The sequence below is a fragment of the Coffea arabica genome, chromosome 2c, assembly GCF_036785885.1.
Source record: "Coffea arabica cultivar ET-39 chromosome 2c, Coffea Arabica ET-39 HiFi, whole genome shotgun sequence".
Classification (NCBI taxonomy): domain Eukaryota; kingdom Viridiplantae; phylum Streptophyta; class Magnoliopsida; order Gentianales; family Rubiaceae; genus Coffea; species Coffea arabica.
In genome coordinates this window covers 12,726,036-12,798,124 of record NC_092312.1, presented here as the reverse complement: position 1 = coordinate 12,798,124, position 72,089 = coordinate 12,726,036, and the positions used below count along the sequence as shown (strand labels likewise).

At 35.4% G+C, this 72,089-nt stretch overlaps 3 protein-coding genes across 4 annotated transcripts; 2 read left to right on the top strand and 1 right to left on the bottom strand.

The window, feature by feature from the left end:
- Positions 1 to 28,794: 28,794 nt before the first annotated feature.
- LOC140035502 (polyphenol oxidase, chloroplastic-like) lies at positions 28,795 to 30,396 on the bottom strand. The gene has a single exon (XM_072076758.1). The coding sequence runs from the start codon at positions 30,394 to 30,396 to the stop codon at positions 28,795 to 28,797; it is 1,602 nt and encodes a 533-aa protein (XP_071932859.1).
- A 3,488-nt stretch (positions 30,397 to 33,884) lies between these two features.
- LOC140035501 (cysteine proteinase inhibitor 5-like) lies at positions 33,885 to 34,289 on the top strand. The gene has a single exon (XM_072076757.1). It carries the CDS (start codon positions 33,885 to 33,887, stop codon positions 34,287 to 34,289), a length of 405 nt encoding a protein of 134 aa, XP_071932858.1.
- A 2,994-nt stretch (positions 34,290 to 37,283) lies between these two features.
- Positions 37,284 to 61,977, top strand: LOC140004529 (protein MOR1-like). Of its 2 annotated transcripts, none has more exons than XM_072074443.1 (54): positions 37,284 to 37,784; positions 37,957 to 38,062; positions 38,162 to 38,285; positions 42,139 to 42,218; positions 42,319 to 42,496; positions 42,588 to 42,652; positions 43,467 to 43,549; positions 43,740 to 43,825; positions 43,973 to 44,086; positions 46,143 to 46,262; positions 47,051 to 47,153; positions 47,789 to 47,925; positions 48,443 to 48,508; positions 48,623 to 48,740; positions 48,849 to 48,889; positions 49,681 to 49,752; positions 49,869 to 49,973; positions 50,076 to 50,181; positions 50,995 to 51,107; positions 51,213 to 51,300; positions 51,397 to 51,497; positions 51,857 to 51,964; positions 52,089 to 52,194; positions 52,268 to 52,347; positions 52,479 to 52,625; positions 52,710 to 52,785; positions 52,877 to 53,001; positions 53,082 to 53,192; positions 53,268 to 53,417; positions 53,527 to 53,601; positions 53,686 to 53,767; positions 54,130 to 54,242; positions 54,320 to 54,421; positions 54,492 to 54,566; positions 54,671 to 54,766; positions 54,841 to 54,942; positions 55,049 to 55,150; positions 55,518 to 55,700; positions 55,783 to 55,894; positions 56,108 to 56,184; positions 56,276 to 56,355; positions 57,713 to 57,775; positions 57,941 to 58,067; positions 58,667 to 58,789; positions 58,879 to 58,956; positions 59,130 to 59,288; positions 59,405 to 59,563; positions 59,920 to 60,017; positions 60,164 to 60,320; positions 60,408 to 60,524; positions 60,616 to 60,711; positions 60,813 to 60,884; positions 60,979 to 61,279; positions 61,368 to 61,977. In XM_072074443.1, the coding sequence occupies exons 1-54, from the start codon at positions 37,625 to 37,627 to the stop codon at positions 61,637 to 61,639; spliced, it is 6,090 nt and encodes a 2,029-aa protein (XP_071930544.1). In that variant the 5' UTR covers positions 37,284 to 37,624; the 3' UTR covers positions 61,640 to 61,977. The 2 variants fall into 2 exon arrangements, with proteins under 2 accessions (XP_071930544.1, XP_071930545.1); XM_072074444.1 differs by having other exon boundaries at positions 37,483 to 37,784; positions 57,947 to 58,067.
- The last annotated feature ends 10,112 nt before the right edge of the window (positions 61,978 to 72,089 follow it).

Genomic DNA, 72,089 nt, shown 5'->3' with positions numbered 1-72,089 from the left:
CTAGACAATATAAAAAGTTATTCAAAACAAGTTTTTAGTTGCAACCTATGCTTTCACCACGAGATGGGTTAGATCTCTTATCTTGACTATTGAACTAGTAAGAATATTGTGTTGGTACGGATATTATGCACATTTTATCATATTTCAAACTATTATAATTTTTAATGCACATTCTATCATATTTCAAATAATTGTTGGACAGATATTATATTTTAATCGTGTTGGTACAATTTTTTAACCTTTTTTAATTCACCCTTTTATTTTTATTTTTTTCAATAATGTCAGTATCGTGCGTAGCACGGGTATTCACACTAGTTCTTAGCGTATTTTGGAGTAAAAAACCATAAAACCCTGCATACAAAGTAGTCATAACTTTTCACTGCACAAAACCAAGAAAAATGCAAATGGAAAACTCAAGTATAATGACCTTCCAAGTTCCACCATAAATAGCAAATAATAATAAACCAACAAATAGGAAATGGAATATTTCACTTTTTAAATAGTGCTACAAGACCGTTGAAATTTAGTTGTAATATACCCCAGATGCCTATAAATTTCCACCATAAGAATACCACATCCAAAAAAAAAAAAAAACTTTATGATACGGATACGGGTGTGCAATAAATAACTTCAGCCTTGGGTCAAGGATCCTTTGATCAACATTGGTGGTCCGATGACAAGATCAAGATCCAAGAAGGTGAAGGAAGCTTTACGAGCCTTGATCATTCACCATACAAGCAAGGAGTAAGCTAAGTTTGAATAATTGATGGACCATGAAGTTACCTTGCTCACTTGTACGTTTGAAGTAAAGGAATGATCTCCTACTTGGTAGATTAGTTAGTAGTTGTTTTAAGACTGTCTAGTTTAGTAGTTGTTAGGCGTTGAGTATTTTATTACTTATTGGGCCTTATCGGAAAGCCTTAAAGAGCTGGCTCTTTAAGCTCTTTATGCGGACCGAATTTCTTCCAGGTTTATGTGGGCCGGATTTTACCCTAGTTTTAGCCTATAAAAAGGCACCTCTTGTATCAGATAGGACAGAATATTTTACAACCAGAAATCGTGAGGAATTTTCCTTTGAAACACCCACACCCATAGTTGATCTCGAACCTTTCTCTAGACAAGTCCAAGTGATTCCGGTTGGATATGAGATCCTAAACACAAGCTTTTTCCTTATCTTCCCAATGTCATCCTGCCCCCAGTGGGTGCTCCATAAACTTTTAAATTCAAACATTTCTATTATATCCTATATATGCAAATCTGTTAACAAAATAATGTCATTCTGTCCCCAGCGGTGCCCCATGAATTTTTAAATTCAAACATTTCTATTCCATCCTCTACATGCGAATCTATCAACAAGACTGCATGTGTGCCTCTAGGGCCCTTAACTCTAATCTCTTCCTCTACTGTTGGTCCAGCATAGATTCTATACAAAAGAAAAAAATTAGTTTGATCTTACAAGGTATATGTAAGGCCCAAAAACAACCAATGCAAAGATCATAAACGAAACAATAAGTAAATAAAAAGGAAAGGATTGCAAACCAATTAACTACCCAACTCCTCTTGAGCTTGTAGATTAATTGAAACAAGCTACTTCAAGTTGATGAATTACAATCACTCTTGTGTACAAAGGAAAGTTCACCTCCTCCTTGCCCCAAGCAGCACTCGGTCAAGCCAGGACGTTTTACTATCCCTCAGGACAACCCTCACAGAGCTACACTCATGAAAGATTCACTCACAAATGAAAAGCTTACAATGAACCTCACACCACTAAGACTACAAATATTCTTTTTGGAGTATTTTCTCACTAAAATCTCTCTAGATCTTTTGTATCTTCAGTGTGCCAAAATTGTTTGAAGTATCTGACCAACCACTATTTATATAGGACCAAGAAAGAGCCTCATTAAAGCTTCCAACGGATAGAAAGTAGCTGAACAGTCAACTAGCCGTTGGTAGTGTCGGACGTCCGATAGCACTGTTTTATGCGTCCGACAGCAGTCAGTGAGTTTGAGAAATTTTCTTCAATTCTTTCGGACGTCCGATAGGCTGGTTTTCTGCGTCCGAAGGTATGATGTAAAACTGAGAATTTTTCTTCAATTCCTTAGGACGTCCGATAGGCTGGTTTTCTGCGTCCGAAGGTATGATGTAAAACTGAGAATTTTTCTTCAATTCCTTAGGACGTCCGATAGGCTGGTTTTCTGCGTCCGAAGATACTCAATGGTTGTCGGACGTCCGATGCAGTCTTTTTGAGCGTCCGACAGCTTCAGCATACTTTGTCTTCTTCCAATTGCACTTGTTCATGGAATCAAATAATTTCATAACTGAAAATATATCTTGAAGAAATATTAGTATCATCAATTTGTTTTGTAAACATCAAAAGATAGGGATCAAACTCAACAATCTCCCCCTTTTTGATGATGACAAAACAATGGATGGAAAGAAACAAAAATAAGTATAAGCTCCCCCTCAATCATTGCAATCAAAACTTTTAAGAGCCAAACTCATAATCTCATAATAACTCCCCCTTACACATTGCATCCATCTCTCCCCCTTTTTGTCATCATAAGATGAGAGTAATAACCAGCAACCATAATCCAACAACAATAACAGAAAATCCAATATTTCAAACAAAAACAGAGAAATGATAGCAGAATTCAGCAATACCAACATACCAACTTATTACTGAGAAATTAGCAAATCATCGTTAGATCAGAATAGTTCTTTTCTCTCCCTTTTTGACATCATATAGATTCAGTAGTATTCAAAAATATCAGCGAAAACTCAAATCAAAATATCAGAAATATCAAAAGAAGAATATTGTGAACAAGAATCACTGCAATGATTAACAAAATCTCCTACTTGTTAAAGTTAGCATCATGCCTAACTATCCACATGTATTTCATGCCTTTTTTTATATTCTTTCTCACATAGCAATCACTTTTCATATGACCTTTTTGACAACAGAAATTACACATAATCAGGGAATTATTTATATGAACAAGTTTAATAAATCTTACTTGTCTTCTCCTATGGATAGCAAACTCATTTGCAGCAGAATTTATCTTAAAATGAGTTTTTGATTTATTACTTTGAAAACAGTCCTGTTTTTTATGTTGAAGCAACTCATTTAAATCATCCATTCTTCTTTTCAAATCATCTTGTTCCCTTTTGAACATTTCACAAAAACCTGTTTTTCTATCAAGATCCAAGTGTAAAGCAGTCTCACTTTTTTTGAAGTAATCATTTTCAGCTTTCAACTTTTTATTTTGTTGAAAAAGATTTGCATTATCTCGAAGCAAAAAACTAATTTTCTGTTTTAACTCCTTGTTTCTAACATAAGATTCTTTCAAACTATCATGCAATTTTATAATGAAATATTCAAGATCATCATCATCTTCATCATCACTTTCAAATTGAGAGTTAGAAGATGTTACCTCATCATCTCCAATGGCCATGAAAGCCAATTGAGCAGATTGATCTTCCTCTTCAATTTCACCATCGGAATTGCATTCATTCCATGTGAATTGAAATTTGTTTATTCTTGGTTTTCTTCCTTCTTTTTTCTTCATCATTGGACAGTCACTTGCATAGTGTCCAGGTTGGCCGCATTCAACGCACTGATCAGTTTGCTTTTTGTTGAACTCTAGCTTCCCTTTGTTTCTCGAGTTGTTGAACTGATTTGGGAATGAATTGCTAGATCCACCATTTCTGAATCTACTCTTGTTGAGTATTCGTTTGAAACTTTTTGTGATGAGAGCGATATCATTGTCATCACCTTCCACATCTTCTTCATCTAGGGAGGCAGAATCATCTTCATCTTATGAGGCTTTTAGAGCAATATTCTTTCGCACTTTTGCATCCTCTTCCTCTTGCACCTTAGTCTTAAGTTTCAGCTCATAAGAGGTAAGAGAGTTAATAAGAGATTCAATAGGCATAGTATTCAAATCTCTAACCTCCTCAATAGCAGTCACTTTATTTTCCCAATCATTGGACAAGGCATTCAGGATTTTTCTATTTTTCTCACCAAGAGAATATTCTTTTTCCAGCACCTCTAAATCTTTAATGAGATCATTGAATCTACAATACATTTGATCAACATTTTCATGAGGTTCCATCTTGAAAGATTCATACTTTGTAACTAGAATGGACTTCTTTTGTTCTCTAACATTCTCACTACCTTCATGAATTTCTTTCAGTTTGTCCCAAATTTCTTTAGCTGACTTGCAACCCTTGACTCTAATAGATTCATTTGAGTCTAATGCACAATATAACACATTCATGGCTTTTGCATTTAAGGTGAGATGAGCTCTATCCACAGCAGTCAGTTCACTTCTTGTTTTCGGTCTAGATGCATGAGTATTTTCATCTATAAGAGAGGCATCATATGGACCTTCACTAATAATAAACCACAATTCGATATCAATAGATTGCAAAAAGATAATCATTCTTTCTTTCCAACTCATATAATTTGACCCATTAAACGCAGGTGGTCTAATAACAGAATGTCCTTCAAAAAACATAGCATTATTGGTTGTCATCTTTACTCCAAAGCCGATTGAGCTTAATCTCAAGGAGACCAAGCTCTGATACCAATTGTAAGGCCCAAAAACAACCAATGCAAAGATCATAAACGAAACAATAAGTAAATAAAAAGGAAAGGATTGCAAACCAATTAACTACCCAACTCCTCTTGAGCTTGTAGATTAATTGAAACAAGCTACTTCAAGTTGATGAATTACAATCACTCTTGTGTACAAAGGAAGGTTCACCTCCTCCTTGCCCCAAGCAGCACTCGGTCAAGCCAGGACGTTTTACTATCCCTCAGGACAACCCTCACAGAGCTACACTCATGAAAGATTCACTCACAAATGAAAAGCTTACAATGAACCTCACACCACTAAGACTACAAATATTCTTTTTGGAGTATTTTCTCACTAAAATCTCTCTAGATCTTTTGTATCTTCAGTGTGCCAAAGTTGTTTGAAGTATCTGACCAACCACTATTTATATAGGACCAAGAAAGAGCCTCATTAAAGCTTCCAACGGATAGAAAGTAGCTGAACAGTCAACTAGCCGTTGGTAGTGTCGGACGTCCGATAGCACTGTTTTATGCGTCCGACAGCAGTCAGTGAGTTTGAGAAATTTTCTTCAATTCTTTCGGACGTCCGATAGGCTGGTTTTCTGCGTCCGAAGGTATGATGTAAAACTGAGAATTTTTCTTCAATTCCTTAGGACGTCCGATAGGCTGGTTTTCTGCGTCCGAAGATACTCAATGGTTGTCGGACGTCCGATGCAGTCTTTTTGAGCGTCCGACAGCTTCAGCATACTTTGTCTTCTTCCAATTGCACTTGTTCATGGAATCAAATAATTTCATAACTGAAAATATATCTTGAAGAAATATTAGTATCATCAATTTGTTTTGTAAACATCAAAAGATAGGGATCAAACTCAACAATCTCCCCCTTTTTGATGATGACAAAACAATGGATGGAAAGAAACAAAAATAAGTATAAGCTCCCCCTCAATCATTGCAATCAAAACTTTTAAGAGCCAAACTCATAATCTCATAATAACTCCCCCTTACACATTGCATCCATCTCTCCCCCTTTTTGTCATCATAAGATGAGAGTAATAACCAGCAACCATAATCCAACAACAATAACAGAAAATCCAATATTTCAAACAAAAACAGAGAAATGATAGCAGAATTCAGCAATACCAACATACCAACTTATTACTGAGAAATTAGCAAATCATCGTTAGATCAGAATAGTTCTTTTCTCTCCCTTTTTGACATCATATAGATTCAGTAGTATTCAAAAATATCAGCGAAAACTCAAATCAAAATATCAGAAATATCAAAAGAAGAATATTGTGAACAAGAATCACTGCAATGATTAACAAAATCTCCTACTTGTTAAAGTTAGCATCATGCCTAACTATCCACATGTATTTCATGCCTTTTTTTATATTCTTTCTCACATAGCAATCACTTTTCATATGACCTTTTTGACAACAGAAATTACACATAATCAGGGAATTATTTATATGAACAAGTTTAATAAATCTTACTTGTCTTCTCCTATGGATAGCAAACTCATTTGCAGCAGAATTTATCTTAAAATGAGTTTTTGATTTATTACTTTGAAAACAGTCCTGTTTTTTATGTTGAAGCAACTCATTTAAATCATCCATTCTTCTTTTCAAATCATCTTGTTCCCTTTTGAACATTTCACAAAAACCTGTTTTTCTATCAAGATCCAAGTGTAAAGCAGTCTCACTTTTTTTGAAGTAATCATTTTCAGCTTTCAACTTTTTATTTTGTTGAAAAAGATTTGCATTATCTCGAAGCAAAAAACTAATTTTCTGTTTTAACTCCTTGTTTCTAACATAAGATTCTTTCAAACTATCATGCAATTTTATAATGAAATATTCAAGATCATCATCATCTTCATCATCACTTTCAAATTGAGAGTTAGAAGATGTTACCTCATCATCTCCAATGGCCATGAAAGCCAATTGAGCAGATTGATCTTCCTCTTCAATTTCACCATCGGAATTGCATTCATTCCATGTGAATTGAAATTTGTTTATTCTTGGTTTTCTTCCTTCTTTTTTCTTCATCATTGGACAGTCACTTGCATAGTGTCCAGGTTGGCCGCATTCAACGCACTGATCAGTTTGCTTTTTGTTGAACTCTAGCTTCCCTTTGTTTCTCGAGTTGTTGAACTGATTTGGGAATGAATTGCTAGATCCACCATTTCTGAATCTACTCTTGTTGAGTATTCGTTTGAAACTTTTTGTGATGAGAGCGATATCATTGTCATCACCTTCCACATCTTCTTCATCTAGGGAGGCAGAATCATCTTCATCTTATGAGGCTTTTAGAGCAATATTCTTTCGCACTTTTGCATCCTCTTCCTCTTGCACCTTAGTCTTAAGTTTCAGCTCATAAGAGGTAAGAGAGTTAATAAGAGATTCAATAGGCATAGTATTCAAATCTCTAGCCTCCTCAATAGCAGTCACTTTATTTTCCCAATCATTGGACAAGGCATTCAGGATTTTTCTATTTTTCTCACCAAGAGAATATTCTTTTTCCAGCACCTCTAAATCTTTAATGAGATCATTGAATCTACAATACATTTGATCAACATTTTCATGAGGTTCCATCTTGAAAGATTCATACTTTGTAACTAGAATGGACTTCTTTTGTTCTCTAACATTCTCACTACCTTCATGAATTTCTTTCAGTTTGTCCCAAATTTCTTTAGCTGACTTGCAACCCTTGACTCTAATAGATTCATTTGAGTCTAATGCACAATATAACACATTCATGGCTTTTGCATTTAAGGTGAGATGAGCTCTATCCACAGCAGTCAGTTCATTTCTTGTTTTCGGTCTAGATGCATGAGTATTTTCATCTATAAGAGAGGCATCATATGGACCTTCACTAATAATAAACCACAATTCGATATCAATAGATTGCAAAAAGATAATCATTCTTTCTTTCCAACTCATATAATTTGACCCATTAAACGCAGGTGGTCTAATAACAGAATGTCCTTCAAAAAACATAGCATTATTGGTTGTCATCTTTACTCCAAAGCCGATTGAGCTTAATCTCAAGGAGACCAAGCTCTGATACCAATTGTAAGGCCCAAAAACAACAAATGCAAAGATCATAAACGAAACAATAAGTAAATAAAAAGGAAAGGATTGCAAACCAATTAACTACCCAACTCCTCTTGAGCTTGTAGATTAATTGAAACAAGCTACTTCAAGTTGATGAATTACAATCACTCTTGTGTACAAAGGAAGGTTCACCTCCTCCTTGCCCCAAGCAGCACTCGGTCAAGCCAGGACGTTTTACTATCCCTCAGGACAACCCTCACAGAGCTACACTCATGAAAGATTCACTCACAAATGAAAAGCTTACAATGAACCTCACACCACTAAGACTACAAATATTCTTTTTGGAGTATTTTCTCACTAAAATCTCTCTAGATCTTTTGTATCTTCAGTGTGCCAAAGTTGTTTGAAGTATCTGACCAACCACTATTTATATAGGACCAAGAAAGAGCCTCATTAAAGCTTCCAACGGATAGAAAGTAGCTGAACAGTCAACTAGCCGTTGGTAGTGTCGGACGTCCGATAGCACTGTTTTATGCGTCCGACAGCAGTCAGTGAGTTTGAGAAATTTTCTTCAATTCTTTCGGACGTCCGATAGGCTGGTTTTCTGCGTCCGAAGGTATGATGTAAAACTGAGAATTTTTCTTCAATTCCTTAGGACGTCCGATAGGCTGGTTTTCTGCGTCCGAAGATACTCAATGGTTGTCGGACGTCCGATGCAGTCTTTTTGAGCGTCCGACAGCTTCAGCATACTTTGTCTTCTTCCAATTGCACTTGTTCATGGAATCAAATAATTTCATAACTGAAAATATATCTTGAAGAAATATTAGTATCATCAATTTGTTTTGTAAACATCAAAAGATAGGGATCAAACTCAACAATCTCCCCCTTTTTGATGATGACAAAACAATGGATGGAAAGAAACAAAAATAAGTATAAGCTCCCCCTCAATCATTGCAATCAAAACTTTTAAGAGCCAAACTCATAATCTCATAATAACTCCCCCTTACACATTGCATCCATCTCTCCCCCTTTTTGTCATCATAAGATGAGAGTAATAACCAGCAACCATAATCCAACAACAATAACAGAAAATCCAATATTTCAAACAAAAACAGAGAAATGATAGCAGAATTCAGCAATACCAACATACCAACTTATTACTGAGAAATTAGCAAATCATCGTTAGATCAGAATAGTTCTTTTCTCTCCCTTTTTGACATCATATAGATTCAGTAGTATTCAAAAATATCAGCGAAAACTCAAATCAAAATATCAGAAATATCAAAAGAAGAATATTGTGAACAAGAATCACTGCAATGATTAACAAAATCTCCTACTTGTTAAAGTTAGCATCATGCCTAACTATCCACATGTATTTCATGCCTTTTTTTATATTCTTTCTCACATAGCAATCACTTTTCATATGACCTTTTTGACAACAGAAATTACACATAATCAGGGAATTATTTATATGAACAAGTTTAATAAATCTTACTTGTCTTCTCCTATGGATAGCAAACTCATTTGCAGCAGAATTTATCTTAAAATGAGTTTTTGATTTATTACTTTGAAAACAGTCCTGTTTTTTATGTTGAAGCAACTCATTTAAATCATCCATTCTTCTTTTCAAATCATCTTGTTCCCTTTTGAACATTTCACAAAAACCTGTTTTTCTATCAAGATCCAAGTGTAAAGCAGTCTCACTTTTTTTGAAGTAATCATTTTCAGCTTTCAACTTTTTATTTTGTTGAAAAAGATTTGCATTATCTCGAAGCAAAAAACTAATTTTCTGTTTTAACTCCTTGTTTCTAACATAAGATTCTTTCAAACTATCATGCAATTTTATAATGAAATATTCAAGATCATCATCATCTTCATCATCACTTTCAAATTGAGAGTTAGAAGATGTTACCTCATCATCTCCAATGGCCATGAAAGCCAATTGAGCAGATTGATCTTCCTCTTCAATTTCACCATCGGAATTGCATTCATTCCATGTGAATTGAAATTTGTTTATTCTTGGTTTTCTTCCTTCTTTTTTCTTCATCATTGGACAGTCACTTGCATAGTGTCCAGGTTGGCCGCATTCAACGCACTGATCAGTTTGCTTTTTGTTGAACTCTAGCTTCCCTTTGTTTCTCGAGTTGTTGAACTGATTTGGGAATGAATTGCTAGATCCACCATTTCTGAATCTACTCTTGTTGAGTATTCGTTTGAAACTTTTTGTGATGAGAGCGATATCATTGTCATCACCTTCCACATCTTCTTCATCTAGGGAGGCAGAATCATCTTCATCTTATGAGGCTTTTAGAGCAATATTCTTTCGCACTTTTGCATCCTCTTCCTCTTGCACCTTAGTCTTAAGTTTCAGCTCATAAGAGGTAAGAGAGTTAATAAGAGATTCAATAGGCATAGTATTCAAATCTCTAGCCTCCTCAATAGCAGTCACTTTATTTTCCCAATCATTGGACAAGGCATTCAGGATTTTTCTATTTTTCTCACCAAGAGAATATTCTTTTTCCAGCACCTCTAAATCTTTAATGAGATCATTGAATCTACAATACATTTGATCAACATTTTCATGAGGTTCCATCTTGAAAGATTCATACTTTGTAACTAGAATGGACTTCTTTTGTTCTCTAACATTCTCACTACCTTCATGAATTTCTTTCAGTTTGTCCCAAATTTCTTTAGCTGACTTGCAACCCTTGACTCTAATAGATTCATTTGAGTCTAATGCACAATATAACACATTCATGGCTTTTGCATTTAAGGTGAGATGAGCTCTATCCACAGCAGTCAGTTCACTTCTTGTTTTCGGTCTAGATGCATGAGTATTTTCATCTATAAGAGAGGCATCATATGGACCTTCACTAATAATAAACCACAATTCGATATCAATAGATTGCAAAAAGATAATCATTCTTTCTTTCCAACTCATATAATTTGACCCATTAAACGCAGGTGGTCTAATAACAGAATGTCCTTCAAAAAACATAGCATTATTGGTTGTCATCTTTACTCCAAAGCCGATTGAGCTTAATCTCAAGGAGACCAAGCTCTGATACCAATTGTAAGGCCCAAAAACAACCAATGCAAAGATCATAAACGAAACAATAAGTAAATAAAAAGGAAAGGATTGCAAACCAATTAACTACCCAACTCCTCTTGAGCTTGTAGATTAATTGAAACAAGCTACTTCAAGTTGATGAATTACAATCACTCTTGTGTACAAAGGAAGGTTCACCTCCTCCTTGCCCCAAGCAGCACTCGGTCAAGCCAGAACGTTTTACTATCCCTCAGGACAACCCTCACAGAGCTACACTCATGAAAGATTCACTCACAAATGAAAAGCTTACAATGAACCTCACACCACTAAGACTACAAATATTCTTTTTGGAGTATTTTCTCACTAAAATCTCTCTAGATCTTTTGTATCTTCAGTGTGCCAAAGTTGTTTGAAGTATCTGACCAACCACTATTTATATAGGACCAAGAAAGAGCCTCATTAAAGCTTCCAACGGATAGAAAGTAGCTGAACAGTCAACTAGCCGTTGGTAGTGTCGGACGTCCGATAGCACTGTTTTATGCGTCCGACAGCAGTCAGTGAGTTTGAGAAATTTTCTTCAATTCTTTCGGACGTCCGATAGGCTGGTTTTCTGCGTCCGAAGGTATGATGTAAAACTGAGAATTTTTCTTCAATTCCTTAGGACGTCCGATAGGCTGGTTTTCTGCGTCCGAAGATACTCAATGGTTGTCGGACGTCCGATGCAGTCTTTTTGAGCGTCCGACAGCTTCAGCATACTTTGTCTTCTTCCAATTGCACTTGTTCATGGAATCAAATAATTTCATAACTGAAAATATATCTTGAAGAAATATTAGTATCATCAATTTGTTTTGTAAACATCAAAAGATAGGGATCAAACTCAACAATCTCCCCCTTTTTGATGATGACAAAACAATGGATGGAAAGAAACAAAAATAAGTATAAGCTCCCCCTCAATCATTGCAATCAAAACTTTTAAGAGCCAAACTCATAATCTCATAATAACTCCCCCTTACACATTGCATCCATCTCTCCCCCTTTTTGTCATCATAAGATGAGAGTAATAACCAGCAACCATAATCCAACAACAATAACAGAAAATCCAATATTTCAAACAAAAACAGAGAAATGATAGCAGAATTCAGCAATACCAACATACCAACTTATTACTGAGAAATTAGCAAATCATCGTTAGATCAGAATAGTTCTTTTCTCTCCCTTTTTGACATCATATAGATTCAGTAGTATTCAAAAATATCAGCGAAAACTCAAATCAAAATATCAGAAATATCAAAAGAAGAATATTGTGAACAAGAATCACTGCAATGATTAACAAAATCTCCTACTTGTTAAAGTTAGCATCATGCCTAACTATCCACATGTATTTCATGCCTTTTTTTATATTCTTTCTCACATAGCAATCACTTTTCATATGACCTTTTTGACAACAGAAATTACACATAATCAGGGAATTATTTATATGAACAAGTTTAATAAATCTTACTTGTCTTCTCCTATGGATAGCAAACTCATTTGCAGCAGAATTTATCTTAAAATGAGTTTTTGATTTATTACTTTGAAAACAGTCCTGTTTTTTATGTTGAAGCAACTCATTTAAATCATCCATTCTTCTTTTCAAATCATCTTGTTCCCTTTTGAACATTTCACAAAAACCTGTTTTTCTATCAAGATCCAAGTGTAAAGCAGTCTCACTTTTTTTGAAGTAATCATTTTCAGCTTTCAACTTTTTATTTTGTTGAAAAAGATTTGCATTATCTCGAAGCAAAAAACTAATTTTCTGTTTTAACTCCTTGTTTCTAACATAAGATTCTTTCAAACTATCATGCAATTTTATAATGAAATATTCAAGATCATCATCATCTTCATCATCACTTTCAAATTGAGAGTTAGAAGATGTTACCTCATCATCTCCAATGGCCATGAAAGCCAATTGAGCAGATTGATCTTCCTCTTCAATTTCACCATCGGAATTGCATTCATTCCATGTGAATTGAAATTTGTTTATTCTTGGTTTTCTTCCTTCTTTTTTCTTCATCATTGGACAGTCACTTGCATAGTGTCCAGGTTGGCCGCATTCAACGCACTGATCAGTTTGCTTTTTGTTGAACTCTAGCTTCCCTTTGTTTCTCGAGTTGTTGAACTGATTTGGGAATGAATTGCTAGATCCACCATTTCTGAATCTACTCTTGTTGAGTATTCGTTTGAAACTTTTTGTGATGAGAGCGATATCATTGTCATCACCTTCCACATCTTCTTCATCTAGGGAGGCAGAATCATCTTCATCTTATGAGGCTTTTAGAGCAATATTCTTTCGCACTTTTGCATCCTCTTCCTCTTGCACCTTAGTCTTAAGTTTCAGCTCATAAGAGGTAAGAGAGTTAATAAGAGATTCAATAGGCATAGTATTCAAATCTCTAGCCTCCTCAATAGCAGTCACTTTATTTTCCCAATCATTGGACAAGGCATTCAGGATTTTTCTATTTTTCTCACCAAGAGAATATTCTTTTTCCAGCACCTCTAAATCTTTAATGAGATCATTGAATCTACAATACATTTGATCAACATTTTCATGAGGTTCCATCTTGAAAGATTCATACTTTGTAACTAGAATGGACTTCTTTTGTTCTCTAACATTCTCACTACCTTCATGAATTTCTTTCAGTTTGTCCCAAATTTCTTTAGCTGACTTGCAACCCTTGACTCTAATAGATTCATTTGAGTCTAATGCACAATATAACACATTCATGGCTTTTGCATTTAAGGTGAGATGAGCTCTATCCACAGCAGTCAGTTCACTTCTTGTTTTCGGTCTAGATGCATGAGTATTTTCATCTATAAGAGAGGCATCATATGGACCTTCACTAATAATAAACCACAATTCGATATCAATAGATTGCAAAAAGATAATCATTCTTTCTTTCCAACTCATATAATTTGACCCATTAAACGCAGGTGGTCTAATAACAGAATGTCCTTCAAAAAACATAGCATTATTGGTTGTCATCTTTACTCCAAAGCCGATTGAGCTTAATCTCAAGGAGACCAAGCTCTGATACCAATTGTAAGGCCCAAAAACAACCAATGCAAAGATCATAAACGAAACAATAAGTAAATAAAAAGGAAAGGATTGCAAACCAATTAACTACCCAACTCCTCTTGAGCTTGTAGATTAATTGAAACAAGCTACTTCAAGTTGATGAATTACAATCACTCTTGTGTACAAAGGAAGGTTCACCTCCTCCTTGCCCCAAGCAGCACTCGGTCAAGCCAGGACGTTTTACTATCCCTCAGGACAACCCTCACAGAGCTACACTCATGAAAGATTCACTCACAAATGAAAAGCTTACAATGAACCTCACACCACTAAGACTACAAATATTCTTTTTGGAGTATTTTCTCACTAAAATCTCTCTAGATCTTTTGTATCTTCAGTGTGCCAAAGTTGTTTGAAGTATCTGACCAACCACTATTTATATAGGACCAAGAAAGAGCCTCATTAAAGCTTCCAACGGATAGAAAGTAGCTGAACAGTCAACTAGCCGTTGGTAGTGTCGGACGTCCGATAGCACTGTTTTATGCGTCCGACAGCAGTCAGTGAGTTTGAGAAATTTTCTTCAATTCTTTCGGACGTCCGATAGGCTGGTTTTCTGCGTCCGAAGGTATGATGTAAAACTGAGAATTTTTCTTCAATTCCTTAGGACGTCCGATAGGCTGGTTTTCTGCGTCCGAAGATACTCAATGGTTGTCGGACGTCCGATGCAGTCTTTTTGAGCGTCCGACAGCTTCAGCATACTTTGTCTTCTTCCAATTGCACTTGTTCATGGAATCAAATAATTTCATAACTGAAAATATATCTTGAAGAAATATTAGTATCATCAATTTGTTTTGTAAACATCAAAAGATAGGGATCAAACTCAACAATCTCCCCCTTTTTGATGATGACAAAACAATGGATGGAAAGAAACAAAAATAAGTATAAGCTCCCCCTCAATCATTGCAATCAAAACTTTTAAGAGCCAAACTCATAATCTCATAATAACTCCCCCTTACACATTGCATCCATCTCTCCCCCTTTTTGTCATCATAAGATGAGAGTAATAACCAGCAACCATAATCCAACAACAATAACAGAAAATCCAATATTTCAAACAAAAACAGAGAAATGATAGCAGAATTCAGCAATACCAACATACCAACTTATTACTGAGAAATTAGCAAATCATCGTTAGATCAGAATAGTTCTTTTCTCTCCCTTTTTGACATCATATAGATTCAGTAGTATTCAAAAATATCAGCGAAAACTCAAATCAAAATATCAGAAATATCAAAAGAAGAATATTGTGAACAAGAATCACTGCAATGATTAACAAAATCTCCTACTTGTTAAAGTTAGCATCATGCCTAACTATCCACATGTATTTCATGCCTTTTTTTATATTCTTTCTCACATAGCAATCACTTTTCATATGACCTTTTTGACAACAGAAATTACACATAATCAGGGAATTATTTATATGAACAAGTTTAATAAATCTTACTTGTCTTCTCCTATGGATAGCAAACTCATTTGCAGCAGAATTTATCTTAAAATGAGTTTTTGATTTATTACTTTGAAAACAGTCCTGTTTTTTATGTTGAAGCAACTCATTTAAATCATCCATTCTTCTTTTCAAATCATCTTGTTCCCTTTTGAACATTTCACAAAAACCTGTTTTTCTATCAAGATCCAAGTGTAAAGCAGTCTCACTTTTTTTGAAGTAATCATTTTCAGCTTTCAACTTTTTATTTTGTTGAAAAAGATTTGCATTATCTCGAAGCAAAAAACTAATTTTCTGTTTTAACTCCTTGTTTCTAACATAAGATTCTTTCAAACTATCATGCAATTTTATAATGAAATATTCAAGATCATCATCATCTTCATCATCACTTTCAAATTGAGAGTTAGAAGATGTTACCTCATCATCTCCAATGGCCATGAAAGCCAATTGAGCAGATTGATCTTCCTCTTCAATTTCACCATCGGAATTGCATTCATTCCATGTGAATTGAAATTTGTTTATTCTTGGTTTTCTTCCTTCTTTTTTCTTCATCATTGGACAGTCACTTGCATAGTGTCCAGGTTGGCCGCATTCAACGCACTGATCAGTTTGCTTTTTGTTGAACTCTAGCTTCCCTTTGTTTCTCGAGTTGTTGAACTGATTTGGGAATGAATTGCTAGATCCACCATTTCTGAATCTACTCTTGTTGAGTATTCGTTTGAAACTTTTTGTGATGAGAGCGATATCATTGTCATCACCTTCCACATCTTCTTCATCTAGGGAGGCAGAATCATCTTCATCTTATGAGGCTTTTAGAGCAATATTCTTTCGCACTTTTGCATCCTCTTCCTCTTGCACCTTAGTCTTAAGTTTCAGCTCATAAGAGGTAAGAGAGTTAATAAGAGATTCAATAGGCATAGTATTCAAATCTCTAGCCTCCTCAATAGCAGTCACTTTATTTTCCCAATCATTGGACAAGGCATTCAGGATTTTTCTATTTTTCTCACCAAGAGAATATTCTTTTTCCAGCACCTCTAAATCTTTAATGAGATCATTGAATCTACAATACATTTGATCAACATTTTCATGAGGTTCCATCTTGAAAGATTCATACTTTGTAACTAGAATGGACTTCTTTTGTTCTCTAACATTCTCACTACCTTCATGAATTTCTTTCAGTTTGTCCCAAATTTCTTTAGCTGACTTGCAACCCTTGACTCTAATAGATTCATTTGAGTCTAATGCACAATATAACACATTCATGGCTTTTGCATTTAAGGTGAGATGAGCTCTATCCACAGCAGTCAGTTCACTTCTTGTTTTCGGTCTAGATGCATGAGTATTTTCATCTATAAGAGAGGCATCATATGGACCTTCACTAATAATAAACCACAATTCGATATCAATAGATTGCAAAAAGATAATCATTCTTTCTTTCCAACTCATATAATTTGACCCATTAAACGCAGGTGGTCTAATAACAGAATGTCCTTCAAAAAACATAGCATTATTGGTTGTCATCTTTACTCCAAAGCCGATTGAGCTTAATCTCAAGGAGACCAAGCTCTGATACCAATTGTAAGGCCCAAAAACAACCAATGCAAAGATCATAAACGAAACAATAAGTAAATAAAAAGGAAAGGATTGCAAACCAATTAACTACCCAACTCCTCTTGAGCTTGTAGATTAATTGAAACAAGCTACTTCAAGTTGATGAATTACAATCACTCTTGTGTACAAAGGAAGGTTCACCTCCTCCTTGCCCCAAGCAGCACTCGGTCAAGCCAGGACGTTTTACTATCCCTCAGGACAACCCTCACAGAGCTACACTCATGAAAGATTCACTCACAAATGAAAAGCTTACAATGAACCTCACACCACTAAGACTACAAATATTCTTTTTGGAGTATTTTCTCACTAAAATCTCTCTAGATCTTTTGTATCTTCAGTGTGCCAAAGTTGTTTGAAGTATCTGACCAACCACTATTTATATAGGACCAAGAAAGAGCCTCATTAAAGCTTCCAACGGATAGAAAGTAGCTGAACAGTCAACTAGCCGTTGGTAGTGTCGGACGTCCGATAGCACTGTTTTATGCGTCCGACAGCAGTCAGTGAGTTTGAGAAATTTTCTTCAATTCTTTCGGACGTCCGATAGGCTGGTTTTCTGCGTCCGAAGGTATGATGTAAAACTGAGAATTTTTCTTCAATTCCTTAGGACGTCCGATAGGCTGGTTTTCTGCGTCCGAAGATACTCAATGGTTGTCGGACGTCCGATGCAGTCTTTTTGAGCGTCCGACAGCTTCAGCATACTTTGTCTTCTTCCAATTGCACTTGTTCATGGAATCAAATAATTTCATAACTGAAAATATATCTTGAAGAAATATTAGTATCATCAATTTGTTTTGTAAACATCAAAAGATAGGGATCAAACTCAACAATCTCCCCCTTTTTGATGATGACAAAACAATGGATGGAAAGAAACAAAAATAAGTATAAGCTCCCCCTCAATCATTGCAATCAAAACTTTTAAGAGCCAAACTCATAATCTCATAATAACTCCCCCTTACACATTGCATCCATCTCTCCCCCTTTTTGTCATCATAAGATGAGAGTAATAACCAGCAACCATAATCCAACAACAATAACAGAAAATCCAATATTTCAAACAAAAACAGAGAAATGATAGCAGAATTCAGCAATACCAACATACCAACTTATTACTGAGAAATTAGCAAATCATCGTTAGATCAGAATAGTTCTTTTCTCTCCCTTTTTGACATCATATAGATTCAGTAGTATTCAAAAATATCAGCGAAAACTCAAATCAAAATATCAGAAATATCAAAAGAAGAATATTGTGAACAAGAATCACTGCAATGATTAACAAAATCTCCTACTTGTTAAAGTTAGCATCATGCCTAACTATCCACATGTATTTCATGCCTTTTTTTATATTCTTTCTCACATAGCAATCACTTTTCATATGACCTTTTTGACAACAGAAATTACACATAATCAGGGAATTATTTATATGAACAAGTTTAATAAATCTTACTTGTCTTCTCCTATGGATAGCAAACTCATTTGCAGCAGAATTTATCTTAAAATGAGTTTTTGATTTATTACTTTGAAAACAGTCCTGTTTTTTATGTTGAAGCAACTCATTTAAATCATCCATTCTTCTTTTCAAATCATCTTGTTCCCTTTTGAACATTTCACAAAAACCTGTTTTTCTATCAAGATCCAAGTGTAAAGCAGTCTCACTTTTTTTGAAGTAATCATTTTCAGCTTTCAACTTTTTATTTTGTTGAAAAAGATTTGCATTATCTCGAAGCAAAAAACTAATTTTCTGTTTTAACTCCTTGTTTCTAACATAAGATTCTTTCAAACTATCATGCAATTTTATAATGAAATATTCAAGATCATCATCATCTTCATCATCACTTTCAAATTGAGAGTTAGAAGATGTTACCTCATCATCTCCAATGGCCATGAAAGCCAATTGAGCAGATTGATCTTCCTCTTCAATTTCACCATCGGAATTGCATTCATTCCATGTGAATTGAAATTTGTTTATTCTTGGTTTTCTTCCTTCTTTTTTCTTCATCATTGGACAGTCACTTGCATAGTGTCCAGGTTGGCCGCATTCAACGCACTGATCAGTTTGCTTTTTGTTGAACTCTAGCTTCCCTTTGTTTCTCGAGTTGTTGAACTGATTTGGGAATGAATTGCTAGATCCACCATTTCTGAATCTACTCTTGTTGAGTATTCGTTTGAAACTTTTTGTGATGAGAGCGATATCATTGTCATCACCTTCCACATCTTCTTCATCTAGGGAGGCAGAATCATCTTCATCTTATGAGGCTTTTAGAGCAATATTCTTTCGCACTTTTGCATCCTCTTCCTCTTGCACCTTAGTCTTAAGTTTCAGCTCATAAGAGGTAAGAGAGTTAATAAGAGATTCAATAGGCATAGTATTCAAATCTCTAGCCTCCTCAATAGCAGTCACTTTATTTTCCCAATCATTGGACAAGGCATTCAGGATTTTTCTATTTTTCTCACCAAGAGAATATTCTTTTTCCAGCACCTCTAAATCTTTAATGAGATCATTGAATCTACAATACATTTGATCAACATTTTCATGAGGTTCCATCTTGAAAGATTCATACTTTGTAACTAGAATGGACTTCTTTTGTTCTCTAACATTCTCACTACCTTCATGAATTTCTTTCAGTTTGTCCCAAATTTCTTTAGCTGACTTGCAACCCTTGACTCTAATAGATTCATTTGAGTCTAATGCACAATATAACACATTCATGGCTTTTGCATTTAAGGTGAGATGAGCTCTATCCACAGCAGTCAGTTCACTTCTTGTTTTCGGTCTAGATGCATGAGTATTTTCATCTATAAGAGAGGCATCATATGGACCTTCACTAATAATAAACCACAATTCGATATCAATAGATTGCAAAAAGATAATCATTCTTTCTTTCCAACTCATATAATTTGACCCATTAAACGCAGGTGGTCTAATAACAGAATGTCCTTCAAAAAACATAGCATTATTGGTTGTCATCTTTACTCCAAAGCCGATTGAGCTTAATCTCAAGGAGACCAAGCTCTGATACCAATTGTAAGGCCCAAAAACAACCAATGCAAAGATCATAAACGAAACAATAAGTAAATAAAAAGGAAAGGATTGCAAACCAATTAACTACCCAACTCCTCTTGAGCTTGTAGATTAATTGAAACAAGCTACTTCAAGTTGATGAATTACAATCACTCTTGTGTACAAAGGAAGGTTCACCTCCTCCTTGCCCCAAGCAGCACTCGGTCAAGCCAGGACGTTTTACTATCCCTCAGGACAACCCTCACAGAGCTACACTCATGAAAGATTCACTCACAAATGAAAAGCTTACAATGAACCTCACACCACTAAGACTACAAATATTCTTTTTGGAGTATTTTCTCACTAAAATCTCTCTAGATCTTTTGTATCTTCAGTGTGCCAAAGTTGTTTGAAGTATCTGACCAACCACTATTTATATAGGACCAAGAAAGAGCCTCATTAAAGCTTCCAACGGATAGAAAGTAGCTGAACAGTCAACTAGCCGTTGGTAGTGTCGGACGTCCGATAGCACTGTTTTATGCGTCCGACAGCAGTCAGTGAGTTTGAGAAATTTTCTTCAATTCTTTCGGACGTCCGATAGGCTGGTTTTCTGCGTCCGAAGGTATGATGTAAAACTGAGAATTTTTCTTCAATTCCTTAGGACGTCCGATAGGCTGGTTTTCTGCGTCCGAAGATACTCAATGGTTGTCGGACGTCCGATGCAGTCTTTTTGAGCGTCCGACAGCTTCAGCATACTTTGTCTTCTTCCAATTGCACTTGTTCATGGAATCAAATAATTTCATAACTGAAAATATATCTTGAAGAAATATTAGTATCATCAATTTGTTTTGTAAACATCAAAAGATAGGGATCAAACTCAACAATCTCCCCCTTTTTGATGATGACAAAACAATGGATGGAAAGAAACAAAAATAAGTATAAGCTCCCCCTCAATCATTGCAATCAAAACTTTTAAGAGCCAAACTCATAATCTCATAATAACTCCCCCTTACACATTGCATCCATCTCTCCCCCTTTTTGTCATCATAAGATGAGAGTAATAACCAGCAACCATAATCCAACAACAATAACAGAAAATCCAATATTTCAAACAAAAACAGAGAAATGATAGCAGAATTCAGCAATACCAACATACCAACTTATTACTGAGAAATTAGCAAATCATCGTTAGATCAGAATAGTTCTTTTCTCTCCCTTTTTGACATCATATAGATTCAGTAGTATTCAAAAATATCAGCGAAAACTCAAATCAAAATATCAGAAATATCAAAAGAAGAATATTGTGAACAAGAATCACTGCAATGATTAACAAAATCTCCTACTTGTTAAAGTTAGCATCATGCCTAACTATCCACATGTATTTCATGCCTTTTTTTATATTCTTTCTCACATAGCAATCACTTTTCATATGACCTTTTTGACAACAGAAATTACACATAATCAGGGAATTATTTATATGAACAAGTTTAATAAATCTTACTTGTCTTCTCCTATGGATAGCAAACTCATTTGCAGCAGAATTTATCTTAAAATGAGTTTTTGATTTATTACTTTGAAAACAGTCCTGTTTTTTATGTTGAAGCAACTCATTTAAATCATCCATTCTTCTTTTCAAATCATCTTGTTCCCTTTTGAACATTTCACAAAAACCTGTTTTTCTATCAAGATCCAAGTGTAAAGCAGTCTCACTTTTTTTGAAGTAATCATTTTCAGCTTTCAACTTTTTATTTTGTTGAAAAAGATTTGCATTATCTCGAAGCAAAAAACTAATTTTCTGTTTTAACTCCTTGTTTCTAACATAAGATTCTTTCAAACTATCATGCAATTTTATAATGAAATATTCAAGATCATCATCATCTTCATCATCACTTTCAAATTGAGAGTTAGAAGATGTTACCTCATCATCTCCAATGGCCATGAAAGCCAATTGAGCAGATTGATCTTCCTCTTCAATTTCACCATCGGAATTGCATTCATTCCATGTGAATTGAAATTTGTTTATTCTTGGTTTTCTTCCTTCTTTTTTCTTCATCATTGGACAGTCACTTGCATAGTGTCCAGGTTGGCCGCATTCAACGCACTGATCAGTTTGCTTTTTGTTGAACTCTAGCTTCCCTTTGTTTCTCGAGTTGTTGAACTGATTTGGGAATGAATTGCTAGATCCACCATTTCTGAATCTACTCTTGTTGAGTATTCGTTTGAAACTTTTTGTGATGAGAGCGATATCATTGTCATCACCTTCCACATCTTCTTCATCTAGGGAGGCAGAATCATCTTCATCTTATGAGGCTTTTAGAGCAATATTCTTTCGCACTTTTGCATCCTCTTCCTCTTGCACCTTAGTCTTAAGTTTCAGCTCATAAGAGGTAAGAGAGTTAATAAGAGATTCAATAGGCATAGTATTCAAATCTCTAGCCTCCTCAATAGCAGTCACTTTATTTTCCCAATCATTGGACAAGGCATTCAGGATTTTTCTATTTTTCTCACCAAGAGAATATTCTTTTTCCAGCACCTCTAAATCTTTAATGAGATCATTGAATCTACAATACATTTGATCAACATTTTCATGAGGTTCCATCTTGAAAGATTCATACTTTGTAACTAGAATGGACTTCTTTTGTTCTCTAACATTCTCACTACCTTCATGAATTTCTTTCAGTTTGTCCCAAATTTCTTTAGCTGACTTGCAACCCTTGACTCTAATAGATTCATTTGAGTCTAATGCACAATATAACACATTCATGGCTTTTGCATTTAAGGTGAGATGAGCTCTATCCACAGCAGTCAGTTCACTTCTTGTTTTCGGTCTAGATGCATGAGTATTTTCATCTATAAGAGAGGCATCATATGGACCTTCACTAATAATAAACCACAATTCGATATCAATAGATTGCAAAAAGATAATCATTCTTTCTTTCCAACTCATATAATTTGACCCATTAAACGCAGGTGGTCTAATAACAGAATGTCCTTCAAAAAACATAGCATTATTGGTTGTCATCTTTACTCCAAAGCCGATTGAGCTTAATCTCAAGGAGACCAAGCTCTGATACCAATTGTAAGGCCCAAAAACAACCAATGCAAAGATCATAAACGAAACAATAAGTAAATAAAAAGGAAAGGATTGCAAACCAATTAACTACCCAACTCCTCTTGAGCTTGTAGATTAATTGAAACAAGCTACTTCAAGTTGATGAATTACAATCACTCTTGTGTACAAAGGAAGGTTCACCTCCTCCTTGCCCCAAGCAGCACTCGGTCAAGCCAGGACGTTTTACTATCCCTCAGGACAACCCTCACAGAGCTACACTCATGAAAGATTCACTCACAAATGAAAAGCTTACAATGAACCTCACACCACTAAGACTACAAATATTCTTTTTGGAGTATTTTCTCACTAAAATCTCTCTAGATCTTTTGTATCTTCAGTGTGCCAAAGTTGTTTGAAGTATCTGACCAACCACTATTTATATAGGACCAAGAAAGAGCCTCATTAAAGCTTCCAACGGATAGAAAGTAGCTGAACAGTCAACTAGCCGTTGGTAGTGTCGGACGTCCGATAGCACTGTTTTATGCGTCCGACAGCAGTCAGTGAGTTTGAGAAATTTTCTTCAATTCTTTCGGACGTCCGATAGGCTGGTTTTCTGCGTCCGAAGGTATGATGTAAAACTGAGAATTTTTCTTCAATTCCTTAGGACGTCCGATAGGCTGGTTTTCTGCGTCCGAAGATACTCAATGGTTGTCGGACGTCCGATGCAGTCTTTTTGAGCGTCCGACAGCTTCAGCATACTTTGTCTTCTTCCAATTGCACTTGTTCATGGAATCAAATAATTTCATAACTGAAAATATATCTTGAAGAAATATTAGTATCATCAATTTGTTTTGTAAACATCAAAAGATAGGGATCAAACTCAACAATCTCCCCCTTTTTGATGATGACAAAACAATGGATGGAAAGAAACAAAAATAAGTATAAGCTCCCCCTCAATCATTGCAATCAAAACTTTTAAGAGCCAAACTCATAATCTCATAATAACTCCCCCTTACACATTGCATCCATCTCTCCCCCTTTTTGTCATCATAAGATGAGAGTAATAACCAGCAACCATAATCCAACAACAATAACAGAAAATCCAATATTTCAAACAAAAACAGAGAAATGATAGCAGAATTCAGCAATACCAACATACCAACTTATTACTGAGAAATTAGCAAATCATCGTTAGATCAGAATAGTTCTTTTCTCTCCCTTTTTGACATCATATAGATTCAGTAGTATTCAAAAATATCAGCGAAAACTCAAATCAAAATATCAGAAATATCAAAAGAAGAATATTGTGAACAAGAATCACTGCAATGATTAACAAAATCTCCTACTTGTTAAAGTTAGCATCATGCCTAACTATCCACATGTATTTCATGCCTTTTTTTATATTCTTTCTCACATAGCAATCACTTTTCATATGACCTTTTTGACAACAGAAATTACACATAATCAGGGAATTATTTATATGAACAAGTTTAATAAATCTTACTTGTCTTCTCCTATGGATAGCAAACTCATTTGCAGCAGAATTTATCTTAAAATGAGTTTTTGATTTATTACTTTGAAAACAGTCCTGTTTTTTATGTTGAAGCAACTCATTTAAATCATCCATTCTTCTTTTCAAATCATCTTGTTCCCTTTTGAACATTTCACAAAAACCTGTTTTTCTATCAAGATCCAAGTGTAAAGCAGTCTCACTTTTTTTGAAGTAATCATTTTCAGCTTTCAACTTTTTATTTTGTTGAAAAAGATTTGCATTATCTCGAAGCAAAAAACTAATTTTCTGTTTTAACTCCTTGTTTCTAACATAAGATTCTTTCAAACTATCATGCAATTTTATAATGAAATATTCAAGATCATCATCATCTTCATCATCACTTTCAAATTGAGAGTTAGAAGATGTTACCTCATCATCTCCAATGGCCATGAAAGCCAATTGAGCAGATTGATCTTCCTCTTCAATTTCACCATCGGAATTGCATTCATTCCATGTGAATTGAAATTTGTTTATTCTTGGTTTTCTTCCTTCTTTTTTCTTCATCATTGGACAGTCACTTGCATAGTGTCCAGGTTGGCCGCATTCAACGCACTGATCAGTTTGCTTTTTGTTGAACTCTAGCTTCCCTTTGTTTCTCGAGTTGTTGAACTGATTTGGGAATGAATTGCTAGATCCACCATTTCTGAATCTACTCTTGTTGAGTATTCGTTTGAAACTTTTTGTGATGAGAGCGATATCATTGTCATCACCTTCCACATCTTCTTCATCTAGGGAGGCAGAATCATCTTCATCTTATGAGGCTTTTAGAGCAATATTCTTTCGCACTTTTGCATCCTCTTCCTCTTGCACCTTAGTCTTAAGTTTCAGCTCATAAGAGGTAAGAGAGTTAATAAGAGATTCAATAGGCATAGTATTCAAATCTCTAGCCTCCTCAATAGCAGTCACTTTATTTTCCCAATCATTGGACAAGGCATTCAGGATTTTTCTATTTTTCTCACCAAGAGAATATTCTTTTTCCAGCACCTCTAAATCTTTAATGAGATCATTGAATCTACAATACATTTGATCAACATTTTCATGAGGTTCCATCTTGAAAGATTCATACTTTGTAACTAGAATGGACTTCTTTTGTTCTCTAACATTCTCACTACCTTCATGAATTTCTTTCAGTTTGTCCCAAATTTCTTTAGCTGACTTGCAACCCTTGACTCTAATAGATTCATTTGAGTCTAATGCACAATATAACACATTCATGGCTTTTGCATTTAAGGTGAGATGAGCTCTATCCACAGCAGTCAGTTCACTTCTTGTTTTCGGTCTAGATGCATGAGTATTTTCATCTATAAGAGAGGCATCATATGGACCTTCACTAATAATAAACCACAATTCGATATCAATAGATTGCAAAAAGATAATCATTCTTTCTTTCCAACTCATATAATTTGACCCATTAAACGCAGGTGGTCTAATAACAGAATGTCCTTCAAAAAACATAGCATTATTGGTTGTCATCTTTACTCCAAAGCCGATTGAGCTTAATCTCAAGGAGACCAAGCTCTGATACCAATTGTAAGGCCCAAAAACAACCAATGCAAAGATCATAAACGAAACAATAAGTAAATAAAAAGGAAAGGATTGCAAACCAATTAACTACCCAACTCCTCTTGAGCTTGTAGATTAATTGAAACAAGCTACTTCAAGTTGATGAATTACAATCACTCTTGTGTACAAAGGAAGGTTCACCTCCTCCTTGCCCCAAGCAGCACTCGGTCAAGCCAGGACGTTTTACTATCCCTCAGGACAACCCTCACAGAGCTACACTCATGAAAGATTCACTCACAAATGAAAAGCTTACAATGAACCTCACACCACTAAGACTACAAATATTCTTTTTGGAGTATTTTCTCACTAAAATCTCTCTAGATCTTTTGTATCTTCAGTGTGCCAAAGTTGTTTGAAGTATCTGACCAACCACTATTTATATAGGACCAAGAAACTGAAACTTTGCTATGTATGCTTCATCAACAAGATGAGCAGCTGGTCTAACGCGTAGAGTATTAGATGGTGCAGGAAGCTTGAAATCCACAATGGTGGTTGCCGGCGGAGGGCAGCAATTGGTTGGTGTAGCGCCGGAGGGCAAGTCGGCTGGGCCGCATGTCGAGACATCAGGGGCTTGTATTGGGGCTGCGAGGGCAAAGGGATCAGCTGCAAGACTAGCTGCACCATATAGCCCACCTAAACCGATGAGTACATTTCTCCTAGATGCATTTCTTTCTCCATTTGTGGCTTGGCAAGAAACCTTGAAATGATGGTTACGCTTTTTGGTCGTGGAAATGTGAAAGGTCTTGGCTAGGAAAGGAGAGTAGTGCAAACTGGAAAGGGTGGTGGCAGAAGTGCAGGCAGTGGAAGTTGAAAGAGATGCCATGGTTCCAACTGAGGTGTAATCTTATGGTCATTCTACCCATATTTATAGCACATTAGTGTAGCAATACTGGTTCGTTCATGCATAGCCTGTAATGGGACTTTTCTCCTCGGGCTGGTTTCCCTAGTTGACAAAGATAAACAAGTAATCTATAAAATCACGTGGGATGAACTAACTTAGCAAAGGAAGTTTCCTAAGCCAATTTTTCCAATTTTCTATGTATCTGGGAAAAGAAGAAAAACAAAAGAAATAAAAGTGAGAAAATCAGGGTACATGTTCACAAAGAAACTTCTGGCTTTAGAATTTAGATCTTACTTTAACTAGTTGTTGACCGACAACGGATTTGGTACAAATCTGATTCATACAAAATGTGAATACTCCATTTTTAATTTTTTTTTTTTTTTTGGATTCCTGTCTAATTTCTTGGAATAGAAGTAGAAAGTGGACACATATAGGCTCTTTTAATTTGACTATTATTGCGTATAAGCATAGTATTTTAATTAGTGATCAAGCAGCCCGGGCTGTTAGTGCTTGCACTTGCAGAGTATGCTGCTATATATGACCATAAAGAAAGAAAAAAATCAACGCACGCAAGAGATATTATAATAACATAACTGTGGTGATTGACGTAAGGACTACCAAAACCTCTAGTTATTTATTTAGTGATATCAAAGCCAAAGGTCCGTTTGGATTGGTCATTTTTTTAAAAAATTTCAAATACAATGTTACAATAATACACAAATAAAAATAACACAAAAAACATTTCATCCATACAATATGTCAAATGTTTCAAAAAATTTTATAGTAAAAATTTTTCATGTACACTGTTACAGTTTAATTTTTCAAAAATACCCCTAAAAACAACTAATCTAAATGGCGGTCTGATAATATCAATTTTAAACAGTTAATGACAAGAAAAATTTTTTTGTCGTCATCCATCTTTCTCTGATGAAGATGTGGTACTAAGTGGAACTATGACAATTAATTGTGTAATGCGTCAGTATCTCATATCTAAGGGCTTTGATTTAATTATGTATTTTTATAAATTTATTCTTGGGATAGAATCGCCTTTGACTGATTATTTTTGGTTTAATAATTAATGCACAAAGGGAAAAACTTCCACAGCCAGCAGTGACCACCTACCCCAGTTTTCTGTCTATTCAGATCTTACAAGTTGTAGTCAATGAGAATTACTATATGTTATATTATCTTTTAATAGATAAATTAAGTAATTTATTGGATGCGCATTGAACTTAGTGACACTACTTGTTTAATTTATAGTATTCTCCAGTCAACATCTGATCTGAATTGCAGTACTAAAACTAATCCTTTGGGTTTTTTTTTCTTTTCTTTTCCACCCTTAATTCAAATGAGTCGGATCAGACTCACCTTCACGACTATCATTGTTATCAATTTATTTTGCATTCGCACGTTAGCTTCCTCCGGCCATTCACAATTTGAATCTCAATACGGTGCCATGCAAGTTTTTTCAATTAGGTGGAGGGCAAATATAAAGATCCTCAAAAACTGAATGTAGTTCTTTTTTCTTGTTTTTTGGGAAGTATTATGACAGCGTAAAAAACAAAAAACTGATGTCAGAATTATTCTTGGCAATATTCGGCTTGTTTATGATTTTTTTTTAAAAAAATTTTTAGAATTGGAGCTTAGTTGTTTGTAGAAAGAGCTGAAAAGAGAATCGCTTTCTCAAAGCAGTAAAATGCTGACAACATTTTCTAATTTCGTGATGTTTAAGTATACTCTTTTCTCAAAATTCATATCCGTCACTTGTTGCTTACGAAAAGGAGAAAAAATGCCCTTTGACTACGTGAAAGTAAAGGCGCAATTTCAACTCCATTAAAGAAAAAATACTCACGGAACGAGGCTGGTCAGAAACGTGTTATTCAATTCAATAGAATCACATAATTCAGACTATTAATAGACATTTCTTCGCAGCTATTAATTATTCAAAGCACAACAATCTTGATACCACCTATTGTCAAAGCATCACAACCGCTACGTGGAATTAAAGTTACCAACACATGATCATCTTCTTCAGCATCCAAATCTTCCAAAATCTCTGTTATGACCAACTTCACTTCAGTCTTGATCTTCTTCCCATGATTATGCCTATGTGGAACGTTCAAAAAGCTCCCGGCAAATTCAGTCTTGTCCGGCCCGCTCTTGGGGGCGTCCTCGTCATTAACAAACACGTCAAACTTGGCAAATACATCCCTCTCCACTTCAATCTTTTCAATAATCAAAACTTCCTCTTTTTCCTCTTTCACCTTCTTTATCCTCTTCGTCTTTGGCCTCTTAACCATAACCTTCACTGCCTTCTCTAGCCTTATTGGGAAGACATCTTTATCCATTTGCGTGTCCGCTGCATTTGCCACCCCAAGCTTCTTTATCTTCCTCGAAACTCTGGTTAGACGAGGGGTGGGAAGAGAATTCAGCCATGGATTATCCACGGCTTGATATGTATAACCAAGCTTGGTGGTGTCCAAACAGTCGCGAACTTTTACGCGGACCATTTCAGCATTTTCATCGTAGAAGAGAAATGATGCATCAAGCCAATCAGGATCTGTGATATCTTGCCGCCTTCCTCCAAGAGTTTTCCATACATTCCATAGCCTATCCAAATTGGAGTGATGAGCATAGAACATGGGGTCTCGAGCAGCCGAATAAAAGTTCCCCATATCCTCCCCATTAGGTTGATTTCTGTCGCCAGTCCATACATGAACTGATCCATGAGGGATGTTCTCAAGCGAACCGGCTCCGGGGTCAGGATCATCACCAGCCCGATAAGGGCTGCCAAAAAAGAGCCTGGCAGTCCTGGAATTCACCATCATTTGTCTGTACATGGTTATCAAGTTTTGAGACACTTGTAATTGATCATCAATAGAAGTGTCAAAGCCATTGTAGTCCAAGTCAATTATTGTTGGTGGCTGATGATTGGTGTCGCGAAGACTATCATAGAGTGGAGAATCAGGGTCAGAATAGAATCCAGGTAATTGCATCCCATCAGAATTGTCCCAGTTCCAAAATGGTATGGCGAAATTTGGATCATTAATGAGGCTTCCCAAGATTTTCTCGAAGAAGTATAAGTAACACCGATGAAATGGGAAGAAGAGCCATGAGTTGTGTACTTGAAGTTCAAGATTTGGAAATCCAACTTGATTATAAGCACCATCACAGTAGGCACAATGTACCTTGGCTTGTTGATTGAAACTTCTTGGATCATCGTCAGGAAGGGCTTTCATCCGTTGTATGGCGTCTGCAAACTTCGCAATGTATTCGCCGTCGACTAGGTGAGCAGCAGGCCTAACACACAGGTTAGTAGATGTTGGAGGAAGCTTGAAATCGACTATGTTTGTGGGGAGTGGAGGGCAACAATTGGTTGGTGTGGCTCCACTGGGCAATTTTGCTGCACCGCATTGTGTAATATCAGGTGCTGATATCGGTGCCGCATAGACAAAAGGTTTAGTAACAAAAGTACAGGCTGCACCATATAGTCCTCCTAAACCAATAAGAACATTTCTACGATCGAACTTCCCAAGGCCATGCATGGCGGGAACATGCACGCTAGTATGCTACGTTGCTGTGACCTTAGTTTACAAGTCATAACCTCCAAAAATCCAGGAAAGTAACTTGATCAGCTTGTTATTGCTTATTCAAAATTCCTTGCTGAGATGTGTAATATGTTGTCACCCATGCTATATCAATACAAAAGAGTAAATTGTCTAGTCAACCCGTATACTTTTGTATATTTTTAGAATTAATTTTCTATACACTGATAGTATATATACTTTAATCATTAGATACATAACACATAATTTAAATTTGAATTTGAAATTCAAGTTTTGTAAATGTGTCATACATCTAACCATAATAGTGTATACACTATTAATATATATAAAATTTACTTATACTTTTAACCCTCACACTATATTATATATCATTTAAGCTCTTAAACAAGCTAATCTTTAAGTTTTTGACTATTTTGTCAATTTTTACTATTTGACCTAATGAAATGCAGGGAAAAAATTGTCCCTTCGCGAAAAACAAACTACGAGAAGAAGATGAGTAAAAGGATTGTCCTACCATATTTCTTGTCATTCTTACTAAATCTTATAAAAGTTAAGGCTAAAGGGTAGGAGAACCCACAAGAAAGAAAAGGAAAAGGAGCCAAAAGCTCACCGTCCCATCAGTTTTTTATGGAGGGACTGTCCTTCCATTCCATTAGCTCAAAAAATAGAAATTGATAGCAAAGCCGAAAGCTTGCACATTAACTTGTCTAAGAGTTTAATCAATACATAGTAGTTTAGTGGTCAAAACTATATAAAAGTAATAGTTTAGGAGTCAGTTGTGCAATTTACTGATTACAATAGGCAAATGTTCTCATATAAAAATATAAAATATAGTAAGTGTGGGTGAACCTTAATTTATCAGAATTCAAGGGTACATATTGAGGAAGGCCTCCCTCCAAAAATTTAGAAACTATGGCATGGTCCAATTCTCAAATGATTTTGAATAACAATCTGGTTTTCTGATTCCAAAATATTGCATTAATTTTTCTGTTCTCAATTGTTTCTCATTTTCAAAAACAAAATCAGAGGCTAAAACTATCCATTTTGCTGCCTAGTTTTCATTTTTCAACATTTCTGCTGGCAGGATGGAGAAAGCGAAGAGGGACAAGAATAGCAATGATGACGACTGTATATTAAGTTTGGAGCTAATATATTTGGTTGTCTAATTCCTAGGCTGAGACTTTGAGAGTACTTGAAAAAATTCCAGATGAAGCTTTCCTTCTTCAGTTTCATGCTTCTCAAATTTCAAGATCTTCATACCACATTCATGCATGGCCAGAGTACAAGGCTTCAATCTGAACGATTACAAGCTAGCCATAACCTCCATAGATCCACCCTACAAGTTGATCAGCTGGTAAAGAAGTACCCAGCTTCCCTGATTCCTTGGCACGTTGTATATTGCGTGCAATATATACCGAACGTACCTTCGGCAGCTTCACAGATCTGCGACATTAACAAGAAGATCCAACAGTTGATTAGTTTTCACTCATGTGTTCTCCCCACTTGTTCCAAAGAGCTAAGTACTTTGAATAAATATTTGATTAATATAGTATCTTGCAGCAAGTCTTGAAATTAAGCCTTCACAGGTGCAGTTTATATGTTGGTTGGCAAGCAGCTTTCAATCAACAAGCTAGAGGGAGAACAAGTTTCTTTAATTCCCATTTTTTATCCTATTTTAGGTGATTTGTATCTTTAATCCCCATTTGATTTTTAATTTATTTAAGATTTTCTTTTAACCGAGTTCTTTTCCTGAGTAATGAGCATGTATTCAAGAACTTACTTGGCCATGCATCTTTTTCATGTGTCTTTTCCACATCCTAAACCACTTGTCCCCTAAACCTTAATTACTGATGATTTTGAATATTCTTGTGGAGCTCAAGTAATTCAGAAATAGAGATAAGCAACTGTAAGTATTCGTGTGTTTGGAATTTGAAAGTAAATTTTAGAAGTTTGATCGAGTCTTAAGCGACTTCGTTGAACAAGAGTATTGAACCTGTCATAGCTATTTGGAAAAAAAAAAAATTTTTTTGTGGATGTAAGTGCAATGAAGTTTGTACAAGTGGAAAAAAGAAAGAAAAAACCTCATTTACATAAATAAAAAAAAACCACCAACTATTTACGCAGCTAAAGCATTGAAATAATAATTCCCATTCCAAAGCTAGGTTGCAACTCTGCTTAGTCACAGAGAGGGCTACAAACGAGCCGAGTCGAGTCGAGTTTTGGTCTTGATTTAATTTCATCGAACTCGAACTCGAGCTCGAACTCGACGAGCTGGCAATTTTTAAACTCGAGCTCGAGTTCAAGCTCGAAAAAAATAAAAATAATTATTTATTTTTAAAAAAATAAATAAAATAATATTTTTTCTTAATAAATAATAAAATATTAAGGATATTTATGTAATTTTACTATTAAAATAAAAATAATAAAAAAATATATATATATTCGAGCTCGCGAGCCGGCTCGAAGTTTTGGCTTGTCACCAATCCTCATAACATTAGTTAAGTAAGACATGAGTAATTGTTCTTTTGGAAACGTAAAATTAAATTAACTTACTGTCTAAATGCAAGAAAGCATAATAAAAGTATGTGTGCTAACCACACATGATACCCATAATGAAATGCTTTAAATTTCATTACTTGGTGAAAGAAAACACAAACAAGAACTTAGAAACAATGGACGAAAGTACTAAATGGACAACTAAGGGAAATAAATGAAAGAAAATGCACAAATAGTCCCCTATATTGCACTTTTTTTTAGTTGCTCACAGATTTTTCATCTATCTTCACCCTCAAAATGTTCAATACACAAGCTAGGCACCGTTGTGATGGTTGCTTCTGGAGTTGATTTCAAACAAGTTTCATTGTCAATGTATTTTAATATAAGTTACTTGAAAACTCACAATGTCCAAACACAGCATAAGTTGTTTGTTCAAATTTAGTTTAGAACCACATTTTTTTTTTTTCTTGCCTGAATTGGTCCCACTCCCATCACAGGCTAGTAAGTTGAGGTCTAATAATGAAAATGTACCTCTTCTTCTCCAACAAAGATATGTATGCATATCATTCAGGACCAAATTGTTTCTCTTCAAATATGCGAGGATCAATTGCATGAAAATTTTGCATGTGAGGTGCTAAAAAATAATGCGAGGACAAATGTGCAAGCATTCCCAACGTAAATTCTATTCATAAGAAATTTATTGTGAGTAACTGAAGAAAAAAACATTTAATAGCTCATTAAACAGCATAACGTATATCCACATCTCATAAAAACCATCCATTAATACTCAATTTTCTCAAGTGCTGTTTAATGTGGATTTTTAACTCAACCCCGTCTAGATACGTTAAATTAAAGGCGTATATTGGCTTACAAGTACCAGATTATAAAGGTCAGCACAAACCTTCATTTGCAGACATCCTATAAAATTGGAACATAATTCTCTTACCACATATCCAGAAAACACACCAAAAATGGCTCTTAATCTTCACCCTCTGCTCCTCACAATCCTAGTGTCACCGGTGGTCTTCCCTTTCTCAGAAGCCTACAGACCAGTCGAAGCAGGCAGGAACCCGATTAATGTAAACGACCCTCATGTAATAGAGATTGCAAAATTTGCAATGAGTTGGCGCAATGCTGTATCCACTACCGGTTTCCAGTTTCTAAAAGTGATCAAAGGAGAGCGACAAGTTGCTCCAAGAGTTACGGGCGTTAACTACAATCTTGTTATCTTGGCGAAGGCAGCAGATGCTCCCCTTTACTGTGAGGTTGCTGTTTTTGACAGAGAATGGGAGAATCTTAGGATACTCACTTCCTTCAGAGAAATCCCTGCTGGTGATGCGTTGGCGCCCGCATTGGCACCCGCGGGAAGTTGGTGAATGGAGAGATATATGATGGGGAGAAAATTACTATACAAGGAATGGAAATGACTTGTACATCAGGATACTTGTATGCATGGTAATTTCTAAGAAAAAAATAAACTTAGATATGGATTTCTCTACATTATAGTAAAGCAGTCTAGCAATGCTTCAATTTTATATTGACCATATTGTTACAATCTTTATAAAAAAAAAAAAAAAAAAAATTTCTTAAGGTGCATTTTGTAAATGGTGGTAAGCAAATTTTCATGACAATCTAGAGAAAACGAGAAACTGCAAACAATTCAAGAAATCGAAGAAATTATCTGCAAAAGTACGTTAATCCGTTTGTTGGGAAAAGAAACCGGTTGGAAAGAAAAAAAAAAGGTTATTTAATTCTGTGAGTAAAGCTTAGGGTTATAAGTTTTTCGACATAAGGTACAAGCTTTATCTGACAAAATGTATGCTCAAATTTTGAGCCCTATAGAGAAATAAGGAAAATTAATGGTGACAAATTCTAAAGTTAAAAGGGAAACTTGTCAAACTGATCAGGCTTTTATTTTTCTAACCTTTTGTTCAACCATCCCAACCCTCTCTGTACCCTTCTTATCTCCGATTGTTAGGCACAATATTCGAATCTTGAGTCTAATAGTGAAGAAATCTCAAATTGAGTAGCTTGATTTATCATGACAATGAAAATGTTACAATTTATTTGTGCATTCTTTTTTGGAAATTATAGCTACGCATAGTTGATTTTGGCCATTGTTATTGTTGGATTTCTATCAATTGTTGTCTTAAAATAAAAAATTTTGAAAACAACTTTTATTCATTAGGGACTATTATGACGCATAGGTTAAATATTAGGGACTGAAATTGTACGTATCTTCCAAATAGAATTACTCCAAAAACTGATTTGGAGAAGGAAAAACAGAAACAAATGCTTTTTCACTTTCTAATATTCTCAATACTTGCTTTAGTTGCCAATTTCTAGATAGATTATGCTTCGCCAGAAGGCTAGATGGGTTTCAAATGATAGAGCAAATCTTTATGAACTCCTATTTAATTGGGTTTCATTGAGCTCTAATAAGAACACCAAAATTTGTTGGCACCGAAACCTTTAGAATTTGACATTTGATTCCCTTGTCTCCATGGATTAAAGGGTATCCGTTCTTTTCTCCTTAGTGATATAAAGTATTATTTGGATAACGTATTGACAATTACCTCTTTTATTTTTTCATGACATAAATTTGAATTTTTTCGTTGCGTCATTGAATAAATTAAATTTGTGTTGCTCTATTGCAATGATTAGGAAAGCTGGTATAATTCTAGAATATACAATATTCTCTGAAAATTGAAATTTTATTTAAGTATAAAAAAGACTTTAAAACTTTCGAAACACAAGACATGTAGTTAATTGTGCTAGTTTTTTTTTTTTTTTTTTTTTGGAAATTATCGAGTAACTTATTGAGATTTGAGAATCTAGTGACTATGGTGAAGAACAAATTTATTCTTTCTTTAAAAGAGAGCTATTAAAACAATGTTGAGCTCGTTAATCTTGAATCTCGTGTTTAGTTTCATCCCCCTATTTCAAATTCTTGACTCCACCACAAACTAGTTATTAGAAGAATAAAGAGATATTGGTATGAAGGTGAGATTGAAGAGGTAGGTCAATTAAAAAACTTAAAATAATTTTTTGCGTTATTATATGTTGCATTCTTCATTATAGATATAACATATAATTTTATTTATGTACAAAATTATTCAGGGCAAGCTTTAATTCAACCGAGGCTAATGAAGTCCGAGGACAGCTTAGAATTTAATCAGTCCTCATTTTTATTTTATGCCCAAATTGTACCCATGCAGTTATATATGAGGTTCGGCCTAATTTTTTCGGCCCATCTGGCCCACTGACCATTCTACTTGTAGAGGACTAAGGAGCGTTCTGTCTCTGGGTTGCCAAATACGCGCGCTGATCCAAAAACTCGTAGTATCCCATCTAATTTGGTATAAAGGTATGGTGTCTTATATGTATTATTTGATTGGATTAAAAGATGATCGTGGATATCTACTTATATGCGAAATTGGTAAGGGTTACAAGATTAAAAACTTGCATCTATTCGCCCCACATATATATACATATATATAATTTTTTTTAAAATTTTTATACATATATTACAAAATTATATTTTTAGTGTTAATTAAGTAATTTTATTGAATAAATTCTGCTACAAATATGAGAAGTTATTGTTTGTTTCTAAAATTCATTTGTAAAAATTATATGATTTTGTATTTTTAAAAAAAGATTTTAATTAAGGTATAAGGTGTGAGTCTAATTGGTCAATTGAGGTATGAGACGGATATCCGATTCGTGTCCACCTTAGTCTCCCAAGGTTGATTTGTAGAGAAGTGTAGGCCCACCAATATTGGACATGTAGCCGTTTTAATCATCCATGACTACAAAGCCTGCCGGCAACGTAACGATTAAGACCTTAATGATAGATTCCCTGCACTCACCCGCATCAGTCTCCCAACTGCTCGCGAATCATAAACCAATCAATGTTCTCTCCCGTGGCAAACCCCCAGCAACTTTCTTCAAATCGAAACATTCCCAAATCGGCCATACAGGTTCCTACGCTGGATTACAGGACACCTGATCGCTACCTACTTAATTAACTACTCTTTTAATTTTGAATTCCAAATTCTTTACAAGTACTCTGTCTTCTCTCCGCTCCCCCTTCTGGACCCCACATTAGTCCCCTCCTTCAAATTGCACCGCTCAACCCCAACAGACTCAAATTAATCTCCCCACGCTTCTCCACCCTTCACAAACCTCCACGCCGCCAAAATCCCAGTACAACAATTCCACTCGTCGAACGCAAGTTGGTGCGTGCAATCACCTGCTTTTATGAGATTGGTATTTGTTCCTCCCAAAGCGTAAAACTCAAAATTAGCCCACTGTCTCTCTGTTCTTTTGAAACGTGAAAGATAAAAGAGAGATCACAGACACTGTGACACACACTCTCTCTCTCACACACACACACACACACACACTCTCAAACCATATTTCTGCCCTCGCCGGCCCTTTCGGCTGAGAAGAAAACAAAGAAAGGAAAAAAGAGACGATAACAAAAAAAAAATTCAAATTTACACCTAAACACGGGAAAAACGACGCCGTCTCCGGCATTTTCGATTCTGTTCTGTTCTTCAGTCGTCGGAAAAAGCTTTATTGGCTGCCCGATACAGGGATAGAGTTGTAGATGTTTTTGTATGTATAGTCCGATACGCTCGTAGGAGAACACAGTGTATGGTGTGTGTTGTTGGTGGTGGAGATAGATAGATAGATACAAATAGGAGCAATGTCGGAGGATGAGAAGTTGTTGAAGGAGGCGAAGAAACTGCCATGGGAAGATAGGTTAATGCATAAGAATTGGAAGGTGAGGAACGATGCTAACATCGACTTGGCTGCCGTCTGCGACTCCATTTCCGATCCTAAGGACCCGCGCCTCCGGGAATTCGGTGAGTTAGGGCTTTCATTTCATTTTCCCAGATCTGATTTGTTGTTGTGCGATCTTAGCTTCGTCCATCCCTGTTTGAATATGTGTAATGTGGGTGATTATTCTTCAGCTGGATCTCACTTTTGCTGAATTGTTGCGAAGTAATTCGATTTTGTGTTTGGGCATTTTTATAGGACCATTTTTTAAAAAGACTCTTGCGGACTCGAATGCGCCGGTACAAGAGAAGGCGTTAGATGCCCTAATTGCCTTCTTAAAAGCTGCTGATGCTGATGCTGCGAGGTAATTTTAATTTTATTTCCCTGAATTTTAGTTCTGGTTGTAACAAGCTTAATTCTGTTATCTTGAATGTTGTGTGTATGCGTATGTATTTTCTGGTAGATATGCAAAAGAAGTATGTGACGTGATAGTGGCAAAATGCATGACGGGAAGGCCAAAGACGGTGGAGAAGTCACAAACGGCATTTATGCTGTGGATGGAGTTGGAAGCTGTTGAGCAATTCTTGGTATTCATTCTGATTTCCTGTTTAATTTATTTTATTAGTGTTTTTATCTTTTACTTTAAATAGTATGTGTTTGAGAATACAACGTGTGATGTTCATTGTGCTTGTGCTTGTGCTGTGCTAAAGTGAACTTACTAGTCATGGAACATTCATCATATCTTAATGCTTGGTTGATCCTTAGCTGGTATATATGCTTCATAGATGTCATTTTAGGGAGTTTCCTGATTCATAATTTGTTTTGATTTCTGTAACGTGGGTTAGAGGCTTGCAGCTGGCAAAAGCTATAATTTTCAACATTGCTGTCTATGTAAATTGTTTTTCACATTATGGGTGTTTTTGATTTAGTTGTAGTGTGTTCGACTATCTTTGACCTGGGAATCAGCACTCAAGTTTTTATATATATGCTCTCCTTTTCCTGAAATCCTTTCTGTCATGCAAATTTTGGACCAACTTATATGAATAAGCATACAAACTGAACCTACTCAGCAGTGTTGATATTTGCAAAAAACTGCAGTAGAACCTTCAAACATGTGCTACAGAGCTGTAATTGTTATATATATTCTACTCAGTGTGAATCACTGAGTAGAATAGCACTGAGTAGAATAGCTGAATTTTAGAGTGGATGAATAGCGTTTTGCCAATTCATCTTCTCTGAATTAGTGATAAAGAAGAATCCCATGCATGACATGCCATGTTGGCATGTTATTTCGTAAAATTATGAGTCCTTCTATATTATAAATGTTAATTCAGGCCGTTATGAGTAGATATTTTGGTGATGCACAGATTGATAATATCTCTGTGGTTTAACAGTAACATGAATAGAGGCAAGGCAGACTTGTGTATGCCAAAGAATTTCCTTGGCTTCTTTGTTTCATTGTGGTCCATATGTTGATCTTCCACTCTTTTGCTGGTTACTGTTATTGATTTTGTATTTTGATATCATAATTATATACTAGGTTCTGTATTGTGAGTATTCAAGTTAAGTAAACGATAGTGCCTTGCATTGTCAAATTCAAGATATGAAGAGCTTACTATTCATAAACTGGAAGTATGGACATTATGTCATGGAATATTTTGGCAAATGAAAGAAAGCAATAACTTAATCCATCGTTGGTCCCTTCACAGAGGGATTCACTTGCATTATTTCCACAATGATCAGCACATTTGTGAATATGAATAAGCTTGTGTTTGTAGCATTACTTTTTGCACTTTCCTTGAAATCTTTTGTCAACTGGAAAAGAAGAAATATTGTATAAGCGTTGTATTGGCCTACTTTGGGTAGATAGAAATGAAATTAAGTTCAGGACTGATTGGAATATGCCCTTGGATTATGGATTTGGTTCTGATGAAGCAACAATTTTTGAATGGATGCGGGACTGACTGAGATTTATCTGGCCTTTGTGAGAGAAGTCAATGGCCCATTGGGCGCACTCACAGTTGCTAGTTGATAGTTACAGTTGTTTTATCTACACTTTTTGCTGGTCAATCAGTTGTTGCAGGCGTGTTTAGTCTGACGTCAAAACTTACATATAGATATTCTCTTTCAGTGAATAGGAATAGTTACATCCAAATGCTTACACCAGATATTCCTCAAATCTGGCTTTCACCACACTCTACTTCAACTACATTGTTGTGGAATTAGAGAAAGAGATGTTCTTGATTTTTGAAGGTATGGCTGGAGCAAAGAGGTTGTACTGATGGGTATGTGCTTGGTGTTGGTAGTAGTGGTTGGGCATCTTAGTCGCTGCTTTGTCGAGAAGCTGAAACATTTGAATGATGAAGTCAAAAGGAGAAAGTTGTTGGAATTTGAGAATGGACATGGTAAGGGTTGGACAGACAAGTTGGAAGCAAGATCTAGAGTGCTAAGGCTAATCGAAGGAGAATGAGAAAACAGTTTTCCTGGTAGATGTATAATGCTCAAAGAGGGAAGTGCTATGACAGAAAACCTGGATGCTATTACAAGGATGAAATATGAAGGGTGAATCTTTGCAATAGTTTGTGCTTTGAACTGCTGGTTTAATTAAGGTTATGCAGAATGCAAATTTTAAATCTTTGGATAAGAAGAGCATTCAGCTATATTGCTATGAAGGAAGAAAGATTCTAGGCAAGGTGGATAGATATTATCTTTCTTTTGGAAAGAGAAGTACATCCATTGTCAATAGCCAGTAGACACTCTGAACTGGGTCAATATACCAATTTAAGACGCAAAGCAGCAAACGAGTTGTTATGTAAGCTGATATAGGACACTATTGCATCTAGTAGAGTAATTAACTTTCCCATAAAGGCATCCTAACTGGTAGGAACTTAATTAAGAGCTGAGAATAAGAGCTGACTCCCTGGAAATGGCTACTAACTAGGTTGAACAATGAAGATATCCCATTTGGATACTTAGGTGGTTGTTGAGTTGTGGGAAACTTTCTAGGTATTTGTGGAGTGTAATGGGCTGTGTGATGGAATTTGACAAGATGTGCTGGATCCTCTACGGTCGAAAGAAGAAGTCTGAAATTGAAGACACTCTGCAGCTGTGATTTTGTATTTTCTGGAGAGAGTAAAAAGAGGACCTTCAACAGAATGGGCAAGGACATCGAAAAGCTAGAAGCTGCTTTCTGGAATATACCATGTCTTTGATAAATCCTAGTTATCTAGTCACACTTCATCAATTGCATGGTCATTGGATGGAACATATTGTTGGTGCTGAAATAGGTTTCAAAGTAACTTTAGCTGCATTCTTTAGGTTTATTGTTTTGTAACTAAAGCTTTACCATCTTGTTAATTCATTAAAAAGTGGTTTCAGGGTACAAATACTGTAAACTTGTGAATTTTGGTGCACGTACAAAGGCGATGCAAGAGTTTGAAACTCAGTAGATAAGTTGAAAAGGCAAAGTGCTTTCTGAAGGGTCTGAAAGAGTAAAACTTAAATGTAACTTTAACACTAATTAACTATTGGAACAAAGTTCGAGAAGGATGGTGAGAGAGTTCGTTTAACCTTGACACAGAAGGCTTATGATGATGTATTGATGGTCCTTTTTTTTGGAATTAAGGGCAGGGAGGGGCCTCAAGATAGAGGTACAAATCGGGGATATGTTCCTGTTTTCTTGCAGTATTTATCACCATCCAAGTGATTGGAGTTGCTCTTTTTTTTTTGGATCTGATGAAGAGCTAAGCCATGAAAGTACTCTGTAGAGATTGAGCCTTGGAAACTTAATTTCTGTGTATTGCAACTAATCCATCTTTTGTTGCTTGAAGAATTGAAATAATTATGGAGGGACTTATGCTGGGAATATGTGAACAGGGATAGCGTATTTCCAGTGGATTGGAAGACATTATTGACACCTCCAAGGAAGCAGATTTATTATAAAAAATAATAATTTTTTTGTAAGGATTAGGAGAAATGGATATATGGATTTGCTGGTCATTTGAGATGTTTAAGAAAATGAATTTGCAGATCTGCTGATAATCATATGGCAAATAGGGTAGTCTGTTCAAGGAGCATTATGGTTGATGGTTGTAATAAAAAACAATTTGAAGGTCAAAGGTACTCAGTGATCTTGTTTTGAGCTTTCTCATTTGGAATAGAATTCAGAAACACTGGTCAGTTCGAGTTTGCTGTTTTGGAAAACTAATCGAGTCTTATGGATCATTTAAGCGATTTGATGGCAGTAATTGGAACATGGCTTTTGTTGGATCTTTCTACATTTTTGTTGTTTTGTTTAGATATCATTTTTCCTGGGTAATAACATGGAGTTCATGTGAGGGAAGTCGCTGGTTTGGATTATGCAAGTGTCCTTTTGAATGTTTTGCACATTAATGAAGTGAATGCATGTATAATGCTTGATGAATATTTTGTCCTTTGTAGGATGCCATGGAGAAAGCAATAAAAAATAAAGTTGCTAAAGCTGTTGTTCCCGCAATAGATGTCATGTTTCAGGCCTTAAGGTACATAAATCATGGTCCTTGAGTTAATTTTGTTTGACTTGACAATAATTTATGTTTTCATGCCATTGAAAGTAATAACGTTTTGCTGAATTATTAATAGTGAATTTGGCTCTAAGATTGTGCCACCAAAGAGAATATTGAAGATGCTTCCTGAACTATTTGATCATCAAGATCAAAACGTACGTGCTTCGTCCAAAGGACTAACATTGGAGCTTTGTCGTTGGATTGGTAAAGATGCCGTTAAATCAATTTTACTTGAGAAGATGCGTGACACAATGGTATGTTATTCTTTAATAGATCTTTTTGTATGTTTTCTATACTGATTTTTAGCTCTTTGTATTTATGGTGTATTTTCTGTAACATTTTAAGAAAAAAGAGTTGGAAGCAGAGCTTGTCAATGTGACAGGGACAGCTAAGCCAACCCGCAAAATAAGGTACTGTTTCTTTTTGAAATCAACCCTCTTTTAACATCATAGAAGTTCATGAAAGTACTTCATTTATAGCCCCAGTGGAGACAAGAAAATGTGTCATATGAATCCTTTTTGTTTTGACTCTTCGTACTGTAGTTACTTTTATAGTCATCTGCATTTTATGTTCACAAAGATTGATTTTTTGATGCAGCCTTGTTAAACTAGCACTAGGCTTTCAGTGTTGACTGTTGACCAGAGTTGTCATACCATTTTTAATACTTGTAGGAAATATTGATTTATACGTTGATATACCTTAAATCTTTATTATTGACTGTAGAGAAGCTCATGTAACCCTTTGATTCTTCTTTGCCATGGTGGATGGGGGCTTCTAAGGTTTTTGTTCCTTTCTGTTGTAGTACATGATTGAAGATAAATGTTATTGGGGCCTATATATGTTTATTGATTTAAGTCTTCAGGCCATGTTAATATTTGCTGACAGATATATGTTTGTGTTTGTTTGTTTCCATGTATGTTGCTTTCTCATGCCATTGTGCTGGGGATAATACATTCTATGGTGGATTTCATCATTTCATGCAAATACCTCCAGCCCCCATCTTTGAAAATAATGAAAAAAGAATAGAACTTTACCAATCCTTAAAAACTTCCCCAGCTTATGTGCATTGTGTGTCAAACCACACGATTTTAGCACATTACTTTTTTGAAGTTTATTTTGCTGTAGTCTGTGAATGAAGGCTGTGCATGCTGATGACTATTCAATTTGCATAGGATGAGTGGTTTTTCCTTTTCTGATGGTAACTTTTTGATTGACATTTGTCAGATCTGAGCAAGACAAGGAGCCAGAACATGAAGCTGCTTCTGAGGCTGTGATTTCTGGGCCATCTGAAGAAGCTGCAGCTGAAGGTATGCGACTAACCCTGCCAAATGGATTCTTCTTCTGTTTTTTGTCACATTAATTATTGGTGCTGAATTTGAAGAAAAGCAATGGCTTGAACTGGCATTAAAATGGTGATTTGTCTTTCAAGGCATGCTCAAATATAGTTATATATCCTTTGACCTCCCTGCCTGGGCCTGACAAATCTTTTCTTGTCAGTTCATCAGGAGATAGATGAGTATGAACTTGTTGATCCTGTTGATATATTGACGCCTCTGGAGAAGTCTGGTTTTTGGGATGGAGTGGTTAGTGCTTCACTCACTCTCTCATATAAACACACAAATCGTTATTACTGTTGTGATTTTTACTTAAGCATCTTTTATCATCTCATTATTGGGCTAATTTATGTAGGATGGAAGGTAACTTTTTGTTTGTCCGTCTTGATATTTCAGAAAGCTGCAAAGTGGTCAGAGCGGAAAGAAGCTGTTGCAGAGTTAACCAAGCTTGCATCTACCAAAAGGATAGCTCCTGGTGATTTCACAGAGATATGCCGGACACTTAAGAAGGTTTGCAAGTCTTCTAATTGGTTTATACACCATTTTGCTGGAGACAAAAAGCTCCAATTCCTCACCTGTCTGCTGTCCTTTTTGAGAGATTTTTCCTGCCTTGTTTTATTTATTCGGTGCCTTTCTGTTTAGTTGTTGAAATCTGGACACCTGAAGTTCTGGTGTTCTCCTAATGAACAATCAGAAGCTTGAATTTGTCTTATCTCGTCATGTTAACTCGTACTTGTGCTGCAACTGCAATGTTTTCATTATATTAGTTATCAGGGTGAATTGCTATAAACAGCTGCCTCTGCCCTTGGTTTGTGTCTAGTTTTTGCTTGGTCCGTTCTGGCTTTGTAATTTTAGCCTGCTATAATCCTTGAAAGAAAGGGTACTAGACTGCTAAAACCTCTAGTTGAAGTTGACTAGGTGGTGTATTAGTTATGCAACCAACGGTCACTTTTTTACCTCCAGTTGTTTGAAATTGGCTGTAGGACTCTTTGGAATTGATTGAAGGGTATGACGCAATTAGAAAGAGGTAGAATTGGTTAGTCCCCCTTGGCCACATCGATATAGCCCTACTTTCCTCTTTTGGTTGTTTAGTCATCTTACCACAAGTTTTAACCTTTTTTCACTTTCCAACTTATAGCGTTATTCAAATTTTTGTTTTACTGTTGGAAAGTTATCAACTTTATACTGATAAGATATTCAAACAGTACTTAATAGGAAAGCGAAGCACACTGGCTGCTCATGTGTGCAAAGCACACTCTAGAGTTATTTTTAAATTTCAATTCACATTGGTCCCACTTGTCTGGTCACAAAGTTTGTATTGTTGTTCTAAGCATCCACATGCACATGTGGTTAAATTTGTTATGATAGAATTGCAAAGTCATCCATTCAACCACTTTCTTTTCTGTGGTTTAGAGGTTGGACTTCCCAAAATGTCGAACATTATGGGGACCTAATGATTACTTTCATGTCAAACATGGTTCAGAAATTTGGGGTGTTCGGTTAGTAATAGGAAGGTGTAGCATTCTGAAAGTGGCTGATTGAGGAAAAGGACTATTGAATGTGGAACACGAGTTAATGTGACTGACAATGGTGAAAAGGTGTTGAGATGTGAGTTATTAGCTGGTTGTCATTCAACATACAGGAATGGAGTAGCTTGTTGATTTGCAATTGTAGATTGCTGTTTTGATTTATCTAGTTACAGTTTATTAACTGACAGGCGAATGACAAAACAAATACCTGTTGTTGTCCATGTAAGTTGTGTAATCATCAAGTTTAGCAATTTTTCATGATTCTTATTGGTTATCTATTTGAAAAATCCATTGCTTTGAAGGTGTTGTATTTTTTGTAGCATTGGCTTTCAAGTTGAGTCGAGAGTTTAGGATATAGCAATCTGGTTAATTTGCTTCAGTTTTAATTTTCTGGTGCACTGTGTTGCCTTATAACTGAGTTTTAGAACCAAAAATGGGCGGATGTTAACGTGCCCTGTGGTTGCGATATGAAGCTGTACATGTATTCTTTGGACTAGACCCTTAAGACTTTACTGGACTTTTTGTAATAAAAACTTGTGCCTGGCTTCTAAACTCAGCCATGTAACCATTAATGCTCTTGCCATGCAGAGGAGGAATGATATTGATTTTCTTTGGCAAATTACATAGGTTACCAGTCTGATAGTTGTTCACTGTGAGATTAAAAATTCATTTTGGTTCCGCATGTGGTGAGAGCATTAAAATTAGACTCATTCTAGCCTCATAAGAGCGAGTTGGTGGCAGGGAGTTAATAATTGTATGGTGGAGCATCCATTATGTTACTTACTGGTTTCTGGTTCTTCAGCTTCCTCTGCCACATATACTTGTCAAAAGAAGAATATAGTTAATTCTTTTCTGTAAATTTGACAATTTATGGGTAGCTCAAGTTCTTATGTGAATATTAAGGGCATCTATTTTAGTCTAACTGAAATAAAAGGATGGGTGGGTGCATTTTACTTGCTTTTTGTATTATAAATTCCAAGGCTAACCTTCTTTTCTTCTTATAGTTGGAGTAGTGACTTTTATTGGGGACTTTGCAGCTCATTACAGATGTAAACATAGCTGTTGCAGTGGAAGCTGTCCAAGCAATTGGAAATCTTGCAAGTGGATTAAGAACACATTTTTCAGGGAGCTCTCGCCTTCTTTTGCCTGTTTTGCTGGTAATTTTCATCCTATGATACTAGAACTTGCATGGTGAAATGTCAGGGTTTGCTTGCTCAATCGTCTAAGCAACCTTTGTAGTTTTAGGAGAAAAATGTTCTTATGTTACAACATTTTTATTATAGTCCTTTTTGTCTGGATAAATTGATCCTGAAATAGATGGTCTTGCATCTGGTATGGGAATGCAGCCAAATGTTTAGGTACACATATTAAAGTATGTCTGTTTATTTTGTTGAAGTTATATAATAGAAGAATCTCTTTTTTGGTTTATATAGCTGAAATAGGTATTTGATTAACCGAGGCTAAAATACCTGGGAGTTAGCCTGCCATACTTGACAGTTACGCTATCACAGTTCCTATGTTTATGCTCATTAATCCTATGTTGTAAAGTGGGTTTCTGTTAGGACTAGTAAGGTGCAAGAGCTCCATCAAAGTAAATCTACCCAACTAACATTTTACCAGGCCCAATACTTTTTAAATAACAGCACCCATGTCATATCCTGTGCACAAAAGTACTTTGCTGTTGAAGTACCATGTAAGGATGGTGTTTACAACTTGAGTTTTGAAATATTGTGTTAGACAATTAAAATGAATGTTGGGACAGCAAAAATTTCTGCAAGGTTGCAGTCTTATAAATACACCATAAACATTGCAGTTTTAGTCGGAAAAGTTGTTTTGTCTTTTTGGTCTCCACTCGTGCGAGTGAACTTCTTGTCTATTTGGTCCATACCATGGCCTGGGGTTTTGACTTTAATATTACTAATCTTGTGCATTATTTGTTTTCCAGGAAAAACTGAAGGAAAAAAAACCTGCTTTGGCAGAGTCTCTTACTCAAACACTCCAGGCAATGCACAAATCAGGGTGCTTAAATCTTGCTGATATTGTTGAAGGCAGGTTTTGTTTCTATACGAGGGGTTATTTAATGTTTGTGTATGATATGTTCCACAATATTTGATATAATATTGAAAGCTTGTTTTCATGATGATTTTGATTTTTTATGTGCAGCTTATGTATACTTATCTTGTTTTGCTTGGATTTCTTTTTCTTCTTTTGTGGAATTGCAAATGTTTGTCACATGAGTGATTGTCTTTATGAGTAGTTTAGACAAGCAAGTTCATACCTTGCTGTTGGATAACCTATTACTTGAACGCATTAATATTGGCCTATACTATTGAATGGGTTGAATAGAACTCGTTCTTGGCACGGAAAAGGGCACTGCACTCAAGTTTTATATTTTTGTGGGCTCAGCAAGTGCAGGTAGCCCTTTTTTTATGTTGGTTATCAGTTGCAGAAAGATGTGATTTAACTCCAACTGAACAAGTATACAATTTTGGATTATCATTTTTTCACACACACACACACACACACACACACACACATATATATATATATATATACCTTTGCTGAAATACTGAGCAGAAATATGAAGATCAGATTTACTTTTTCATCCTCTGTTTTTTATACTTGGTTTCATTTTCTGGTGCTTCTGAAGGCTTATCCTGATCAAAGACCATTGTTGTTGCAGATGTTAAGGTTGCTGTTAAGAATAAAGTACCCCTTGTGCGATCTTTGACTTTGAACTGGGTTACATTTTGCATTGAGACAAGCAATAAAGCTGTCATCCTCAAAGTACACAAGGAGTATGTGCCAATATGCATGGAGGTAAGCATACAGTTTGATCAACATACCACCATATATATGATGTTGTTTTGTGTCACTTCTCGTATATATTTACTTTAGAAAAATGTTTCGTGCATCTTTGTGCTTTGTGAAATAATCTGGATGCTTTGATTACATTTCCCTATTTGACTTTTTGGCACAAGTTGGAGACTTGCATTTTAAAGTGAATATTAGATTTTCTAAAACTTGAAGAAAGGAAAATCAAGTTGATGCGAGGAGCGATGTTGTTATACTTTATTTCTGGAATTTCATTCTTTAGGTTACTGTACCATAATAACATGTTGATCTTTATTTTTTTGGGGTGTAAATTTTTCATGCATATTAGTATGTAATTAAATGGTTTTCAGATTTTAATCATGCTGTTGCAGTGTGTTACCATTTCCACAATGATGGTTTTTCTATGATGCTGGCATCTTTTCCTTTCCTGTGCTATTGTCTGATGATTTGATCAATAATATCTTGTAATCCATCCCTTTGGAAAATGATTTGGCTGTTGCAGTCACTAAATGATGGGACACCTGAAGTTAGAGATGCCGCTTTCTCAGCTTTGACGGCGATAGCTAAGGTAATTTTTCCTGTTCCATTCAATTCCTTTATGTTAAGCTAATTGACTGCTTGATGCTTGTTTACTATGAATGTGGCCACGGTCATTTGTCTCTTCTCATTATTTCTTTTATAGTCTGTGGGCATGAGACCGTTGGAAAAGTCGCTCGAAAAACTTGATGATGTCAGGAAAAAGAAGCTTACAGAAATGATTGGTGGCTCTGGAGGTGGTCCAGCAGTAGTTTCCAGTTCAAGTATGAAGTGATTGTTTTGATTTGTATGCATTTGTTTATAAGGTGTTTGTTCTAAACCACTCAGAAGTTCTTTTCTTTGTTATGTGTCTTAACATGTATTTATGACAGGTGCAATTCAAGCTTCAGTAGGCAGTTCGTCTTCCTTGGAGGTGAATATTTTGTCCTTTTGTTGATGTTGTTGGATGTTCTTGGTTGTTTTTATCATTTAGGATCTATCTATATGAGATAAATAGTATGAATGTATAAGAACGAATATATGCAAATTTTTTGAAATTAATGATGTGATATGTATTCTGCTTGGGAGCTCCAATTTTGGTTCATCAAATCAGGCTTCTCTTGCCTACTGAGTCGTGATTTATTCAAATTGTGGAATTTCTTGCCTTGGAATGCTTCTTGCTATTAAACTCTCCTATTTAGGCTGTCATTGTAATTTGATACATCTTGGTCGGATAGTTTAGAAATAGGATATGTTCTCATTGGGAAGGAGATGGTTTTATAGGGGTAGTTAATGACTCACCTGAAGCCTTTGGGAGGCTTTGGAATGAGTTCTTTGGATAGTGGAAAGCCAATCAAACTACAAAAGATTCTGAGTTTAAATGACCATGGGTAGTTCCAGCCAGGGAATTGATAATGTTTATTTTAACAAAAATTCTTTTAGCTTTTATTTTTGTTGACATTTGTTTCAAACAGATTTGTTACTGTTCGTGTATAGTTGACTTGGATATTTGTACATGGGCATGCTTTTTGGCTGTTAGACCATATTTGGCAGTCACTCATGGACAGTATCCCCCCCCCCCACACACACACGTACATACATATATGTATATATATGTATGTATGTATGTACTTAATGTATACACACGTATATATATTTGTGTGTGTGTATTTATATTTATATTTATATACATATTTGCAGTTGTAAGTTTATGGTCTCTTGCAGGTTTCAGACGGATCATTTGCTCGGAAATCTGCAGCAAGCATGCTGAGTGGGAAGAAACCTGTTCAGGCAGCTGTAAGTATTGTATGCTGCAATCCTGTATTTACACACTGTGCATTGTTTTTACTTTTTCCTTTGGCAAATTTATCTTGCTTCCGGCACATTTTTTGACTTGAAGTTCAATGTTTCAGCCTGCTAATAAGAAAGCAGCATCAACTAAATTGGGTGTTAACAAAAAGGGGGATGGATCTGGGCATGCAAAAGTTTCAAAGCCTGCAGAAACTGAAGATGTTGAGGTCTAGTTATTTTTTAGCAATTTGATAATTGGAATGCATAACTGGTGTTTCTTTTTGGCATTGCTGTACAAAGTTGTTGAATTTCTTGTGTTGCATTCTCAGCCAGCTGAAATGAGTCTTGAAGAAGTTGAAGAGAAATTGGGTTCCCTAATTCAAGCAGATACTATATCTCAATTGAAAAGTACTGTGTGGAAAGAGCGGCTGGAAGGTACTTTTTATTTTTTCCTTCAAAAACTAAAGAACATAGTTTCCCCTTTGAAATCAATTCTTGAAGTTCGTTCATATAGCAGAAAGCAGTGTTTAATATTTGAGGTTTGGAGAACAAAAGCGAATGATACTTGCATCTGTAATAGTTATTGGTAATTCTTCATCTACTAATGGCCATTGTCACCAGTGCCATTGTCTATTTAGATTGCTCATTTTCATACCAAGCATCTTGTGAGCAGTGGCTGGGAACAGATATTGTACCTTCTGTCAATATATTGACCTGCCATGTCTGAATTTAAGACAATGAAAGTTATTTGGAAACGAGGGGAAGTGAGTGTACTTCACAGTATACAATCTTGGAGGTTTTTCACCTTGTGATGTAAAATCGTTTAATGATTGATGAGAGAGAGAGTGTGAGTGAGAGAGAGACAGTCCATGCTCCATTTACTGTTGTCATACATTATTTGTGCTAGGTTTGTGTAGTTGCGAGGTACCCGATCCGCCACTGTGACTATGGATGGTGTTTACTTGTTGAGCTTAGAATATTGGGCAAATCCTAACAACGATGACTGGATATTCATAGAGACCATGATGACCATAACTTTAAGAGTTGAGTGGTTTAATAGTATGTGCTTTTCAGTTTCTTTCTGATCCCTGTCTATCAAGCTCATACTTGTTCTAGTCAAAACTTATGAACTTGTTACAGTGCATTTAGTTTTTTTTAGTAGTTAGGAACTAAAAGTAGTGGTATGTGCTTATGGTGCTTCATTTATGATGTTACCCAGTTAAATTTTTTTTTCCCTTCCCATTGCAGCTATTGGCTCTTTCAAGGAACAGGTTGAAGCAATACAAGAACTTGATCCATCAGTGGAGATTTTGGTCCGTTTGCTTTGTGCTGTTCCAGGCTGGGGTGAGAAAAATGTTCAGGTACTCCTATTCTATGCTCTTTATAGTCTCATAAGAATGTAAAGTTTATTGTGAGTTCCATCCGGATCGATAAGCTGATACCTTGTTTCCCTCTGACAACTGCAGGTTCAGCAGCAGGTTATTGAGGTTATTACTCATATTGCTTCAACTGCTTCAAAGTTTCCAAAAAAATGTGTCGTGCTATGCCTTCTAGGTGAGTTGCTTTTTTTAATTAATTTTAGTCTCTAATACACACACGTGCACACTTGGCATCTGGTTTTGTTATGCGAAATGTATTTTTGGCTGACAGGTATTAGTGAAAGAGTTGCTGATATAAAGACAAGAGCTCATGCAATGAAGTGTCTTTCTACTTTTTGTGAAGCTGTTGGTCCGGGCTTTGTTTTCCAGAGAGTAAGCCCTGTTTCCATAACTGGTTTCAGACTTTGAATGTATTGTATATTATGATAATTGGTATGGTAAGGGACAAATGAGAGCTGGTGATGTTCTTCTCAATCTGCATTTTGTTGTAGGAAGCCTTTTATTCTGTCCAGTAAATCTAACAGGATTTGCCAGAAAATTTTTTTCCTACAGCACTTTCACAACTTATCATTTACTTTCTGTGAAGTTCTCTGGTTGATCTTGCAAGTTGGGAAGACTCTATTCTTAGATTTTACCTTCTATTAATTGTCTTTCTGTTCTGTTTAGCACTCATTTTTTGACAGTTGGGTTTATTCGTCATCTGATACTGTTGGCATTTGTTTTTTTTTCAGCTATACAAGATCATGAAAGAGCATAAGAATCCTAAAGTTCTTAGCGAAGGGATTCTGTGGATGGTTTCTGCAGTTGATGACTTTGGAACCTCACATTTGGTTCTGAAGGTCTGTAGTGCTTTTTGGAAGTTGTCTACTTTCTAATGATTTTTGGTCTTATCCTTAGTATAGAAATGAAGTTCCTTTATTTTGGTTACCTAAAGTTACTTTTTATGTTCTTCATCTTTTGCAGGATCTAATAGATTTCTGTAAAGATATTGGGTTACAATCTAGTACTGCTGCCACTAGAAATTCAACTATTAAACTCATTGGTACATTGCACAAGTATGTCGGTCCAGGTAAATTTTCTGCTTTCTGAAGTTATTGAAACTTTTTAATGTTTGCAGAAGATATAATGCACCTTCCATGCAGGTATTAAAGGATTTCTATCGGATGTAAAACCTGCTCTTCTCACTGCACTTGATGCAGAGTATGAAAAAAATCCATATGAGGTACAGTTGGCTCGGGGATGGTTCTCTTTCATGTTACATTCATTCCCTTATTTTATCTTTTAGTTATACTCTTCAGGAGTCTAATCTGCAGCACCTATAAGAACCGTTAATCTTTGAGTTCTAATTTGTAGGAGTCTGCAGCACCTAAAAGAACTGTTAAGGCAGCAGAGTCCATGTCATCGTCCTCAGGTGGTGGGCTAGATAGCCTTCCACGAGAAGATATTAGTGGTAAGATCACACCTGTTCTGCTCAAGGGCTTGGAAAGTACAGATTGGAAGGTATGACATATACACCTTAAGTTCTGTCTTGAACCATTTTTTGGAATATGCAATTTAGTAGTAATTGATTTATTCGAATTCCAGATACGACTTGAATCTATCGAAACTGTGAATAAAATCATTGAAGAGGCTAATAAGCGTATTCAACCAACTGGAACTGGTAATCATTTTCCGTGTACAGTGAGGTGGGGTTGATTTGCACTTTAGCAGCTCATTTTATTTTATAACTTTTTCCTTGGCATTTTTGATAGGGGAGCTATTTGGTGCTCTTAGAGGCCGGCTATATGATAGCAACAAGAATCTAATAATAGCAACTTTGTCTACTATTGGCGGTGTTGCATCTGCTATGGGAGCAGCTGTGGACAAGTCAAGCAAGGTTAGGGTTGTGTCCTATTTTGATTTTCACACAAGCTCGCTTTTTTGATGATCATATCGTGAAGACATTGTTTTTTGCAGGGGATTCTGTCAGATGTTTTGAAATGCCTGGGTGACAATAAAAAGCACACACGGGAATGCACTTTGAGCACTTTAGATTCTTGGCTAGCTGCTGTTCATCTTGAGAAAATGGTTCTTCCCTTTTGCTTCCTATGATATTTCTGTTGCCAAAATTGTTTCTAGGTTCTTGATGTGTTGCTTCTTCAGATTCCTTATATTACAACTGCAATAACGGACGCTAAACTTGGTGCGGAAGGTCGCAAGGATCTTTTTGATTGGTTATCCAAACAACTGAATGTGTTAGTTAACTTCCCTGATGCCACACAGCTGCTAAAGCCTGTGGCCTCTTCTATGACGGTATTTTCTTAATGGCATTTCACATTTACCTTAATATACTTGTATGTTTTCATTTTAGAAAATTAAGTCTGCGTGCAACTGCAATGAAAATTTGTTTCTGTTGGCGTAGGATAAATCAGCTGATGTTCGACATTCAGCAGAAGCGTGCTTTGCTGAAATTCTCAGGATCTGTGGGCATGAAGTGGTTGGTATTGCAAATCTTGTCTGCTCTTTCGGGTTATTGATATTTATTTATCCACTTAGACCTTTCCTACATTATCCCATTTAGGTGAGCAAGAATTTGAGAGATATACAAGGACCTGCTTTAGCAATTGTTTTGGAAAGGTTGAAGCCATATGGAGGTCTTCATGGTATTCTCCAATACAATGGCTTTAATATTTTTCCTGCTGATTTGTGGATTCCCCAGTTACCTCTTTCCTTGTGAGGGTTATTCTTGTTTGCTTAGAATCTGTTGATATTTGCGTTTTTAAGCTAAAAGCTTTTTAAGGTGCCTTTTGTTTGGTTGTGTTCTCCTTCAAGCTTATTTCTACTTCAAAATGTTGATTTGGGAAAGAATTCTTGGTTCCTTTTGCATTATAGCTTTTATTTTTCTGAATTTTCAAGACAAAAGTACATTTTACTTTTATTTTGTTTTTAAGAAATTTGAAGAAATTTTGGAAAATTTTAAGCAAAGATATATCTTTTACTTCTGTTGTTGATTTTTAATTCCCAGAAACGTTTGAATCTGGAAGAGTTTCTGCTGCATCAAAAGGCAGCTCAAAGATTGGAAAGTCAAACGGCTATGGTGATCGTCCAACTAGACATGGAAGCAAAGCTAATTCTTCAGTATGTTTTCTGCATAGTTGAATTGCATAATAGGGTGGAATATATAAATTTAATTAACCGTTTCTCGGTTTCCTTAGAGAGCTATCCCAGCAAAAGGCCCAAGGCAAGAGTCCCTTATGTCTGTTCAAGACATTGGTGTCCAGTCACAGGCTTTGCTTAATGTCAAGGATTCAAACAAGGTATCTCTCAATTCATTTTTGAAGTCTAAATTTTTAGAGTTAGCTGCTCTTGACATCAATATTTGCACAGGATGATAGAGAGAGAATAGTTGTCCGCAGATATAAGTTTGAGGAGATTCGGTCAGAACAGATACAAGATCTTGAGGTTTGTTGTAGTCAAACATTTACTGACTGTAACAAGAGTTTTTTCTTCAGTATTGTCTATCTGTCATCAAGGTGCTTGCACTCACTAGTATTCCTATTCAACAGAATGACCTTATGAGGTTCTTTAGAGAGGATTTGCACAGGAGGCTTCTAAGTACAGACTTTAAGAAGCAAGTTGATGGGATTGAGATGCTGCAGAAGGTGCATTACTTGTCAGACCTTCTGGTATGTAGTGTTTGGATTGCCTTCTTACTGTTTGTCTTTTAAACTTTCAGGTGCTCCCATCCATTGCAAAAGATATAATAGAAGTTTTAGATGTGCTCTTGAAGTGGTTTGTTATGAGAATATGCGAGTCAAACACTTCATGCCTGCTCAAGGTGTTTTTTCACCCATTTCCTGCCAATTAAAGCATATTGCCATAACATTATTGATTTTTGCTTTTTCCTACCTCCTGGGACTCACTTTTGAAGAATTATTCAATAGGTGCTGGAATTTCTTCATGAACTTTTTGACATGTTGAAGAGTGAGGGGTACATCATGACTGAAGCAGAGGCTGCAATTTTTCTTCCCTGTTTGATTGAAAAGGTTTTGCCACATGACCTGCTATGTTTAAATTATGATGTTTGCCTGTCTTGTGGTGGTGCCAACAAGCTTTTCTGCCTATCAAATGGTAAAAAAATTTATATCTATATTTTTTTGAAAAGAGGCTACTAATATTGATTGTAAAAGTAACTTTTGGCTGCTTAACTGCATTTGGAGTTAGGTGCGCTTTGTTTTGGTATATTTGACCTGTGGAATTTAGTCCTTGCCATTTAGCAACTTTGTGGTGTATGCTGTGAGCTTTATATTCTGCGAGTTTATTTCTGCCTACCAAGTGGTGTTTCTAGATACATTATTCGTTATTCATTCCCTGGAAGATACATGTTCTCAGATAGATTTGTGTTTTCTGCAGTCTGGACATAACATAGCACAAGTACGAGAAAAGATGCGGGAGTTAATTAAGCAAATAATCCTTACATACTCTGCAGCAAAAACATTTCCATATATTCAGGAGGGCTTACGGTCTAGGAATAATCGAACTCGAATAGAGTGTGTTGATCTTGTTGGTTTCTTACTTGAAAACCATGTTTCAGAGGTAAAGTCATTATATATCTTAAGCTTCTGTTCCTTTGGTTTTACTTTCAAGAATGCTTAGTCCTTTCTTCTTTTTCTTCCAGATTTGGGGACATCTGAAGTCGTTGCAATCAGTTGCAAGCTTAACATCGGAACGAGATGGTGATATTAGGAATGCTGCTTTAATTACTTTGGCTACTGGATACAAGATTCTTGGTGAGTTTTTATATGCTTCTGCTGATTAATTAGATGGACATCTATACACTTGCGACTTTTGTGCTGATTATTCTTCATTATTTTTTTTATTTTAAACTTTGAGGTTGTATATTTTCTGGGTAGGCTGCAAGAACGGGATTAACCTTGAGCTTGTCATTATGTTATGCATTATGTATCTACACACTTCTTATTTATACTGGTTGATTTCTTTAGGTGATGACATATGGAAATTCGTCGGAAAGTTGACAGAGGCTCAAAGGAGCATGTTAGATGAAAGATTCAAGCGGAAGGTGGCAACCTTTTCTCCTTTTCTCTTGGTGGTATTGGAATTTCCTATCTTGCAGGAGCCCCTTAAAAGCTATTCATATTCAATTTTGGCAGGCACGGGAGATGGACAAAAGAAAGGAGGGAAAACCCGGTGAGATTAGGGCAGTATTAAGGCGCTCCGTGAGGGATAATGGGTATTTCCAGTCTCTTATTCGTGTGCCTTTGTTTTGTTCTTCGTACTGAGGGGCTTTTGTTAAATTATTTTCTTGGAGCAATTTCCTTTAGTGTAGATTGTAGTCTGGCTCCTTATGACCATTCTTTTACGAGTTTGATGTGCTACCTACTGATAATATGCTCTTGTACTATGATAACTCATAGCAAGTACAAAAAAACTCATCCTGTCAACTAAAATTTCAGTTGCTTTTTAGCTTTGTGGCTTTGATTCTTTCTGCAGTCAAGAATTGTTGAACAAGTGTTGTTTATTGGGGTTGTATATATTGTGTGTTAATGCCAAAGTTTAGAATCTATTTCCATTGAATAATAGGTGAAGAAATTAGGCTGTTATAAGTTCCAGTGGTTCTATATATACTAGCACATGAACGTATAACGCATTCATTTATGTACAGTCTGACAAATGTTTCTTATTTTACTTACAATAAAGCCTGATCTGGATTGTCAGCTATCTTTTTTCTGGTGTTCTGTGGATTAGGTGCCTCTCCAGTTGAATTTCTGTTCAGTTCCATCCAGTTCTGTAAAATAGTACCACTTTGGTGTAAACCGGTACAACTTTGGTGTAATTGTGAGTTCTGCATCAACTTAGTACAAAATTCACAGTTACACCAAAGTTGTACACATGTACACCGAATGTTGGACCCATTACATAACTGGACAGAACTGGGACTGGAAAGGCCCCATATGGGTGCTCTGGTTCTGTTGTTTACCTAGAGGGGAAAGTTCCTTCTATAAATGCCGACTCTCCAATTGAATGTGTGAATGGTTGTTGGCTGGCCTGCGGTGAATGACATGTAAAAATCAATATCACAATTTAATCCTTTTTTTAATAGATCTGGTCTATCTTGCATGCTTGCATGTAAAATGTTGTGGATGGATGGTTTTGTTCTCTTCTTGTTTGCATGTTAACCATCCTACCTATTTAACAGGAGTAAGAGATGATTTTCTTCCTTCATGGACAGAAACTTGTACCATTATTCCTTCTCTGTTTCTTCCTCATTATTTGCAACAGCTTTCTAGTTCTATTTCCCACTTTTACGGTTGCAAAACTATTGGAGTCTGACGATACTTTAGCCAATTTTATAGTATTCTGTTTTCTATAGTTCCTTTTATCCCGCTTTTCTGTAAATTTTTTCTGCTTCTTTTCTTTTACGTTTACCTTGTACAAGCTCCATACCATATGTATTCTCGTCATCATCCTTTGTTAACAAAACTCTTGTGTTCCTGGCGTTAGTTTGTATTGGTATTCCAGCCTTGCTCTTTCCTAGTTTCTGCAAATGTCCCTTTTAGACCTCTCAACTTGTTTGCTGCTTTATACAGATTGGATCTAGCAGAACAAAGCGGTGAAGTTTCCAGGTCTACTGTTGGCCCATTATCCAATAGGTACTTAACTACTTCGTTATAATTGCCATTATAGTTACATCATTGTCAATGTCTTTTTGTGATTAATTCTGTACAAGTTGCAGCTTTTTATCGATTTCTGGTTTTGTTGAAGTTGCTGTTCATCTTAATATGCAAGGTGAGGTTATTAACCGTATTTTGTTCTAGGGACAGTTATAGTCATCCAGAGTTTCAAATGGATAGAGCTCCAATCCCTCGGACTGTTCCTGGCACAGTTGGTCCTACGGACTGGAATGAAGCTCTGGATATAATATCATATGGTTCCCCAGAACAGGTTTTCTTTTGTTCTCTTTTGTTTAGCCTACTATGTTAGGTTAATGTTGCAGCTTCTGGATTGTTGTTGTCTTGCTGGGTGATACTCCAATGTGGATTCTTTTATTCGCTGTTTTTTTTTCTAAGCTAATGTATTTGTGACTTATGATATAGCTCTCGACTTGCATACTATGGTAATTAATAAGAGGGTTATAGCAAACAGCTGGACCACTGAGAAATTGACAAGACTTTGATGGGGTGGAAATTTGATCTCTCTTTGAATGGAGGTTTTAGTTTCAAGTGACAAGTGGGCTAGCTGATAAAAGTATTTTTCCTATGGTCGGTTTGTGGTATGGAATTGATTAATCAAATCCTGTTGTTAGGTGTGTTGTGGATTCTTGGTAAAAATAATAAATTAATTTTGACTAGCACCAAAGAGAAAATGTGATATTTTTCCTGGTATAAAGATGCAAGCCGCTATTCTTGGGCGTGTTGTGCATTCTTGTAAAAACTGTTAGTAATTGGTTATTCATTTGCTGCCAAGAGCAAATATGATATGTGGGTGGGAATTGCGCATTACCTTTTTGTGATTTACTGGATAATTTGCGTTATTTCTTGCAGTCCGTTGAAGGAATGAAAGTTGTGTGCCATGAGTTGGCCCAGGCCACTAGTGATCCCGAAGGCAGTGCTATGGATGATGTGGTTAAAGATGCAGATAGACTTGTTTCATGCTTAGCAAACAAGGCAACACTTAAATGCTTTCGTTTACAATGTTGGTCCCTTTTTGTTGTTTTAAATTGGTTCAAAATGCTCACACTATTTGATCTTAGCAGGTAGCTAAAACTTTCGACTTTAGTCTAACGGGCGCCTCCTCAAGATCTTGTAAATATGTCCTGAACACGCTCATGCAGGTTGGTGCTTATCACTATTGATTGTTAGTTGACCATTTTGGTACTAATAAATGAAGAAGAGATGGTGGACATTTACTTTTCCCAGCTGTCATTGGGTTTAATAATTTTAATTTTGGTCCAATCAAGCAATCTATCAACCATAAATGTAATTTCAATACTTTTTTTTTTAACAGACATTTCAAAACAGAAGACTTGCCCATGCCGTCAAGGAGAGCACTCTTGATAGCCTAATTACTGAGCTTTTGCTTTGGCTCTTGGATGAAAGGGTTCCTCGGATGGATGATGGCAGTCAACTTTTGAAAGCTTTGAATGTCTTGATGCTAAAAATATTGGTACGCTAATAACTTCGTAATCGATTAGCATTGTTACAAAATTCAAATTGTTCTTGTATATTCTGGAGATAATGTCCTTGCTCACTCCTATGTTTGACTAATGGTTGTGCTTCCAGGATAATGCTAACAGAACATCATCCTTTGTTGTGCTCATTAATCTCTTGCGGCCTCTTGACCCATCAAGGTGGCCATCTCCGGCAATAAACGAGTCTCTTGCTATAAGAAATCAGAAATTTTCAGATTTGGTTGTCAAATGTCTGATCAAACTGACGAAGGTGATTCTTGTGGTTGTCTTATTTCCCTACTTATCAGTGGTAGCTATAGAGATAAGTGTATATGTCTGACTTACTAAATTGTGATACATGATGTGCAAGTGCACACATATGGCCAACTTAAGCCACAAGTAAAAGTTGCTTCAGCTAGAATATGACTAGGAAATTTACATTTTCTTTTATTCATTTCCCAGTACATCTGCTTTAAACATTTCCTACTGCAGCTTGACACGTTATTATCTCAAAATGATAAGAGTTAAAAGTTAGCATCTGTGTGTCAGAAATTATTCCATCTTTTGTCGATCTGGTTTAGCAATTAGCATCGGCTTTGTATGTTTAAGAGCTTTTCACTGATACAGGTTTTGCAAAGTACTATTTATGAGGTTGACCTTGATCGCATTCTCCAAAGCATTCACATATACCTTCAAGAGCTAGGAATGGAAGAAATTCGCAAAAGGTATCTACTTGATTGCTTAGTTGAGTCCTCTATTTGATTGCTTTGTCTGAATAGATCAAGTGGCTACTATCCTTGCATGCTATTGAGTAGATGTAGATGAATCACATGTTATTTTAAACTTTTGGTGGTTCTACTTTATAAACAAGGGCGGGAGCTGATGACAAACCGTTGCGCATGGTCAAAACTGTCTTGCATGAACTTGTGAAGCTTCGTGGAACTGCCATAAAGGGTCACCTTTCAATGGTTCCAATAGATATGGAACCCCAACCAATTATACTTGCCTACATAGATCTTAACCTTCAGGTACTGCAAGATTTCACATTTGATACTTGATCTTGTTCCTGTGTGCTTTATTCAAAATTGAGATAAATATATTTTGGGAATTGCTAGACCTTGGCTGCAGCCAGAATGTTATCTCCATCTGGGCCTGTCGGCCAAACTCATTGGGGAGATTCCACGGCCAATAATCCAGCTCCTGCAACCCATTCTGCAGATGCACAATTGAAGGTATTGAATCCTTGTTTGAGTCATGTGACTCATCTCTGTCATTGTAGACTATACATTCTCTCCTTTTCATCATTTGCATTTCTTCTTGCAGCAAGAACTTGCTGCAATATTCAAGAAAATTGGTGACAAGCAAACTTGCACCATCGGCCTTTATGAGCTGTACAGGATTACCCAATTATACCCCAAGGTTAGCAAAAAATAACATCTAGATACTTGAAGTAATCTCTTTTATACATGGACAATATTTACCGTTTTTATGCATCAACTTCTCATTCCTGCTCATTTCAGGTTGATATATTTGCTCAACTGCAAAATGCTAGTGAAGCATTTCGAACTTACATTAGAGATGGTTTAGCACAGGTATCTACTGAACTGTTTCTAGTGAAGTGCGTATCTATGTGGTATGTATGTTAATCAGAGATTTCCCCTTCCTTCTGTTAAACTCCTCTTTCAGATGGAGAAGACTACGGCTGCAGGAAGGACGCCTTCAAGCGTACCCTTGTCGACCCCTCCTCCAGCTGCACTTAACCTATCTTCCCCAAAATTTGGTGCTTTGTCACCAGTAAATACTAATCCGCTTAGTGAAGCAAAATCGATGAACACTAAATTAGAACCTACAAACTTCAATTTGCCACCATCATATGCTGAAGATGATCGAGGCAGTGATCCTGCCCTTTCAAGGGGCCCCAGGTTTGATCAGTCAGATTCAAGGCATCAATCTGGGGACCAAAGAAACGACAGATTACCATCTGGAGGTTAAATTACTGCATCTTTATATCTCTTCTGCTTGTCTTTTACTGAACTCTGGAGTAAAATATGGCTGAAATATCATGGTTACTGCAGTTACAAGTGGAGCATTAGATGCAATAAGGGAAAGAATGAAGAGCATTCAATTAGCTGCAGCTGCAGGAAATCAGGAGCCTGCAAACAAGCCCGTGATAGCTGTGAATGGGAATTTAGGTCATCCCCTGCCAAATCAGTTTCCCCTCGCCACTGAGCATGCGAGTATTGAAAATTCAATGCCGGGAGGGGTTCTTCCTATGGATGAGAAAGCATTATCCGGGCTTCAGGCACGAATGGAGAGGCTAAAAAGTGGGTCCATTGAACCTTTATAGGGAGAGCAATCACTTCTGGGAAAATCATCAATTCTTTTAAGCATCTAGGTGTCATTGTGCCAAAAAGATGCTGATTTTGTAAATGAAGAGCTTGTATCCTGGTGTAATTATAGGGCTGCCTTGAGTACGCATCCATCTTTGCTGATGGAAAAGACTCGTCAAGATTTATTAAAGGTTGCTTTTACAGCTGAGATTGTCCTGTAAGAATTTGGCAACTGGATTATTCTGATTTACTCTTTCTTTGTATATTGTAGGTTGTTCCTTTGTCATGTTTGGCATTTGATAAATGTTTAATGAAAAGTTTTTGATGTGTCAATACAACCAAATTTTGATACCAAGTGTATGTTTGATGATTGATTTCTCCGATTGGAGGTGGTATATTTGGATATTTAGACTCCATATTTTGCAAAAAGATGGTTGCGATTACGTTTAATCAAATCTTTTAAACAATTGTGATGGGAGGTTAATTCAAAATAACAGCTGTCAATCTAGTCCTGATGGTTTGTTTTCATTAATCTGAGGAAGATGGATGTTGCGGAATCGCAACTTGTATTACAGCGGAGGACACTGTCAATATAGCGCCTTTGTTGGACCCCTGTAGGCTGTACTCGCGAGTCACAAATTTTTTTCTCGGACATGATAGCTTTTCTATTCTACTCTTATTCTTACTCTATATTATAGATAGCAAACAAATTTATTTAGTTAAATTTATTCATACCTGCATATGAATAGTAGAATATGGATATCTTAAGTTTTTATCCATATAAATTGGTTATCCAATAATATTCATTTAATAAATTGATATAATTGAGTAACCAATCAAATTCAATTAGTTCATTTAAAATTGTCTTTCCCAAACCTCCTCTCTTTTCTCATCCATTTAGAAGAAATTTGAGCCCTGCATTTGATTATTAAATTCATTGTCGGAAACTTTCATGCATTAATATTGTTGAAACTTTGTAAATAGTGGAATGTTTTATTTTTCAGTCTTAACAAATATTTGATGCATTTTTTTATGCAAATAGATATCCTACTTGATTTTTTTTTTTAGATTCGTCATTTTGTCATGATGTTGACTACTTTTGTTTTATTTAATATTATTATTTTTAAATTTTATCTTATCATTTATTTTCTCGTAGTTTGTTAACCTACTCATTTTTCAGCATTATCAATTTATGACAAGCTTTAATCTCCTTTCGTACTTTTCCAAAATGAAATTTTAAATTTGCACATGAAAAAAATGATAGGGGTTCAAAATTTTTGAATTAAGTTTTTATGTTAACTTTCATAGTACTTAGTTCAAATTTTTATATTTTTATTGTTCAATTATTAAATAGTATGTAATTTTGAGACCTAGAGCGCGGATGAAAAAAAATTGGTAATTAGACTTATTGAGTATTATAAGTAAATATTTTAAACTAGTAATGGGGTACAAAGAGTGGTAGTTTGCAAAATGAATTTAATTGAGTTTACAAAAAGTTAAAATAAATAGGTTATAAATAGGTAATTGAATTACCAAACTTTTTAAAAAAATTTATCCATTTATACCCATCTAATTAAATGAGTATAAATGAGTTGACTTATTTATACCCATTACCCATTTCAACACGCCCAAACCCGCCCAAATAACCCATTTTGATACCTTTTATACCAAGGGGGAGGGGTGGATCCAAATAGGCTAAGAGAAAATCCGGAGGGGATTGAACCATCACCGGACCAAACGGTTGCCTTTGCATCTGTTAGTGAAACTTTTCAGGAAATTTTGGAGATGAATGCAAGTCAATGGTCGATCCCTTGACCTATCTGCAAAATACTTAAATGAAACAGAGTAGCAATTGAATTTGAAATCATTCGTGATTTCAAGAAAACTGAGAATATTGGCGACTTCATGGATCTTTAATATGCTAAGGAATCGTGCAAAATTTAGATGCTACAACATAAGAGGGTCGGATGGGAATCCGCTTCATTATGCTCAGAGGATGTTTTAAGCGTCAGAAACGAAACTTGCATGTGAATGATCTGGGTTTGAAATTAGATCCTCAATTTTGCCCCAAAAAAAAAGGGCATAACAAACTTGGTGAGTGAATTTAGAAACTTATAATAATAAACTAGGCGAGTGAGTTTAGAAACTTCGACCGAAATTTGGAACAAACCCTTGTTCTCAAAAACTTTAAAAAAAAAAAAATTACAGGTGTGAATTTGGGAACTTCGACAGCAAAGTTTCTACAATATGAAACTTGGTCACTCTAATTAGAGACTAATTACTAAAACAAAAAGAATGGCAAGATTTGCATTTTGGTTCAATGATCGATCTTCAATGGCGTTTCTTCACATGTGCCTGCTTCATTTGTTTGAGAAAGAGGGCGGCGAGCTGATGCTTTATGGGTCGTTTTGGTTGGTTTGTCACATGAACATGATGGTCTTCAAGATATAGCCTATTTAATTTGCTCAGTTTCCCCCAACTCCCAAGCGCCTTTGTCATATGAAGACTCATATCACAAGAACACAATTTATGTCTTCATATATAGTCTAACTACAAAGATTTAATTCGAAAACTACTACATGTATACCCGCCTTAGTCCTTGAAAACATCCAAAGCATTTCGCGATGAGAAAAATATTGGGAAAAATTATCTTACAATTTTTTTTTACAAGAAATAAAAAGTATAAAAAAATTTCAACCTCTACATGCATGTGTTTACAAAACAGACAGTATACTTGTTTGCATTGCATGCAAGGTGATTTTCCCTTGTCGATAAGGATGAAATACAAGAATCTCCATCAGCAGGTCACATCACTATGGCAATTCCATGTAGTATTTATTTGCCATGCAGAATGAGAGGCAAAACTAAATATTTAAAAATTTTGAAAAGTCAGGCACACTTTTTTTTTTTAAAGGGTGTCCCGCAGAGAATGAACTCCGCAAACTATTCCTCACCATTCATAATTTAAAGACAGCAAAGCTCGAACCACCAGATCAAGCCTTAAAAGGGGCAAAAAATTTGGACCATTTCTCAATTTGTGCGTGCCATCATTGCGCAGGGGCATGCTAATCCTTTTCTCTTAGTATGGATATTATATACTACAACCTTTATTTCTATTTCCCTACTAGTTCTTTTGTGTTATATTAGTAGGAAATGCATTCCTAAATTACTTTCAGTCCTCCATTTCTAAAATTTTGTATTTTGAGTCCTCGAACACAATAATTTATTACACGTAGTACATAATTTTATAATAATCGTACAAGTACATATGGGATTGGCTTAATTTTTGTTAAAATCAAAATTATGGTGGCATTGACAATTACGGAATTAAGGCAACCACAAAACTTTCATTTTTCATCCAACAATTTCCAAAATAAATTAGAATGAAAACAATGTGTTCAATTTGAAGCTTAAAAAGTCGAATGAATATATATATATTGTTTTCAAGAGGCATTTGTTCTTAATGGTGAATTTTCACTTTAAGTGTAGGGGTTTAAGATGTCAAATATTAAGAGAGGGGAATGTGTAATTTTGCGACAAGATGAAAATCCTTAAAACTTTTTCCAGCCTATTTTATAATTTTCAATAGATGAGGAACTTCCAAGCCCCCCAATAACTACATAGATATTTAATTCTTGCTTGATCTTTAACTTGAAATATTTTTGGTCGACACTGTGGCATTTTCAATATTCGTGAATTAGAATACATCATTCTAAATTTTGCTGTTTATGAAATTTTTTCTGTTGTATGAGAAGGGTTTTAAGTCTTTTTTTTTTTTAAATTGAAATAGTGCCTCCTGTAATTGCAAAGTAATTAATGGGAGTTTTGTGAATTTAAATAATAAATGAAAACTAACATTTGATAAAAGTGAAACTAAAATATGGACTCTGAAATATGCAGCTGTTAAGTTTTTGAATTGTTAAGTATTGAAATATTAATATTTGAACCTATTCTACATTAAGTGATAAGTAAAAACTTATCACTTGTTATTTTGAGTAAGTATATTCTATTTTTTGTAATCAAACAAGCCTTAACATCACTTTTTAGATGTTGTATTTTTTATTATCAAACACAAGATTTGAACCATTAAATTTAAGTATTAAATTAAATTATGGAACAGGGTCTAAATGTACTAAATAGTACATTTGGGGCACATCTTACAAGGTACAGGTATTTAATACACTAGATTTGAACTTTCTTCCAATCTATTAAACATTCTATATGTGCATTACCCCATCAATAGGAAACTTTGAGATTGCTTCCCTAATTTCTTCATCAATCTTTGGAATAACATAATCTTGGACCAAAAAACAGCTGAGTCTATACATTTATAATGAATTAATAATGTATTTTGATCAGTCAATAGACTCCTAGACAATATAAAAAGTTATTCAAAACAAGTTTTTAGTGGCAACCTATGCTTTCACCACGAGATGGGTTAGATCTCTTATCTTGACTATTGAACTAGTAATCCTGATCCAAACAAATTCCTAGATCTCCCTCATATAGAAATACTCAATTGATAGTATATTTAGTATCTTTTTCATTATCTTCTACTACCAACTTTTTGCACAGTTAACAACTTGTTGGTTGGATGGTGGTAAATGTTCTTCATTTGTGATGATATTGCCTCTGGAGCAACATATGCCCAGCATATGTCCTGGAACAGTATAAAACAGAAAAATGCACATTAATATCCTCTCCAAATATAAAATAATAATAATAATAAATAAATAAATAACATAATCATGAATATTACCCAATCACAATAAGTAGTATAACTCATGGAACCTTTAACCATGAAGTGATAACCTGTTAAGAAGAAAGTGGAAATGGTAATTTTTTCAGGATTTATCTTCAGAAAAAATGTAATTTTTTAATATTGTGTTGGTACAGATATTATGCACATTTTATCATATTTCAAACTATTATAATTTTTAATGCACATTCTATCATATTTCAAATAATTGTTGGACAGATATTATATTTTAATCGTGTTGGTACAATTTTTTAACCTTTTTTAATTCACCCTTTTATTTTTATTTTTTTCAATAATATCAGTATCGTGCGTAGCACGGGTATTCACACTAATTCTTAGCGTATTTTGGAGTAAAAAACCATAAAACCCTGCATACAAAGTAGTCATAACTTTTCACTGCACAAAACCAAGAAAAATGCAAATGGAAAACTCAAGTATAATGACCTTCCAAGTTCCACCATAAATAGCAAATAATAATAAACCAACAAATAGGAAATGGAATATTTCACTTTTTAAATAGTGCTACAAGGCCGTTGAAATTTAGTTGTAATATACCCCGGATGCCTATAAATTTCTACCATAAGAATACCACATCCAAAAAAAAAAAACTTAATATCTTAGAAAGAATACCATATCATGTTTCTTTACTTACCATAAGAAATTGTTAACTGGGCACAAGTGCATGGGCTTGATTCACCAGTTGATTTACCCTTCCACGTCTCAATTTCGCTACTATTGCATAAGAGAATATATTTGTTAATCAAATACAACAAAGTTTTCTAGTTTATAAAAAATATTTTTTTTTCATTTTCGTTACTAATTTACCTGGCGACACTTCTCATCCTCAACCTAACACCATTGTTTTCCTTCGCAATTGTTTTAATCGCCACCTTAGTTTTATCTTATCAACCACTAAAGTTGCCCCTTTCGATGCTGTCCCAGAATCTTTTTTGTTCTTCATTCGACCCATCCCCATCTCTTTTCTCATCTTTATCTTTTGAAACACCCACACCCATAGTTGATCTCGAAGCTTTCTCTAGACAAGTCCAAGTGATCCCGGTTGGATATGAGATCCTAAACACAAGCTTTTTCCTTATCTTCCCAATGTCATCCTGGCCCCAGTGGGTGCTCCATGAACTTTTAAATTCAAATATTTCTATTATATCCTATATATGCAAATCTGTTAACAAAATAATGTCATCCTGTCCCCAGCGGTGCCCCATGAATTTTTAAATTCAAACATTTCTATTCCATCCTCTGCATGCGAATCTATCAACAAGACTGCATGTGTGCCTCTAGGGCCCTTAACTCTAATCTTTTCCTCTACTGTTGGTCCAGCACAGATTCTATACAAAAGAAAAAAATTAGTTTGATCTTACAAGGTATAGGTATTTAATACACTAGATTTGAACTTTCTTCCTATCTATTAAACATTCTATATGTGCATTACCCCATCAATAGGAAACTTTGAGATATCTTCCCTAATTTCTTCATCAATCTTTAGAATAACATAATCTTGGACCTCAAAACAGCTGAGTCTATACATTTATAATGAATTAATAATGTATTATGATCAGTCAATAGATTCCTAGACAATATAAAAAGTTATTCAAAACAAGTTTTTAGTGGCAACCTATGCTTTCACCACGAGATGGGTTAGATCTCTTATCTTGACTATTGATCTAGTAATCTTAATCCAAACAAATTCCTAGATCTCCCTCATATAGAAATACTCAATTGATAGTATATTTAGTATCTTTTTCATTATCTTCTACTACCAACTTTTTGCACAGTTAACAACTTGTTGGATGGATGGTGGTAAATGTTCTTCATTTGTGATGATATTGCCTCTGGAGCAACATATGCCCAGCATATGTCCTGGAACAGTATAAAACAGAAAAATGCACATTAATATCCTCTCCAAATATAAAATAATAATAATAATAAATAAATAAATAACATAATCATGAATATTACCCAATCACAAAAAGTAGTATAACTCATGGAACCTTTAACCATGAAGTGATAACCTGTTAAGAAGAAAGTGGAAATGGTAATTTTTTCAGGATTTATCTTCAGAAAAAATGTAATTTTTTAATATTGTGTTGGTACAGATATTATGCACATTTTATCATATTTCAAACTATTATAATTTTTAATGCACATTCTATCATATTTCAAATAATTGTTGGACAGATATTATATTTTAATCGTGTTGGTACAATTTTTTAACCTTTTTTAATTCACCCTTTTATTTTTATTTTTTCAATAATATCAGTATCGTGCGTAGCACGGGTATCCACACTAATTCTTAGCGTATTTTGGAGTAAAAAACCATAAAACCCTGCATACAAAGTAGTCATAACTTTTCACTGCACAAAACCAAGAAAAATGCAAATGGAAAACTCAAGTATAATGACCTTCCAAGTTCCACCATAAATAGCAAATAATAATAAACCAACAAATAGGAAATGGAATATTTCACTTTTTAAATAGTGCTACAAGGCCGTTGAAATTTAGTTGTAATATACCCCGGATGCCTATAAATTTCTACCATAAGAATACCACATCCAAAAAAAAAAAACTTAATATCTTAGAAAGAATACCATATCATGTTTCTTTACTTACCATAAGAAATTGTTAACTGGGCACAAGTGCATGGGTTTGATTCACCAGTTGATTTACCCTTCCACGTCTCAATTTCGCTACTATTGCATAAGAGAATATATTTGTTAATCAAATACAACAAAGTTTCCTAGTTTATAAAAAATATTTTTTTTATTTTCGGTATTAATTTACCTGGCGACACTTCTCATCCTCAACCCAACACCATTGTTTTCGTTCGCATTTGTTTTAATCGCCACCTTAGTCTTACCTTATCAACCACTAAAGTTGCCCCTTTCGATGCTGTCTCAGAATCTCTTTTGTTCCTCATTCGACCCATTCTCATCTCTTTTCTCATCTTTATCTTTTGAAACACCCACACCCATAGTTGATCTCGAACCTTTCTCTAGACAAGTCCAAGTGATCCCGGTTGGATATGAGATCCTAACAACAAGTTTTTTCCTTATCTTCCCAATGTCATCCTGCCCCAGTGGGTGCTCCATGAACTTTTGAATTCAAACATTTCTATTATATCCTATATATGCAAATCTGTTAACAAAATAATGTCATCCTGTCCCCAGCGGTGCTCCATGAATTTTTAAATTCAAACATTTCTATTCCATCCTCTGCATGCGAATCTATCAACAAGACTGCATGTGTGCCTCTAGGGCCCTTAACTCTAATCTCTTCCTCTACTGTTGGTCCAGCATAGATTCTATACAAAAGAAAAAAATTAGTTTGATCTTACAAGGTGTATATTTATGAATTCTTATACGTATTTAATACACTAGATTTGAACCTTCTTCCAATCTATTAAACATTCTATATGTGCACTACTCCATCAATAGGAAACTTTGAGATTGCTTCTCTAATTTTTTCATCAATCTTTGGAACAACATAATCTTGGACCAAAAAACAGCTGAGTCTATACATTTATAATGAATTAATAATGTATTTTGATCAGTCAATAGACTCCTAGACAATATAAAAAGTTATTCAAAACAAGTTTTTAGTGGCAACCTATGCTTTCACCACGAGATGGGTTAGATCTCTTATCTTGACTATTGAACTAGTAATCCTGATCCAAACAAATTCCTAGATCTCCCTCATATAGAAATACTCAATTGATAGTATATTTAGTATATTTTTCATTATCTTCTACTACCAACTTTTTGCACAGTTAACAACTTGTTGGATGGATGGTGGTAAATGTTCTTCATTTGTGATGATATTGCCTCTGGAGCAACATATGCCCGGCATATGTTCTGGAACATTATAAAACAGAAAAATGCACATTAATATCCTCTCCAAATATAAAATAATAATAATAACAAATAAAAAAATAACATGATCATGAATATTACCCAATCACTATAAGTAGTACAACTCATGGAACGTTTAACCATGAAGTGATAGCCTGTTAAGAACAAAGTAGAAATGGTAATTTTTTCAGGATTTATCTTCAGAAAAAATGTAATTTTCGAATATTGTGTTGGTACAGATATTATGCACATTTTATCATATTTCAAACTATTATAATTTTTAATGCACATTCTATCATATTTCAAATAATTGTTGGACGGATATTATATTTTAATCGTGTTGGTACAATTTTTTAACCTTTTTTAATTCACCCTTTTATTTTTATTTTTTTCAATAATGTCAGTATCGTGCGTAGCACGGGTATTCACACTAGTTCTTAGCGTATTTTGGAGTAAAAAACCATAAAACCCTGCATACAAAATAGTCATAACTTTTCACTGCACAAAACCAAAAAAAATGCAAATGGAAAACTCAAGTATAATGACCTTCCAAGTTCCACCATAAATAGCAAATAATAATAAACCAACAAATAAGAAATGGAATATTTCACTTTTTAAATAGTGCTACAAGACCGTTGAAATTTAGTGGTAATATACCCCAGATGCCTATAAATTTCTACCGTAAGAATACCACATCCAAAAAAAAAAAAATTTAATATCTTAGAAAGAATACCATATCCTGTTTCTTTACTTACCATAAGAAATTGTTAACTGGGCACAAGTGCATGGGCATGATTCACCAGTTGATTTACCCTTCCACATCTCAATTTCGCTACTATTGCATAAGAGAATATATTTGTTAATAAAATACAACAAAGTTTTCTAGTTTATAAAAAATATTTTTTTTATTTTCGGTATTAATTTACCTGGCGACACTTCTCATCCTCAACCCAACACCATTGTTTTCCTTCGCATTTGTTTTAATCGCCACCTTAGTCTTACCTTATCAACCACTAAAGTTGCCCCTTTCGATGCTGTCTCAGAATCTCTTTTGTTCCTCATTCGACCCATTCTCATCTCTTTTCTCATCTTTATCTTTTGAAACACCCACACCCATAGTTGATCTCGAACCTTTCTCTAGACAAGTCCAAGTGATCCCGGTTGGATATGAGATCCTAACAACAAGTTTTTTCCTTATCTTCCCAATGTCATCCTGCCCCAGTGGGTGCTCCATGAACTTTTAAATTCAAACATTTCTATTATATCCTATATATGCAAATCTGTTAACAAAATAATGTCATCCTGTCCCCAGCGGTGCTCCCTGAATTTTTAAATTCAAACATTTCTATTCCATCCTCTGCATGCGAATCTATCAACAAGACTGCATGTGTGCCTCTAGGGCCCTTAACTCTAATCTCTTCCTCTACTGTTGGTCCAGCATAGATTCTATACAAAAGAAAAAAATTAGTTTGATCTTACAAGGTGTATATTTATGAATTCTTATACGTATTTAATACACTAGATTTGAACCTTCTTCCAATCTATTAAACATTCTATATGTGCACTACTCCATCAATAGGAAACTTTGAGATTGCTTCCCTAATTTTTTCATCAATCTTTAGAACAACATAATCTTGGACCAAAAAACAGCTGAGTCTATACATTTATAATGAATTAATAATGTATTATGATCAGTCAATAGACTCCTAGACAATATAAAAAGTTATTCAAAACAAGTTTTTAGTTGCAACCTATGCTTTCACCACGAGATGGGTTAGATCTCTTATCTTGACTATTGAACTAGTAATCCTGATCCAAACAAATTCCTAGATCTCCCTCATA

Coding starts and splice junctions, on each gene's coding strand:
- LOC140004529 (XM_072074443.1), top strand. CDS start 37,625: ATGTCGGAGGATGAGAAGTTGTTGAAGGAGGCGAAGAAACTGCCATGG. Junction 48,741..48,848: donor AGCAGTAGTTTCCAGTTCAA/GTATGAAGTGAT, acceptor TATTTATGACAG/GTGCAATTCAAGCTTCAGTA. Junction 55,701..55,782: donor TTGAAAACCATGTTTCAGAG/GTAAAGTCATTA, acceptor TTTTTCTTCCAG/ATTTGGGGACATCTGAAGTC.
- LOC140035502 (XM_072076758.1), bottom strand. CDS start 30,396: ATGCATGGCCTTGGGAAGTTCGATCGTAGAAATGTTCTTATTGGTTTA.
- LOC140035501 (XM_072076757.1), top strand. CDS start 33,885: ATGGCTCTTAATCTTCACCCTCTGCTCCTCACAATCCTAGTGTCACCG.